We start from the raw sequence: 67,200 nt of genomic DNA, 5'->3' as shown, positions 1-67,200 counted from the left end.
GCCAGATGCAGGATATCTGCTTGGAGAACGAACACTGTCAGGCTCACCCCCTCCGAATTGCCGCTCAAGTCTTGATGCTCGTAGGGTTTTTCGCTTCCTCGGTCATCACTCTGCTCGTAAGGATTCCCTACGCAAGCGAGGCGAGTGCGGTGACCGATTGCCCACCTTGCTGAACGATCAGGAAGATCATATCCCAGATACTCCGCGAAATTAAGTCATCAGCATTATAATGAGCGGAGCCGCCATTCCCTGACATGTTATCAGCAGCCCCTCACGCTCCGGGGAGGACCGAACTGGGAACGTGTTTCCGTCGGGATTATGCGCTTTCATCGGGAAGAAGGGAAAATCCTGCAAACTTTCGAATAATATCGACATATATTGATGGAGTTTCTCGATATTCATCGAATGTTCACGTTTTCCTCATATGAGCGCTGGAGGACGGAAAAAAGCGCTTGCAGAAAGGATCACGGATCGATGCATCATTCGCAAAATACGGAGCACCCATTCAATTCGCGACAAGTTAGACGCCAATTCGTCAAGTGGCCCCAGACGTCAGGTGATGATGACATTCCACTCGGTCCAAGTAAGTATTTGGGATCTTCGGATGCCCTTATCAGAGCGAGTCGGCGTTCCGTTCCACCTTTCCGCTGCGTATTCTGTCTCTCGAAAATTTTCCAGGGAGAGATCTCTCGGAGCAGCTGGGAGGGGGAGGAGGATAGGCTTTCGTAAAAGTCCAACCCGCGTAAGGAGTCGGCAGCTAATGGAGATCCCGCTCCGCAAATAGGGGACGAGTTCTTCTCGATCGAATCAGGCGGACAAAGAGCTAAATTTAATATGTTTCATCTGCTCTACAAGTGCACCATGGATTAAATGAGCAAACAGGACCACTATGGTTCCATCCAGCGACCCCATTCATTCCGGATAAGACTATTGCGAAATTCGTCTGACATCCCCTTGTCGAGGAATTCGCTACGGAAGAGGTGTGTGGCGCGCATAGAAATCCGAATGCTAGTAATTTGTCTTTTTCAGCTTATGGAACGAGAGCATTGGAGCAAGAAAATCTCAAGGGTCCCGGACAACGTCAAGCTCAGCCCATCCGTACTGAAAGAAATAGGCGAGGTCGGATCGGAGCCGTGGGTGACAGAGCTTCAAAAGGTCATTTCGGGCTCCTCCTCACAGGAGTTGTACTTTTAAAGCCGGATCAGGTGATGAAACTCTGAACTCCAGCGGTGGGAGCTTCGGTTGTCGTCTCATCAAACAAATAATCTATGGTCCACCTCTGGAGGTGCCTGCTGTCCCTTAGCCCTGGAGACGACGAATTCTGTCTTCGACGCTCGAGTCTGTGTCTTCGTCGGTCCCTATGATCTGATACATCTGGTTGTCAAAACTCTTGGTGCGGTCCAGAGTATATACCCACGACGGAACCACGGGCGAGCTCAGGCGTTCAATATCCATTGGCTCCGTTCGACCCTCGGCGGCAGACTCTCGTAAACTAGGGCCCTTTCTTCACGAACTCGAACTCACTATTGACGTCGGCGGGTTGGAGCGCCAAACACTCGTCAGCATCGGTGATTTTCAAATACTGTCGGTCGTAGACGTTGTATTCCGAAGCGAGGTTCAAGTCGAGCGTGTAGTTGATCGGCGGCGGTGGACTCCTGTGCCGGTGATGGTTTTTCTCTCTGATTCTTTTTCTGGCGTCGTACACGGTCTCATTGGCCAAACGAGTCATCGTGTGCGGATGCGATTTTCGTGGATATATTTTTTCGAACGTGTTCCGTAAAAACACAGTCAGTGCTTAGGCGCCTCCATTTCACACCGCGGGAAGCTACGATGAGGACTCCGCCGGGAACCGACGTTGAGCTGACACTACGGAATCGTAAAAGTGTACACACTCAGGGATGGTGGAACGTTGCCCGTTTCAGGTTGGCATGTTGACACAATGTTTCTACCACGCACAGAAATTACAAGACCGAGTACAGAACTTGAGGGCTCCACCAGAATCCAGGAGAGAAGTCTGGTTGTGCCCGCGCTCAGGACTGGGTTCGCTCTCGGTGGGGAACTATTCTCCACGTTGTCTCGACCCAGACCCTCACCCGCTTTGCGTGGCGCCCTCAGCGGGAACGGCCACAGACAGGCGGCCGACCAACTCAGACAGCCCCATTTGCGGCATATCCGCTCTGGGCTCGGCTCTAAATTGCACACTATGCCGTTAGCATCTTTCGTTCGAGATACGTCTGTGGGCAACACTCGAGCTTGCGTCAACCACGGGCTTTAGCCGCGGCTCATGTTAAAAAATCACGCGGAAAATGAGCGCTTGCTGAATCCAAGTTTTCTCGGCTCACGTGAACAGCTTCATGAGACTCCCCAACAACGCATGGAGGCGGTGAATTCCGGGGAATATCTGGGAAGACGTTGCGGAAATCCAGGATGTTCCCTCGTGAGCAATCGTTTGTGCTGATTGTTCCCCCCATTCCGAACGCGATCTAGGAACGACGACTTTTGATATTTTTGTTGGACGCGCGTCGAGAGGAAGAGTCGGAAGGCAATTGTGTCTATATTCCCCGAGATTCGGAGAACGCCCCGACGTATCAAGTATCAATAAGGACGTCAGTCGCGAAGTCCAATCGAAGGCCGCTGGGCTCATCATGACTGACAATCAGGTCCCGATGAACTCGGGATACATGCCCACAATACGCTTCCTGACGGATTCTCATATTCCGCCAGTGAGGGCGCCCCGGAAACGTCAGATGAATAGCCCGATGTAATCAATGATGGTAGTGCGTTCCTCATGCTTCGTACTGGTAGTCGCCCTCATCCCGGGAGTTCTTCGCCCTTCCATCGAGTTTCTCCTGCGCCCGTACTTTGCGAATACATCCGGAGTGCAGGGATTCACATTTCGGAGGCATCGTTCCGAGTGTGACTTGTTCTCTGCGGTACAAATCCTTTACGAGCACCTGCACGCTTGACTATCACAAGGACTTCCCTGGCGCATTGGTTAAACTTGTCTTGCGGGCTCATGTACGCTCGGCCGAGTCACTGGGAGAGACATCCTGATGATGGACGAAAGCCATCTCTGGGGGACATTCCAGTTGTTCCTTGATGGGTGAGTTCCTAGATCTTCTCATTCCGTGAGACCCAATTCCCGTGCAGGGAACGGACAGTTCCCGAGGATTTGCTTTCGAGCGCCAAGTAGCTCGTGGCGGAAAAACTCATTTCGGTGATGTCCACCTGGAAGATTGCCCAGCTTTCCGAGTCTGCAGCTGAAATCCGCCGTGTGTATCGCCACTCTCGCTCCTCGTTTCAAGCAATCATCTCCCCGATTTTCCGACTGGCGATGTCCTGAAGCTCTACCTCTTACTCACCGGGCATCCGAGGCCGCAGCTGCACGAGCCACGCTAACTAATGCTCGCCGTCTGTTCCAACACAAGCGCTCAGGAAGCGGTTCTCGAGTCTCTGGAAGCTCAGCCCGTATATGACCATATTGTTCACAGACATTTGTACGGAATCGACTCAAAATCTCTTGGCCACTGCCTTCACTCTGGCCTCGAAGCCTTTTCCTTCGGGTTCCGCGTCGGGCTGATTGGATCGACTGCTTGCAGAGACGCGACAGTTTCGAGTTCCTCGAGAAATGAATATCTCTTCAAAAGGGATCCCTCCCAGTCCGGGGAGCTGTGCATTCGACAAGGAACTAGGAGAGACGCCATCATATTACAAGAAGGTCTTGTGGTTCATTACTAGGTTTTAAAGATCCTCAAAGCGCTTGATTTCCAATATCAATCTAAGAAAAATTTCAGTTCCCGGATCAATAACGGAAATCGATTCCGAAGACGAAAGTCTCCTTCCCACTAGCTCTCATGGTGAGCTGACGATCCCCTTCATCGGCAAACGCACGCTGATTTCTAGCCGCGATAATTATTCACGGAGATTTTCGCGAGATTCCGAAGTATCTCTCCAAAACATGAGTAACGAGGATCAAGGAAGATAATAAACTTTGTTGAAGAGACGTTTCGCCGTTTCGAGGAGGTAGGGAGAAAATCCGGATAAAATAGTTGCGATTCGCTCAATCCGAGCGTACAAAGCGATCTTTTGCCGTACAGATATGATATGGAGCTCTCGATTCAGGGCTGTAAACGCGAGCGTGAGATTTATGCCAATCCCTGAAGAGTACCATACTCCCTGAGACCAAGCCGAGTGTGAATGGCGTTGTCTATGGCTCCGACGAACTCCGACAGTCGGCAGCCCGGGTCGGAGCTGACTAATTGACATCGCCGCGCCGACGAATACCGAAGGGAATCGGGTTGAGCTGATGGTAGAGGGCTTCATTTAGGGCCTGCCGGGGACAGGGACAGAAAATCTTCGCCTCCGATCCTCGATTCTGCGTTTGCGAGGGAAATGCGACGACTATTCAGTCATACACATTGCTTGCTTCCGACGGAGAGCGGAGAACGATTACACCCAGAGCGAGAACATAGTCGCGGTCGTGATCCTGAAAATGTCCACGGGGCCCGCTGCGTTCTTAGTGCATAAAGCAGCCCACTCGCTGCTTCCGACTATGTGACTGACGTATACCTCTCGAGAGAGTCGCCGACGGACGAATTCCTCGAACGCACAGACTTGAAATCCCCTGATTATGCACTGCATCCCCTTTGGGAACTTCGGGACCGACGACTTGCTCCGGAGCACAGTAGATTGGTCCGATATTCATAATTAGGATACTCTTCCAGAACCGGGAATGGATCGAACACGCAGAAAATTCCGGGTTCGCATGAAATCGATCGTGCTGATCATAGCTCACCCGGCCAGGGCTAATCCAGAGCCAGAAGGCAGACCGACGAGAACCGCACATCGTTGAATAATATTTATTATCATCAAATCTGATTTACGGATAGCTGGTCGTGATTGAGTACACACCCTCGTCGAGCAGGGCAGCCCCGTTAAGCCACAAATCTGTTTGTCTCTCCGAGCAAAAGCGAATCACACCACACAACATGCTGCAACATGTCACAAGAAGGTGAGCGATCTGGAAAGCGTTCATAATTCCCCGTATTGAGGTGTCGTGCTGCAAACTAGTCCCTATCGAACCTCAATCGGATTGTGTCGCCGAGACGACACACCGACACCGATCGCCGGAGTTCACCTAGTCTGCGCTAGCTCGAGTCCAATCCCAGCGAAAACTAAAACGAGTCGCCTTCCAAAATGAGAAATTTTCTTCGTAGATTGCCTCTCGTATGCTGTTGGCTCGTTGGTGTCGCTGCCCTACCATCGGATATGCTCAACGACAAAAGTATGTTTTTATTCCCAGCACACGGGATTATTCACACCAGAGACGAATTCCGACGGAAGTTCAAGACGAACGTATCGCCGATGTTTGGAAGTGCTCGTTGATTCGAATCGGCATGAGTGATTCGATTATGAGGGAAGAACTTTACAGTTTGTGGTACGACGATTTTGCCGCGAATCGTGAATGGGAATGAGGCTCAGGATGGCGAATTCCCATGGGTGGTGAATCTCCATTCAACGACGCCGGACGGCGTTGTTCGATGCGCTGGATCTCTCATCACGTCGCGCCATGTTCTCACGGCCGGACACTGCCTCGAAGCGTGAGTCAGATTCATCCTTAGCCCCTCCGATCCAATCGTGAGAGAAATCGCAGCACTTCTGTGTTGGCGCCCACGAAAACGAAAGATGACCCAGTGAAACTCAACTCGTTTATTTTTCTTGCATGTCAGAGACGTTTCGAAAATTATCGTTTCGTACGGCTCGGCAAAACTCGCGGACTCGCAAGAGGTTCCGGTCAAGTCCCTGATCAGGTGAATACCGAAAACCATAGACGCTATCGATTGAGGAACGAGTCATATGACTGATGTCATATCAACAATGAATGCAAATCGCCTTGGAATTCGCCTAATCGGAAATGATGAAGGATTGCGCTACGACGATTTTGATTTTGCGGCGCGATGGTCTGTAACTAATCTCTCTTCCGTTCCCTCCTGCTCCAGACACAAGAATTTCAATACGGAGACACTCGAACACGATGTCATGGTTCTCTTGCTAGCGGATGACGTTACATTCAGCCGTTACGTGAGACCTATATGCTTGCCTACGCCACGCCTGGATCCTCAACACATGGCGGGGATGAAAGCCCTGGTCGCTGGTTGGGGTACTCTCCACGATCCGTCGGAACAAAGGAAAAATCCCTTATTGAGTGAGTCAGAGGGCGCCCCCTCATAGGCGACCTCAGAATGCCGTATATTTCGAATGTAGGGTGTAGTAGCTGCCACAAATTCGAGCAATTTACTCGTCGAGAGAGAAGTGAAGGACTTGACCGTCATGAATCATGGAGAGATACACCATCGATGGATCGGATCGATCTCGGAGGTGGAGGTTTGATAGCAGCCAACGCTTGCCACTTGCAGAGATCCACACCGACTCTATGATGCGGACGAGCCTCACGCTTCTGAATGACTCGACATGCGCACAACTTTCGGGAGCAGCCGCTGGACGGAATCTTTACATCGAGGGATCGCAAATCTGCACTTTCGACGTGGGAACAGACACCTGCGTGGCAAGTACTCCGCGGAATTATACTCGAAACTCCTGTCTGATTGAGGAAGTCACGGATGAGCTCAGTAGCTCGTTTCCTTAGGGCTGGGCGTCAATGATCCACGACGAAGACTCATCCAGATCAGGGGAGAAGTCTTTTCCGTGACACTCCGATTCATGATAGTTTTCCACAGGGGGATTCCGGAGGACCGCTCTTCGCTCGCGTCAAGTCGCGCTACTACCAGATCGGAGTCGTCTCTGGCGGTCAGGAATGCGCGGGGGCACATCCGGGGGTCTACGCAAACGTTTACACCTATATCACGTGGATTATGAGGGTCGTCAATTCTCTGGGATGAGCGCATTCACTCTAGCACATTGTTACGAGGGCTGACGATAATCTCTAAAATTAAATGACCCATGAATCACGCATCCTCTCTCCTCCTTTCCCGTCGAGTTTCCAGTACATACCTCCATCGGATCATTGCAAACGAACGAGCCTTCGAATTTTCCTGCCAGACAACGTGGTATTTGATGCGCATGATACTTGCCATTTTCCAAGGGGAACGAGCCTCCACCTTATTCCCGTCGCGCTTCGTCACGATGATAGCTATAGGCGATACGACTCGCGATCAAACATTCGAGAGAATCGTTCCGGATTGGAATGCGGTATCGTTTCACCTCGCTGTGCTGAACCGAATACATGTAATTCCGTTCCAAAATTGTATATCACAATAAACGATCCACTTCAAGCCTTTGTCCAATACCAATGCAGAAGAATTCGAGTCGAGTAAAACCACCTCCCCGTCGACAGCGAAGGAGATGAGTACACCTCAGTGCAGGGACGGATAATCCATGAATCGGATGAATGGTGATGATGGGATGTAGATAGCGGCCGAAGCATGCCTCATGAAGAGACCAGCACCAGCTCAATGATGCGGACGAGCCTCACGCATCTGGCTGGCACGAGATGCGCGAAGGTTTCGGGAGTGTTAACGGGGCGCAATCTCTTCACCGTCGGGTCGCAGATGTGTTCCTCCGACATGTGGAGAGATGACTGCGAGGCAGCAAATCGCCGGATCCGCTAGCTACCTCTTCCTTTCTCTTCGAGGAAGCTCCGAAGAAAAACCCATTTCGCCCTATCCTCGAAGCTGGGCATAAAAGATTTAAGCCATGGAACCCAATAATTTCGATCTGAGGACAATTCTGACTCTTGGACTCTGATCCATAAGAGTTTTCCATGGGGGGATTTCGGGAGGCCACTCTTCCGTCGCGCCTTGGCGACCTAGTTAGGAGCCTCCGGGGGTCTACGCAAACGTTTACACCTATTTCACGTGAATTATGAGAGTCGTCAATTCTCTGGGATGGGCGCATTTACTTTTACACATTGTTACGAGGGCTGACGATAATCTCTAAAATTAAATGACCCATGAATCACGCATGCTCTCTCCTCCTTTCCCGTCGAGTGTCCATTACATACCTCCATCGGACGCGTCGGATCTTAGGAGCTTAGGAGTCGTATTCGGGATCGGCTGGGTCGAGCAGAAAATCGCTATAAGGCGCATTGGTCAATGGAAGTTCCCCTTCCGTAATTCTTCCATAGATCCGAAATAATTGAGTTCCGTGAATGATGAGTGTCCGGTGTGCAGTCGAGAAACAGGCCAAAGATATCGCGATTGATGCGGGACTATCTCCATCTTGAGTCTCCGACGTCGCGTCGTCCCCGATTTCCAGGACTTATCAGGCCGGTTGACGGGAGCTCATAGCTTAGAATCGGACGAACAGACACACATTCATTTTCATACACAGACAGGAAAAGAGGGGAGAAGATGCTCAGGAGTATGAACGACGGTAATGCTATGCTTGGCTGGGAGAATAAATCGTGGCTGTCAGAGTTGACACCTGTAACAATAAGAGATATGAGTTCTTCCCGCAAACTATTTCCTGATTCTCTTTGGATACGATTCTCGTGGGAAGAAAGATGGCTGACTACCTGAATCCAGTTCGGGACTGAGGATTGGATTGCCTAGGAGGACTATGAATAAATCGAAAGGTGAGAGCTTCAGACATTGCGAGATGATCCATAAAGTTCCATCCATGGAAAGACATCGCTGCTATATTTCGAAGCTACAGCGGATTTTTGTCGAGTGATGTCTGCTCTCCTCCAAAGGTTTGGAGTTTGCATTTATCGCACTCTTTCGAGGAGCCTGTGCATGGTCGAAGAAACAATCCCCCGCCTGGATTCCAGAGGTAAGTCTGGACTCAGAGAGAAGGAGCTCCAGGTTTGTCTGACAACAATTTTCGCTTGAAACCTCCCAATCCAGCCTCGCTGCTCCCGCGGTGCGGTGGTGGCCACGCATTCTCTACGTGTCCGAGTGGAATTGATCGGGCTGGTGTACGGAAGGACCAGGCCCTCACGTCAGTGCACCGCTCAGAACCGTTCGACGAAGTTTCGGTTTTTCTGTTGAAAGGGTCTCTCGACTCTCAGCGTCGCGGGTTGAAGCGGAGAAACTGATCACCTCGCCCGAAGAAGAAAACTCGAGTCTCGGAGACCGCAGTATGGGAATCAAGTCGGACGGGCACTCCCGAACTCATTGATTGTCACATTCTCGATTTCGTCAGAAGTAGCTATCTTTTAGCTGCCGATACTTCCCCGAGAATTCCGCGATTGGTCCTGAAAGCTTGTACGGAGTTCTCGAGCCCACTCCAAGGGACGCTCGGAGCTGAGAAGGGAGATTATCCTCGACTTGAAAGCAGGGACACGCTTGTTACCCGCTTCCGAGACGCAGATCGCACTTCGTACCCCTTTCGCGTGACAGCCTCCAGGGAAAACGACGACATAAATTTTGGACGGCGTCCGTAAGGTGGACCGCAATAAATCTGTAGCTCAACACCTGGTCTCCGTATATGTCGCAAAGCACTTTTTCCGGAACCGCTCAAAGGAATCTGTTACGGCGCCCCTCCGATTAAAATGTAACGGAGTTGGGTCGGAGAGCGGGATTCTTTCCTTCGCCGTAGATGGCGATGTGTGGGTGGAGATGTCGATGAACTCGTCCGCGAGGAAATACCGAACTACTCAGGAGGTTTTTCAGCGAGATCTGAGGGCTCTCGAGGAAAAACCACGGGTTCCACGCTGAAAACAACTCGAGATTGATTTCCGGAAAAAAATCCTCCAGATTTGATACCGCTTTTTCCTGGCTTCGCGATCGAAGCCTCCGATCGTCCGTCTTGTGGGGGGAAAGATGACTGCCTTGAAGTCAACAGCCAGAGCGTGAGAACTCACTCAGCATCGGTGTACAAAGCATGAGTCATTCAGTCAGGGAGCATGATTTTTGAAGACGATTCCGGTCAATTCCCCATGTGCGCTTGCTAGCGTCGTGCAGAGAAGCAATTCGTCGAGCTGAGGAAGGCCGAGGAGGGATGCCCTTTTCAGGGGTCATCATAAGCATAAGCTTGCGTATAGGCGCGAACGATAGATCGCAAGCGGAATGAAGGCGAAGAGCGAATCTAACGATGATACTGAAGAGGACGATGCGACCCCAGTGGTGTGGTCGCACGTTGGGGAGTTGAAGCTCCTCACGAGGCGACCTGGTTCCTTCATCTACTGAGCAATCATGAGAGAGCATACTCCCACACCGAAACCGTCATAAATCAAGTCCCTCGTATCGTATCCTCTAACTCTAATGATTCCCCGATTTCACGCAGTATAGGGAAGAAGTTCTATTCTGTGTAGCCCATGATCGGCCTCGAGGCAAAGCTCGCGGGAGCGCTGCTGCACGTTGGGAGCGACGATCCAGGAGCATCCGACGAGCGGACAGTCTCGCGTTGAGGAGGACGTCTAGAAACAGTTTCGAAATTGCTTATCGGTTGCTCGTCACCTCGCGTCGGCGATAGGCGAACTCGAATATTTATATAGGGCGGCCCGCCGACCGAAAGCTGCGGGAATTCTCCCAGTTTGTTCATACGGACACGGTATACTCACCGGTATCGTCATAGTGATGGGGTCAGCTCGTTCCTTGTCGCCATTCACAGATGTATAATCAGCTGAGCGTCGAGTTGTAGGCGTAGGATGAATGTGCCGAGGCCTCGATGTGGGTCTATCTGACTAAGTGAGCTTCCCCGGTCTCTCCGGAGCTCACAGAATCACCGAGAGATGCATTCACCGATCACCGATGGAGGAGAGAGGCCTTGAGCGTGAGCAATCAATAACGATGCCCCATTCGATCGCAACTGTTGAGGGTCAGGCCCATGATAGCCCGGTCATGGGGGTCAATGGATACGACGAGCACTCGACGAGCCCTATCCGAGAGACCGTCGGGGGCAAGAAATTCTGCTATGTAGGTCCCCTTAACGAGGGAATGACGCGGTCCCCTCAACGGAGCTTGAACTTCCTCAGTTTTTTGCATCACAGAACGGGGATGGGAGTCGGCGTTCTGAAGCATTATTTTTTTTCTCCGAGCCCGGGGAGCTAAACCACATGTGTGGAGAAAGTTTTGCAAGGATGAGTAAACTCATCAGTCTAATTGCTCTCCCCAACGAGAGGCAGTTTTTTTTTCTAGGGGCCGAAAGCAGTTTAAGGTCCCCCAGACGTGCTAGGATCTCTGGCGACTTGGCCGTCGACATATCGCCAGCCAGCGAGACTCCTTATTAGAGTTGGAACCGCAAAACAGTGCCAACGTGCAGCTGTTGTTCGGGAAGCCGATGTTGTCCTGGTCACCATTAGCCTAATTGACGGGATCAGGGAACAAGAAGAGTCTTCGCCGGGATTTCGCTAATACAATGTCCCGCAAGGAACGTGTCGATCGGACCGCGGTTTATGTCAGCATCTTCCGTTTTTGTCCCGAATTCAGTCATCATCGGTGTGGGCTTCAATTGCGACGAGTACTACTCGCCATGCTCCCCGATCGAGTCAAAACGATGCCTCACACTGGAGATCGCACCGGCCCGGACGTCTTTTAAGAAATGTTACCGTCTCTAGGGCTCACTCCGATGGGATGCGCACCCAACAGAGGATCCGCGCCTGAAATTCCGGGCGCGGCTTCTGAACGCGATCGATCGAGTCGCAGCCTATACTCTCAAATTACACTCCTAACGACGGAAGAAAGGGCAGGACTCGAAGTCAATGCTCGCGTTCGCAAGCCCCTCCCAGCTGTTCGAAAATGAGTCTGTGATTCAGGCAAAATCATGCGAAGCGAAGATTAATTTGAGCCTAACCCGATCGGACCCAACCAGCCGGCGACCGGACGATGGCTACCCTCGCATAATCGATGAGCTCATACGACCAAGTATCGGGGATCAATCGGCGTAGGCGCATTCCTTCACTCGGTCCCATGGTGATGCAGTGCGAAGCTCTCGCGATGATCAGAGGCGAGGTTTCACATCGGGGTGATCACGGAAAGTCGCAGAGATGGAATTTCACTGTTGTGAGCGGGTGGTTTCACGGACTGCATGCTCGGCGAGACATCCATTCGGAGTTTTCAGTCAAGTCGGCCGAAGACACGGCAGACACGGCTAATCGGATAGCCGAGCGCCGGAGGGACGGCTCTGCTGCTCTTCGACCCCGCAACCGGCGACGCCCATGAAGTTGACGTGCGACGGTCATCACGAGAGACTTCCGTTCCCTCCGGGGTGCCATACGAGAGTCAACGTATTTTACATTGCACCTTTCACGTTGTTTCGGGACCAGAATATATCTTCTCGAATTATTGAAGTTGTACTATCCTCCAGACCCTTTCAATCAGTCGGTCGTCTGCTTCTGAAGATCGACGACGAATTGGGGCGAACCCTCGCGATGCAAATCAATGAAACCTAGGCCGCTTCGCTGCATATTTTCTGCATACCCGATAGAGCATTCCCTTCCCCGCCCCCAGTCAGAGGCAGAACTTTCACTTGACTCATCGAGCTTGGATCAGTAAAGCAATGTCCGTTAGACTGCGACCCACGCAATAATTTATCTAGGTTCGATTCCAAGTTGAGGATACAGTTAAACCTCGATTAAAGAGCTAAATCCGATTGACGAGACCGGCTGCCAACCGGAAAGTTCCCATCCCGGAAACCTTCGATTTTAGACTCAATGGAGAATGGTACGCTCTTTCGGAGCTGCCCTCCGGGCCAAGACTTCGTCATTGTGACTGGGGCATTGCGGCATGAGCATGGAGATTTTGATTTCGCTTACCTAGAGCATCGTGTACTAGCAGAGAACACGAGGTCCGTTCCTACGGGAAAGATTTGTTTCGCCGGAACTTCCATCAAGCGAGACGTTTCTCAAACGACGCTTCGCCCTTCATGGGCAGGGGATATTCACCGATTACCCGTTTACACAGCGATGAAGCAATACATGCGCGACACGCCACCACACAGCACGTGCAGGTGTCGAATCTCCGAAAGTGTACGATTCGCGCTGCGGCAGCGATCGGCAAGGAGTGATGTTTATTTCGTTGGCGCGGCGCCGCCGCCGGGATCGCTCTGGCGTCCATGCGTCTCCACTCGTTCGACTCTTTTTCCGGCGACGGAGTTTTCCAGAAGCACTCGTCCGTCCCTCGAGTGTTTGCTCACCTGCTCTCTTGAAACCTCTATGTATACTGCGTATCGATGAAACTCGCAACCTTCGGCATCATCCGCGCGCCGTCGACCTCCGTGAGCGACCGGGAACTCATCGAGATGAACTTGACGTAGGGTATGTACTCAGCGAGATGCGGTCTCCGGTGGTGCCAGGGCTTCGACACGACCCGTCGCATGCTCGATCGGATTTCCGGAAATGGAAAATTGTACTGAGCACCAACGATTTCCATTGCTGGAGGGATCGCCTTTCGGTTCGAGTCGTGCCTGCCCTCAACATGAGAATTTAGAGGGACTCTAATCCGGCATCGAGCCGAAATTCTCGACCACTGTTGACTCCCGCCGGTTACCCTCGCAGTTCTTCATCGAGCGGTCATTATCCGGAGCAATCCGAAGGAATTCCGATGCAGCGCCCGAAGAAAGTCCGAGAGCTGCGCACCCTTGGCGCCACGATTTTCGAAAGTGCGCGCCATTTTGTGCCCATTCCCTGAGCAGCGGACGACTCATGGCGACTGAGACTCTCATGATGTAAGGGTTCGTTGTGAGCCTCCGAGATTCATTCACGGAACTGGTATCGCACCGAACGTTCCGCTGTCTGTTTTCATGAGAAATCCGTGCGTCAGTTGAGATCGAACCTTTCCGGTTCGTCCGAGGTGACCTGGTCGTATTGTCATCGACAATCCGTTTTTCCGTGCGCTTCGCGGTCAGCGATACCTTCCGTCGCGCCATGGCAGACAAAAGCGTGTTTGAGATGAGCGGTCCTGCGAGTGAAAAGCTGGCCGCACTCGAAACACTGTCCTACACCGAGCGACCCTCCACGTTCGACCAGGACTTATCGAAAATCGTTTGTTCGTTCATCAGACCTGTTGGCGGAACGGCTCCCAACAAACGAGGGCTGCCGACAACGGCGAATACCGAGGGCTCGAGTGCCTTGTCGAGCGAATCTACCCTGCCATTCAAAATCATCAGACCCGCGGAAACCTGGAGTGCCGTCGGGGTTCGCACAGTGGCCGATCTCAAGACCGCGATGAGCTCGAAGAAAGTTGCGGCAATGAAACCACAAGCGACAGATCGTGGTGATGACTGGCGATTGCGTTCAAGTCTCTACGCTGACTTCCATGACGAGCCCACAGTGCAACTTCCGTACAGAATCCCCGGTCTACCCGCCAGAGCCCAGAGCCCACCCATAGTCATGGAGGGCTGCACGAATCTCACTAGCGGTCAAGTTTTGGATGCGATGAAGGTCCTCGAGCCCCCGAAAAGACCGACACCTTGCAGACCTTTCAATCTGCCGAAGAGCAACAGCCCACCGCGGCCTGAGGGGAAACTTCCTCTGAACAACCTGCCCGCCAGTGCTCCATCGCGCAAGAAGATCCAAGATCGTCCGATCCAAGAGACTCCGCCTGCACGTCAGACAGTTGCAACACCTTGTCGCAAAGCCCGCATGAAGTTCACCAAACGTCGTTCCGACTTAGAGAAGAACCCGTTCACGGGTCTCCTCGAGCCCGGACCGTTTTCCCTGCAATCCCTCGATGCCGGCGCAGTGATCGGCGGCGAGCTCAAAAAAATCAAGGAAGTCCTGTGCGAGAACAATAACGACATCAACTGTGCCAACAGATATTCCGGGGGGTCCCTTCCGGATTTCAGATCGGACTACGCTTCATCCCTCGGCTCGCCGAGCAGTGGTGTTTCGGTCGATCGACGAGACTCTTACGATCGCTCTACGAATCCCGCGATCTCTACGAAGAGGGCAGGTCGTACGTTACAGGCTCACGACGGATTCGACAGCATCGAGCGGTCGTGTCAAGACTCGCTCATCTCGTCGTCGGAGCACCATGCCTCGAAGCGACAGCGTCGATTGCCCAGCGAAGCCGTCGCCGATGATTCCGAAGACGTTGAGTTCTTCGACCTGACGATCGTCGAAAGCCCCGATGTTCCGAGTTTCCGGATCGGTGAGGTCAGGAGCCTGTCGACCGCGCTCAAGGAATCCGGCAGCGGTCTGCCGGAGCACGGAGGAACTCAGCAGGATGCCGGTCCTACGGCTCGTGACCCCGATCCGCTCCGTGCGGTGGAGAAGCCGGAGCAGGTTCAAGTGCAAACGCAGCCCGTTCCCCACGAGAAGCGGACAGTTTCGACTCAGACGCAAAAACCGGCTCCAGTTGGGGAGCTTCCCGCTCCGGCTGTAGCTACGAAGCCGAAACTGTTCGACTTGTGGGAGTTGTACGAAGCTGTGACCCAAATGAAATCAGACAAAGCACAATCGGGATCAATTCTCGACTCGGATTTATTTTTCTTCGAAAAACAGTTCTCCGTCGCGGACGGGGTGTTCCAATGAAGGTTGTGTTCGACGAAAATCCTCGATCCCCCTCAACGTGATCGTGTTGTGAGGGGGCACGTCGGTTCGGATGGTTGCGATGCGAGAGCGAGGAGCTTCAACGGGATATGTTGTCTCACCCGGCGAGGGAATCGCTGAAATTCGCTGGTCACCTCCTCGCGCGTAATATAAAGATTTCAATGTTATTCTTGAAGTTTTGAGAGAGAAGTGGTTTCGAAATGAAGTCGAGCAGTTAGAGCATCAGCGATACCGGAAGGCCGCTACTCCGAGGACAACGAGGAGTTTTCTAATCTCTGATGAACACGCGTCCTCCGATCTCAATGTACATTTCATGCGGACAAGCCTTCCGGATCAGGCCGTGGAAGGAAGATTGCATCCCGGAGAGATGGCCACATGTCTCGGGCCGTACTCCAGGTCACCGCATCGAACCTGGAATGCATTTCCCGATGCGAGCCTCGGAGATACTCAAAGTTGTAAAAAACATCAAGTTTCAAGTTTTTGTAATAAAGCATGAACATAGAAGACGGAACCTATGAAAGCTCGTTTGATGCTAAGGCGGTCTCGTGGAGCCGATCCCCCGAAAACTCGCGAGTCACGTGAATACCTCCAAAGCTCAGCGGAATCTCGGGATACCTCCGATGAGGGGCTTTTGATCTGCGGGTGGGGTATCAGCGGACACAGGAACTCTCACAGCTGATCAAGACATTGAAACACCCTCGCAGTTCTCCACAGCAGCGGTCGCGGCCCAAAATGCCGCTGATCCATGCTAATAAGTTCAAGTTATGCTCATTTTTCACATTGTGACACCCCGCAAGCGCGAGCGAGGGAAGTATTTCACCGCAGAAACGGTCCATTGCCCCCGCGGTGAGTGCGGTGCGTTCTTGGTGGGCTCTAGGCTTGTAAGCTTCGAAGTCCGCGAATCAGTGCGAATCTACTCTGGAGACGGCACGTAGGGTAACCACAGAGATACGTCTACGAGAGAATATTCGAAACTTCGCGGTCAAGTGACGAACGGAACTCGGGAATCCCGAGCCGACTCGCAGCGTAGGAACCTCTCTGACAATAACTAGGAAGGCTCGGGAGTGATCCTTGCGTGTCGTCCAATTCTGCTCCCCTCTCTGTGAACGGGAATCCTTGTTGAAGTCTATTCACGAGAACTGATGACAAACGCATTCGTCTCTCCACCGATATTCCGGAAGCCTCCAGAAGGAACGGTATTTCCCAATTGGTGTACAAATATCCGGGACTTTCCTCCCGTATTCATTCATCGACAAGTGCGCCGCGAATCCCTAACACAATCGACCTGCTCCACCTTTCGAAGAAGAGAGAAGAGAACTGCTCAGATTGCAGGCATGTATTGGATATCATTAGATACCGTTGGGCAGAGCAGCGATTCATTCGATCCGAGCGGAGCGAGTCACCCGTAAAGGCGACATTTTTGGAAAGTAGGCACCGCCGAATTGGTGAAACGTCGATACTCGTGGGCTGAATCATCTTCCTCGGGCTCCGCCGACTGTTGGATCAATGGCGGGTACCTTGGTCGTACTCTCGCCTAACTGCGTCCCCGTCCGCCGCGTCGCTCTTCTTCCAACCAGTCGACTCCAGTGCTGACCGGAGCACGAACAGGCGGCCAGAGTGCGATCATCGAGCGAATGGAGCCATTGAAGAGCACAGACAGACGCATGCTCTTCTTGGAACCGATTCTCTGGAATCGAGAACGCTTGCTAGATAAATTCGATGCCCGTTCCAGAGCTTGCATAGAGCCGACCATCAAATGACTAGCCGACTCACCGACGATGGCTGAATCGAAGGTTCAGTTCGTTTCCTGGCTAGTTGGTCGCTCGACTCACACTCGCTCGTCTTACGCTGCACTCAAGGTTGAGCCGGGGATGCCTCACAACCCCGAAGGGGCTGCGTCCGCTGCAGTAAAGCGATTAAGGAGGCGGCTCATTATTTTCGATTCCATCCCCTCCCCAGAAATCCTCTATACCTCCCCCCAGGGCAGCTCGGGGGCGTCCGCCGGCATACGTCGGTTGTCCCTCTGGAGAATCGAACAGAACTGCGAGCTCCGAGAGCTTCAGCCAGCAGGGTCTCGATGGAGTTCTGCTTCCATCGTCCCCTTCGGTGCATGATGGAGCAGCTTCATATTTCCTGTCCCCCAACGGGTAAGCCCTCAAGACATGAGGACATTAATGGAAACAAACGGCTCGAACGGGGAGGAGCTCCACATAAACAAGTGACTGATGTTCCTCTGAAGCTCGCCGAGCTTCCTACTTTGCCGAGCAAGTGTCGAGCCCTCGGGCGTCTGGAGCCGGCTTCGCGTGCGATCTGGACAAATTACTCGGAGCGTCAGTTCTCCTGACTGAGTGGAGACTACGAGTAGCATCCGATGGTCCCGCGTTTGCCCGCCCCGTGACCCGTGACGAGAAATCCGGATGAACCCGCAACCTGAATGGAGTATCTCACCTCTGCCCGAACGCCTCGTGTTGATCTCGATTAGACTAATCCGTGCATTCGGTGAACAGAGGCATACATTAGGCTCAAACTGTTTTACCTGAGATCGGAAGCTAATTACCGCCAATAACGACGAGAAATACTCCCAAATCGCGTTGACGGGAAAATTCCCTCGCGACGGTCGGGCTTCCTACTAGACCCGAGCCTAATGTCGAGCCCGAAGTAGAATTATTGAGTCTGGTTTCTCGAGTTTGCCGATCGCGACGAGGTCAGAGATGCGACGCCAGAAAGGCGCCGCTCCGCATCCGCGCAAATTGAAGCGACTCAGGAAGCGCAGGGTAGTGGATGGAATTGCGAAACGCCATTCCGAAACTCATTCGGAAGACTATATGGCAATCCTCGGGCCTGGCGTATGACAACAGGCCACCTGCAGCGACATTCTGATCAACGATTCCTGTTCTGGAATGCACTCGACCGCCGCGGCGGCAGAAATTGCCGTGACAACAGGCTGCAGACGACTGCGCGTGCGAGGGAAGTCTTCTCGTGTGCGGCGCAGAACCTCGCGACGTTGCGCGCGTTCTATCATTACGCTTTCGAAGGCACAGTCCGGATGCTTTCGTCTCGTCGTTCTGCTCGCTGTTCTGTCGCCGACCTTCATTCTCAGCGTCCGCATTCTTCTACTTAGTGCTGAGATTGAAAGTCATAAAAAACTTTATTTCGGAACCTTTGTGAACCCCGCTCCGGAGCTGCTCTGAAATGGAGCCGGCAAATCAACGGAAGTTATTAAAGTTGATCGCTCCGCTCTCATCCGAGGGTCGCTCCGACTGGCTGCCGCCTGCGTGTTGCTCGAGATACTCTGAGGTGTGCCTTGCGTTGCCGATCCAATCAACGAGAGGAGGCTGTCTGCAGGTCCGAGAGTCGGCTCCAGGATCTTCCTGTCGCTCGGAGTTCGCTTTGTGGGGCCCACGCGTGCGCATCCCGATCGAAGCGTGTCGTGTTGCTATCGAAACTCTACTCGGTAGACTCTCGGTACTTTCGGTAGGCTCACCGCGGTCCGAGATTCGTCTCTCTTGAAAATCCTGCAGTGTGAGGAGTTATTAGAGGACTCCGAAAGTCCGCTCATCTGTTTTTGGCGTCCCTGAGTGATGTGAGACGGGTTCCCTCGGCTTCGGGGCGACGTTCGACGAGCGCGGCGCAGCGCTCGATATAAATCGCGTCCGGAATTTCGCGGATCACAAATCTGGCTCGCGACATGCTCACAGGGGAGTCATGGGATTATTGAGGGACTCCGAGACGGGGTCAAACTGCGTCGGACAGATCCTCCTATGATACGACTATCGTGGAGCCGCGGAGCACATTCCAGAACGGGCTGGGAATAATTGCATGCGTTGGGAATTCTCGTAGCTGCGAGGTTGGAGAAGAAAGATTGGAATGCAAGACGATTTTTTTCCGACGGCCCGTCCTCGTGATTTCTCCCGATGGCATCAGATGGAGCAACCCGAAGCACCTGAGCGGAATCCTTTCGAGTGAACACATCGATGGAATGGCGTGACGAGAGCTAGTTTTTCCCGCAGTTATTTATTTGGAAACCAGAAGAACAGTTTTCGATTAGCACTCTCCCAGGAGCCATCAGAGCTGCTTCTCTGCTGATTCCTTCCCTCTCCGGACTCCCGAATCCCGGCTCGGCCCCTGCATGTCCGAAATCCAGCGAGAAACCCAAAATGCCATCGAGTCACTGCGTCCAGTTCACGCTTCGGAGATTATTATTCGTACGATCTCCCAATGAGTCAACACAGCCATCCTCTGCCATTTGCCTGTCGAAAGGTCGGAGCTCCGAAGCGCTCGCTGGCTACGGCGAGTTCTCACTCGAAGGCACGTCGACGCGACCGTAGGACCTGGAGACATCTGAGCTCAGCTTGGAGAGGAACTCCGAGGAGAAGAATTTCTCGACCCCGGTCTTGTTCCTTGGAACCTCCGAACTGGTAGCGGATCTTCCAAGTCGCGCTCGAGAAAAAGGTAGCCTGACGTTTGTCGAGGGCCGGGAAGTGCTTCGGAAGCACTTTTTCGCTAAAAGCAAGCACGACTGTTTACGAATGTCTGTACGTGCGAATCCTGGCTGAGTGCAGGAAATCATGCAGCTCCTCAGATGGTCGCTGTTTCGGCCTAACAATGGAGGCAGACCGACATTTGAATAACAAAGGCTTGCTTTATTCGAATCTTAGAGCTGGGCGTTGCTGAATGACTCCACCTTCTCCATGTAGAGCTTGTACCATTCGTGCGCCAGATAGAAAAAGCTTGCGTCCAGGTTGCTACCATCTCGAGCAGAGCACTCGAAATACTGCAAACCCAGCTCTTTGGCCAAGGACTCTCCTTGCGCGAGCGTGACCGTTCGGCGATTGGACAAATCTGTTTTACATGCTAGCAGTACACCTGAAAAGATGAATGTTCCCGTTTCTGATTGCGTAAAACGATTCAAACCGCATCCATGTACAATATGAATCAGAATGACCGCAGCACCGAATGTGGGATGCTCCTGAGTAGCCTTTGTGCATCTTGTGTGCCAATCCTTGACAGATCGGAAACTCGCTTCCGATGTCACGTCGTAAGCCACGATGATCAGGGTGACGTCACTCCACTGGAATTGAATCGATAGCGATGCTCGACGCTCGACACTCGGCAACTAGGAACAATATCAATATTTTTGTTTTTTGACGCTTTCCGATACGAACTCGGCAACGCTCTGTGTTTGTGTTCTTTTCACCGAGTTGAGAGGGTTCCTCAACTCTTCTGCGTTGACCCGGACGCTCCGCATCGGCACATCATTTGATCTCTGCGAAATTCCATGATATCACACTCACCAAACGATCGAGAATGTCGCAGTAGAGCTGTTTGCCAGAGCAGTCGTGAACGAAAATATCCTACGAATTGTAAACAGATATTTCCATCGAGCGGCGGGGATAATTCCAGCGTCTCAAGTATCCGTGCTGATTTTGCGGAATACCAGATAATTTTGAGAATACACGAATATTGAGTCTTGAGTCATGAGGAGCTTGAACACTTACGACTTTGTATTTCGTGTCTGGTATCCGCACTGATTTTACCGAAATTTTGCAACCGAGAGTCTGTAATGGGTCCTCTGTTTTACACGGAGCTCATGCCAGGAGAAAGTCACTCCCTTCGCGGTAGCGCTTAAATCAGGTAAGTACGAAGGAACCGACATCGGCATGCTCACCATTTCATAGTTCTTGCCCGAGTTTTCAGGATTGATCACCGACGTTTTCCCGACGCAGGAATCTCCTGGGGAATAGGTGCTAATAAAATATCGCGAGTGGAATGGAATCGATGCTCCTCGCGAGGGGGAAAGCAGAACCGATCGTTCTGGAGGAGCATTCTTTTTATCGATAACGAAGAAATAGGAGAGGAGGAGGTACTCGGACCCATACGGCTTCCCGCGCGCAGCAAAAACGCTCTGCTGCCATCGAAATTCAACACTGTTCACGTCACTCACCAATGATCGCGCAATTCGTTCGGAGAACGTTCGACATATCTGCAGATTCTCAGCTTTTATTCGAAATCGTCGGAGTCGGCTCCGACTGCAGACTGAAACAGGAGTTCATCATTCATCTGTATCCATGGAGACAGGCCTCGACGGTGACATCCCCCAGAGTCGGGGGCAGGGTCCTGAGTGGGAGTCTGCGCTGAAACATTCCCTATGTCGTGCCAAAAAACGCGAACTTGACCTTTGAATTTGTTTTTTGAATAGAATAGAACCTCGCATCCGTCGTGACAGCCCTTTGAAAAGAAAAAAAACATGAGAGCTTCAACATCTGTGGAGACACTGAGTTGTCCTGACAACGCCGAACATCAGAGCGGGGTGAAACAAGGATTCGTCCCGGAGTCATCGTGGATCGACCTCGATTTCCACATTGACCTCATCGCTCGGCTTGAAATTGACAGCTCTGCGAGAGCCAAGGGGAGTGACAGAAGAAACCTGCAAATCGGGTGACTTGATCGGAAATTCCATATCTCTTGCCGAATACTCCGGATCAGTGCACGACAAGAATCGTACAAGCTTGCGGCCGTGTATAATACACAAGCCGTACGAATCGACGATCGGTCGCAATAGGAGCCTAGCTAACGTCACAATGATTGTCCTCGGTTCCGTGAAGATGGCCATCTCGGAGGTGTGCAACACATACAAGCGCGAGAGCAGTATTTTACTGAAGAGGTTCGTATCTCTCAGTTTCGTGTTTCAGTTCGTTCAATGTCTCTCTCGTCGATCGTGCGAAAATTGTAGTAGATAGTTTCATAGTACACCACGACCACCGAAGACGTTTTCCTTGTTCGTAGTGCCCAGAATATTTCCTTATACGCAGGTCGGTGAGTCCCGGATGGAACAACTTGTCGACGATTCACCTCGGGGGCAGAGCTCGCATGAGCTACAGACACCGCGACTCGGTGTGCATCGTCTCGAAAGATGAGGACGCCATGCTGGATCATGCCGTTGTCAAAAGCAAAGAGCTGGTAAAGTATCGCTCGCTCTTGTTCAGCCCACCCGAGGCAGAAATTGGCTCGAGTTATCTGAGATCGATCGGGGGAGCGTCAGACTCAGCTCTCCGGCTCCTTTCCAGCATCACACCTTATCGGAAAGCGAAGACACCGCCGTCGGTAGCGGCTCGCCCCAGGGGGATTTGACAGACTCGAAGTGGGTTTCTCTGCGAGAGAATCAAGCCGTTCTTGTCGCGCTGTCTCCACGAGGCATCCAGTTCTATGAGTGGGACGGCTCGGAGTTCCTGCACTATCATCAAATCAACCAACCCGAGGAGGGCTTGAAGGTTTTCCCGAGAGGTGCGTGATTCCTAAGCTGGGATCCGAGCCCGGTCCGCGTCGAGAATTAGCCCGTGGGCTTTGGACGACACGAATGATGCTCACGGAAGTCGGAAATTCCAGGTGTGGGGCTCTGCGGCGACTCGCTCATATGCGTCGGGCTTTCCAATGGTGCGCTTCTCGTATTCGACGTCCAGCTCGGTAAAGAGGACGGTGCAGTGAGTCTCCGGGAGACGATCATCGAGCATCAGAGCGCGATTTCCGACATCCACGGAACCTCGGAAGTCACAGCTAGCTGTGACGAGTTGGGAACCGTCGCTCTCTGGGCGGGGAAAACAGGCGAGTAAATCCAGATCATCCGGAAGTTTATTATGCCTGGGATTGAGGATCGATCATCTGATCATCAGGGATGTTTCACTCGTCCAGGTCTGAGTAAACTTGGAGTCCTAGATGCGAGTCGCGGTCGCTCCGAACCGTGCACCTCATTAAGAGTTTTCGGAGATTTGGTGTGCGTCGCGATGGCAACAGGCTACATCCGGATCTTCAATGTGAACTCCCTAACATTGAAGTGTGAAGTCACTGCTCACGCCAGATGGATAACGGCTCTGGATATCGCACCCGAAACCGGTCTATTGGTCTCTGGTAAGAGAATCAGTCCATATCCTAAGCCGGCCGTATCTCCCTTTGTGTCAGAAGGCCGTCTATTCTTCTCGCTCCGGAAGCTCGGGGAGATACTTCTGGAATCAACGTGACCGCAAGTCTATGATGGAAAATGCCCTAACTCATTCCTTGCCTTACAGTTTCGGAAGACGCTTTCATCAGAGTTTGGCAATTGCATCCCGACCCAGCATCTCAGAAAACCATCACACCTGTTTGGAATTATTTTCTGGAAGATGCGCAACTTTTTGGAGTCGCCTTCCTCGACCCAGCTGGCGACGCCATTGCTGTCGCCCCATATGATTTGTATGAGTTGTTCTTGTTCGAGAAAGAAGAATGCTGATTCACGGACGCAGGTCGATTCCGGACCTCCCAGAACCTCTCTCTGATTTTCCGAAGTTTAGCGGGATTATCAGATCATAGGATAAGATGCGCCGAGCAGTAGCCTCACGTGGCGATTTCGGACGGCCTGGGAAGCTCAAGCGAATGATGCATTTTTATGCGGCTCATCAACGTCGGGTTTCCAACGACACGAGGGGAAACTCTCTACATAATGGTCATTGCGGTCGAGACCCTGAATTACTTATGCGGGGACGACATCGAATGATGAATCACCGTTCATTTACTCGAGGAATAAATTATTATTCTTAGATCATTTATTTTTTCGATTTGCCGACTTTCTCTCTCCGTTTCTTGATATGCTTAGGCACTTTATCTTTTCGCTTTTCCCGGGCTGCGTCCTTCACGGCTTTCTTGCGCTCCCGCTTCTCATCCACAGATTCGTCCTTGGGTCTGCCGAGAGGTTTTCGAACCTTCTTCTCGTCAACGTCGAAGTCATCATCTTTTTCATCCCCGACGAACTCGTTATCCTCGTCGTCGTCTTCGTCGCTGCCGTCGTCACTCGAGCTCCGTGGATCATCTTTCGGTCTCTCGTTCTCTTCGACTTTCCTCAAGCCAGTGAGTGTTTTATACAGGAGATCTTCGCCCTGCTGGAATTTCTCCACCTCGCGCTCATAGTCGATGACTTGGTCGAGTCTTTGGGGAATGTAGGAATTCTTGAAAACTTCCTCTTCCACCTGGATATCTTTTGGGTCGAGCACGCCCCGTTCACCAGCAAGCCCTGCCATGCGTTCAAGGTACTGGTCGACACCATCTGAAATTAACGGGTCCACGACGAAATCGAAGAGCTCCCGGACGGTCATCGTCGCGACGCCGCACCGGGAGAAGAAGTCTGTCACGTTCGTCAGATCCTGGAACATCAATCTTCGTCAACATACCACCTTAGCTCGGGGGATTGCGCGAGCCCATGAGTCGCGGAAGCGAGAATCATACTGATTTCCTCTTTTGCTCATACCTTCCTCAGGAAGACTAATGCGTTCGGATGGTCGTGCTCGACGCTCTGAGAAACGTCGATGAACACAATCTGTCCCTCATGGTACAACAAATTATATTCCGAGAGATCGGCGTGCACCAGACGGCATTCGTGGAACATTTTTCTGATGTTAATGATCAGATCTCTGTACAGTTCCCTGGCTTTGGACTCTGTCAGAGGGACGTCTTTCAGCTTTGGAGCCGGCCAACCATCCTTGCCGACGAAATCCATCACGAGGACATGCGATCTCAGCAGACGAGGTTTGGGACAAGGGATCCCGGATCGTTCAATCCTCGTCAGATTCCGCATTTCCTTTTCGGCCCACAATCGAACCATTTTTCGAGGGTTCCCCGAGCAATACCTGAGGATAATTTGGTTTCGATAAGTACAGGATCCCGACGGGAGGTTTAGCTCTCAGGGAGAACCACACAGACGCCCTTGAATCTGAGAGGATTGCAAACTTTATGGAATCCGAGACGACTACGAACCCCCCGCGGAAGCGAAATTCGCCGCTCACGTAGCGATCGCGGTCTTTGAAGATGAGGATGGACGTTTTGTAAACTTTTATGGCCATGTGATCCTCGCCGGTCGAGGCGTGATAGACGTTGGCTTCCTTGCCAGTCGAGATACATCCATTGATTTCCCCAAGGACCCCTCTGCTGAGCAGTTTGAAGAGGATCATGCGGGTTCTCTTGTCCAAGACCTGTTCGACTGTAGCTCTCTCCATCTGCAAGGGAAGCGAAGAGTCCCAGTTGATGTTGGATTTATTAGGCTCCGTTTCGTCATCACGTACGAGAGTGTTGCTGTTAACAGCTTGGCTCAGTAGGTCAATGTCAAGAACTGTTCGAATGACCATTCCGCAGTGATCTTACCCGCTGGATATTCACCGGGACGTAATTCCGTATATACTTGACACGGATCGAGCTTCACTGACCTTGTCTTTTATTCGTATCCGGTCGTTTTCAGATTTCCTCTGTTGCTCGCTCACATGATTCATTGCTTGTTTTGGCACCCACATAGAGTCCAGATTCACTTTCGACAGGAATTTACCAGCCATCACCTGGAGAAAGGGATTGGTCCATCGAATCGAGATCGACAAAACCACAGCAGTTTCTTGCACCAATGGTTCGAGATGTCCCGAGTAGTGTTACGAACGCGAGAGAAGGTCCTCTCGAATCGGATCGAGTTGAGTATTCGACGAACCTTTTGTTGATCTTGGAAATGCACCTGACGATTGCATTGAGCGAAACACTGTTTCCGAACATCATCGCGCTCTTCGAAATCATCAGAATAATAGTCATCATCGTCATCTGTGTACTCTTCTTGACTGAGATTGAGCTTATCCATATTCAGCTGTCCCTGGTCAGCTACGTCGTCTTCCGTTGCATCGTCTGTGAACGAGGAGAAGCATCAACATCAAGAGGAGTGTGAGTCTAGGGTACCGTGGAAAAGTTGGGGACGCCATTCCTCAGGCCTTCCATTGGGAAAAACACAGCATGCCAGAGACTGCCTGGGCGAACTTTTCCGTGTTATTGCGGGGAAAATAGAGATGGGAAGCCCTCGAAAGTCTGCCTTCTTTTGCCCGAGCAGATCCGCCAGAGCAGCCGTCTCGACTTCAGGATACAAAGCAGCGTATGATTTTCATTCTGATTCGCTTGATCATATTAGTAGCGGTCCGACAAGAGAGATCCGCACCATGGGAATGCAGGACGAGCTTTTCCCCGGAGTTCCATCGAACTACACTCTGAATAAGATCTCCACAAAGTGCGAATAAGCCGAAGCACACTCACCAAACTGGCCCGGATGGAATTCGGAACCTGACATGGTCTTCACGGACCGGACTTCTATGAGTGCCGGAGGACGACAGAACGGATCGAACGCAAACGAAATTAGAATTTTCTTTTCCGCATCAAGAGCGTTCCTTTTCCGTGTGTTTCTGCCGGGGTCCGTCCACTAGCACCATGAAGGATTCGGTTACCCTTACCCAAGAGACTGCCAGCCTTCAACAGCCACGTGCTCTGCGCCAACCAAAACATGGCGCAATAATTCAAATCTCATTCAGTGCGCGACATCTCAGATTTATTCAAAAACAAATGCTTCAGCTAAGGACGCGGGAGTGGATGTATGCGATGAAATATATCGATCCATCTTTTATTCCAGGACTTTCTGGAAACGGAAAAATGGCTGGCGACATGAGTTGTAGCCTCTCGCTCCGAGTTGCTCCACCCCGATGTAAACACTGACCTGGGTTCGGAGTCGATCTTGGGGCCTCGACGCATGCGCTGGGCAAGCTGATTCGTAGCGTTTCTGACATGTTCGCGTCTTAGTATTCGCTGCGTACGTCTCGAAGCAGGGTTCGAGGCCTTTCGGAAGCTTCCGAGAGGCGAACATAACGAGCGAAACCCTTTCCAGCAGCAAGAGAATCACCACCGGTCGCGTCTAGCAGCTGGAATCGCTGACAAGTGTTTCGTTCGACCGAGGTAAGTTCCCCGCACGATGACCGAATTGTATAGATAGGGCATAGGGAGCCTTTCTCCGTAGTTCCGATATTCACTTCGATGACGGAGACTTCGAGAGACGCTCAATCGTAAGGCCCTCGATCGCGAGAGGCGCTGTACACGCCCACAAGCGCACGAAGTGCGCTCACATGTAGGGGGAACAGCACGATTGGCTAATGCAGTGCGATCGGGTGTCTAAATGGACTCCCTCCCTTTCTTTTGCGGTACCCCGAGCTCCTCTGAGGGGAATCTCGTCGTTCTCTCATTAGGTACGTTCCGAGAGCAAAAATTCCGAAAGTCGAAGTTTCGAGTGAAAGCTCGCTCGCGATCATCAATCACCGGGCGAGGATCGATTCTCCGAGAGCTCGGTGGCCGCGCTTTGCTCGTCGACAGACATATATCCAGAATCGACATGATCTCCATTGCTTCGTCGGTTTAGTGCCCGTCGGCCAGAGGGCCAAGTCCCGAGACGAAGCGGAGAAACGAGCTCGCGATCGAGTCATCTCGCACCATTTGACAGAGTTCTCGAAGTGATCGAAGGTCTCTACGCCACAACGTCGGAGTTCCGCTCTTGAAGCGCTCTCGGATGAATCTCGAAAGGACGCACACTTTCGGATATTCGATGCTCCTCTATTTGGAGGGACTAACGGTCGCGTTCGCGGAACTGGTAGTCGTAGCTGACTGCCATCGGCGAGACTATCCGATAGTCAGTTCTTCTGGTGGGGCGCATGTGACACTCGAGGAGTCGGACGAGATGAGCGGTCTGTACCTTGAAATGCTTCTTGGAAATGCAGACGGAGTTCAAGTATGGGTTCATTTCGAGCGCTTTCGTGATGCATCGGGCTCGGTAATTGGTTTCCGCTGCGTAAGCAGTCGTGTGTAATCTTTCGCCGCTCCTCTAGAAATACAGCGAGCTTATTGTCTGTTTTCTACTCCGACTGAGTGAGGGACTGGATGAATCGGTGCCTCGCAATCACTGATCGGTATCGAGGCTCTCTCTTGGACCCCGTCAACTCGTCAACCGTCTGGGGCGCAGTGCAGTCATCAAGCTGCACATTGACGGGTCATTAGAGCGTTCGTCTTACTCTCGTCATTATCGGGCGGGCAGCGAAATGAAATGTCAAATAATGACCTGTTCGCCGGAATAAACAACCACGAAGAGTCCGTTTTTTTCCGGATCGTGGAAATTCGCGAAGCGCGGGGCCAGACTCGGTGGAAGGCAGATGACAGACGCGGGAAGATGAGGTCAACATCTTCAGCGATCGGATCGAGCGGCGATTCCTTCTCTCATCAGAGCGGTTTATTGCTCTGCGATTGCTCACTCAAGTACGGCGGGTGACCTTATTTTCTGCGACAAGTTGCTTAGCTTCCTTCTATCCTATTTATTTCGCTCGCCTGTTGTTCCGATATCTCGAATGCCTTGTGTCAAATTACGGATCGTTGTCCTCGGCTGTCAATCGCGCGAGTGACTTGCCCGCAGTGCCGAATGGACACTTCCACGAAGCCCGCAGGAAGACCGAATCACGGCGAGCTTATGTCGTGTGAGAAACAAGTCGTTCGCTCACGGTCGCTCCTGGTGCTCCAGCCTCCTGCATCGCGAGAATATATCTGGAGGTGTACCCGGGTCCGGACACCGACTCGTTGCAGGAGACAGGGCTATAATCGGAGCGCCGATCGTCGGACTCATTAGACCGGCGATGAACCGAGAAGGACTTTCCTTTTCTCAACGCAAACACTCGGTTGCGTCTTGTTTTTGTATTTGATTCTATGATGCGCGTGCAGAGTGTCTCGTTTCCAAGGACAGGGTTACCCCGATGACGCCGTGCGGAAACATTGACCCGCACAGTCACCTGGACAACATCGTCCTCGCATCGTCACGCTCTCAGCGCGAAATCGAAACACAAACTGTGGCGCTGAATGAGCTGATTCGCCGCTTCCCAGTGCAAAGGGCGGAGATCCTCAAGACAGACCACGAATCGACTTCAATCCTATCTGCTACAAATTTCGACATCGAGCAACAACAATTCACGTGCATTGAGCGAGCGGGCTCAATAGCCTGCGAGACTGCGCGGCGATAGCTTATCAAAATGGCTCGACTAGCACTTTTGCTCCGAGGCCACTCGTTGAGAACGGAGAATAAGGAAGGACCGCGCGGTCGACTGTTTCCACATGCTAGACAGCGTATCTTCAATTATTTAGGTCGGAGCACTCACCTGTTCGAGCACGGTGTTTTCAAGTTTTGCACAAACAGATTTGTTGTCTCGGCTGGGGCTGGGATGCGGAATGAATCATTGAACCCTTGGGCCGTTCTGCAGCAACCGGGGAGCTGACAAAGACAACAACACGGGATTGTCCGCGAAATTATCATTATCGCCCCGAAAGAGTTTCTCCGGTTTCTTCTAAATCGTCTCAATCGGCGATTAAGACGTAGCACATTTTGGGCGAATGAGGGGTGGCACACAATCAGTGAGAGATCGTCACGTTTCAGCCCGTTTTGTGAGCCGGAGCATACTTTGATTTCACCTTGTGTTTCGGCACGAGGGTAAACATCCATTCTCGAAGGATCCCGGTTGAGTCGAACCCCGCGTCGGTTCGCTCATATTCTTCCCGAAGCGACTCCGGTCATGAAAGCAAGCTCTCCCGAATACCCATGTCTCAATTTTGCGTGATCATAGATCAGGGTGGATAGAAGAAGGACACTTCAGTTTCAAAGGCGGGATCGGCGGCAGTAGTAGAGAATATAAATCATCGAACCGACAGGGATTGGGCTCTTCGAGCCTGAGGGGATTGGTTTTTCAATCTTTTGAATTTCGACATCATCGGACTTGCCTCGTTGCGTCCATATTTGAAAGTATCTGGATTTATAACCTCATAGAAACTGGGGAATATCGCTTCCGGAATCTGCGATCTGATGAAAAGCCCATCCCTTCCTTCTATAGATCGGAAGGCAATCATCCGGCAATTCAACGCTCGCTCGAATCGCCCGTGAGCGACCAGCCTCCCCCCCTCGAATATGGTTCCCGTCAGATTCACTTAATTAGGACGTGGTATCATATCCGAAAGCTTGGCATCCCTGCGGCGACGATCTGACGATCGGGAGAAACGCTCAGAGCCAACTGTGGGCCCACGTACCGATTAGGTCACAGAATTCAAACGCCTTTCAGAAATCAAAGCTCGAGAGATCTTGGGACTTTCCTCCCTCTATGGTGGATTTTCGAGTCGACATACGGCTCGAGGCTCTCGTGGTTAGAAATAATCTCAAGGTACCGTCACCCTTCACAAGCAGTCCCGATATTGCCGGAGGGATTGTTCGGGGTGAAATAACTGCGATTTTCGATCATGATATCGAAAGGAACATAAACGCGGTCCGACCCGCGGGTCGAATTTTCGGAGTTCAACTAGATCCTTCCGCTATCGACTTTTCCTTTTTCACCAGCACCTTGTCGGCTTCGTTGTCGATGTGGAGCCATTTTCTTTCCTGATTGAAGAAAAACGAAATTTCCCGAAAGCGTCCATGTCCCTGAGACGAAACGTGTTCTCTTGAAATCCCTGACTGAGCCTAACTCTCAATGTGCTGATATCACACAGCCGGCTAGCTCCAGCTGATCGGGACCTGAAAGAGCTGTTCGGAAAGCTCCCTCGAGTTGCGAGCTGAATTAGATGTGTGTGCCATTCAAAGCGATAATTTTAGACCCTGCACCGCGCTCTCAAAGTATCCATGATCGAACCATTAAAATCAATCCAGACATGAAGAGGCGCTGAATTGTTTCATATGACATGGCACACCCGATACACTGCTGGTCTCGCTCGTGGGGAGGGTTTCACATTGTACCGACGAGGTGGGAGAGGAACAAATCTCTCACTCGCGGTCTCCGACAGTGATTTCCAGATGCTGAGTTAGAGCTTGAATGAACGGTCCACTGAGCTGAGCTCCGCACTTCATTCCGCAGGTTCGACAAGAAGATACCTGACCGCGTCTGACTCGATTTCTATTCAGACCAGACTTCTTCACTGAAGGTAAGTTTCCCGATCTTTAGATCCCGATTCCTTAGTTAGTTCATCGTATCCGGTCTCGCTCGCTACAGCCCTCGATTGCGTCCGAGTTGGTATTCCAAAGGATTCCAAAAGTGTGTAGGGTCGATTAAGATGATCCAGGCGCCGTATATAGTTTTTGCGTCCTTCCGGGCAGGCTGTCCTTGTTTCTGCATGGAGATCGTCACCGATACACTCCGGGACAATTTGACGAACGGAGGGATTGACGCAACCAAATACGGATGAGTCGAGCTTCTACGATGACTCGCTCACGAAAACGCGAAATTTGTTGGGCTATGAATTATGAATGATGCAATGACTATTTCGAGGACGCTACCCTCGGTGTCTCTCATCAGATACGGGCGCGGTATGGCTAGTGGCGACAGTGTCAGTTTAGATAGGAGCCATCGTGATTTTTCGCACTGCTTGAAGCGAGAGCGTTTCCTCGTAAGCTTACTCTCCCGTTTCTCCTCTGAATCTCGGACGGGATTGCCGAGCGGCTGGGGATGCGGCAAGTTCCGGTGAGACGGTTCCCCTTCCGCGTCGAATCGACGATTGAGAGCACGTGCTCCACGGAGCGAGAAAAACTCGCGCCGCGCGTTTTGATTGCCAAGATTTTCGCGCAGCTCTCGAGATCTAGAGTGTCTTGAAGCAGAGAGCCGGGGATTGACTCAGTCCGACGGTGAAATCTTGATGGCTATTGGGCTATCTACCAAGCGATCGTATTCTGCGATTCGGTGTCTGTACCATGGTGTCTGACCTGGAGGAATCGAGTCAGAGTCGAATATTCTCGCATTTAGTTCGTTTTCTGCATCGCGATCCGGGTGCCGCTCGTGTTGCTCCATTCGGGATAGAGGAACTGCACGAGCCACACGAAGAGGGTCAGCTCGAACCGCGCCGTGAGGCCGTACACAGTCAGAGCGAAACGGGTCAGGCTGCCGAGCTTTAGACGAGAGCGTTCAATGTACCCTGGCTCGGGCACCGGTTCAAACCGGTCTGACTTCGCTATGCTCTCCGAAGTGGGTGATGTCATGCCTCTTCTATGTCGGTTAGCATGGCAGTGCGTATTCCAAGGGATTCATTGCAAGAGATAGGAACGAGAGTCAGACGGTGCGACGGAAAGCGATAAATGATCTCCTGTGGGTGATAAATAAATCTAGAGCCGTCTTATTCGCTTACAGATGTTAAATCAACGACAAGTTTTGTTGCGCGTCCAGGCTCAGGCCGGTGCAGGGGAATCCCTCTGGGTCAGCGGGAGCATTCCGGCTTTGGGGAACTGGCATGTGGACAATGCTCTAGCCATGCAGATGGACGATCCCATGAGGTGAGCTCAATAATTAAAAACTGTGCCCGTGGACCCGCGCATCGAATACAGACCCTCCGTAATGGAATCTACGGCCCTCGCGATCGTGCACGGTCTCCTACTCGAAATCGGGAGCTCATCATTTCCGATCCTAATCTCCGCAAATGTTTACGATTCCACCCCTAGTGTATCTCTTCGCCGTGCAGCGGTCTAATTGCTTTTATTGCAGCCATCTCTGGTCGGTCAAGGTTCAAATACCGCAGGAACAGACAGTCGAATTTCGTTATTTGATTTGCCGCGTCCTCGACGGCGGGGAAAAAATTGTGAGCCGCTGGGAGTCCATCGTACACCCGAGGAGCATCTCCACGAATGAGCTCACCGTCGACCGAAATGCGGCCATCGACATTTTCGGGAGCTACGGTAGGTTCGAAATAGATGCCAATCCTTCTTCATGATGTCTTGTGATCAAGTGTTATTCTCGGCACTCCACCCCGGCGCCCGCAAACATCGTTGATGTATGCACGAACCAGTCGAGGCTGAACAGCAAGCAGAAAAAAGGCTTTCTTTTATTGACTGGACCTCGCTCTCGATTTGCAGATGGCGTTGAACAAGTCCAGCAAGGTTGGCTAACGCACGAAACCTTAGTGCAGCTGAAATTTTTCAACTCACCCGTAGCGATATGGAAGAAGAAGTTGCGGAAGGCGAAAATCTCCTTCAAGGTATCGCCCATCGACCTGGTCAGAAAAATGAGTGCTTTTCACGCGAATGTAAGTAAATCTTTCCTAATGATTTGAGTAATGGCTTCGCGTCTAGCCGTTGTGTGTCAATGACCTTGGTAAGGTTCGCCAGTCGGAGCGGCGGCCGTAGCGCTACACTACCGCCGCTACGCTGGAATCAATTAGAGTAGAGGCGACGGACAAACGATAAAGCTTGGCGAAGATGGGTCATTGGCTAATAAATACCTCGTGGAGTGGCGGATAAGCGGAAATCTACCAATCCTCTGACAAGGGAAACAAAGGAAGGAAGAGGATTGACTGCCAATTCGAGAAAAGACTTAGCCAATAGGTGAAAACGATTGCTCGACTGTGGCAACCCATCCGCCGTCAGCCCACAAGTGTTCCGATAGCGCAAAGGGCGCAGAGCAAACTCCAACTATCGTTACCGGGCACCACCACGCGATGACCTTGCGCGGAGCTTAACCATTGATATTGACGATACGAGATATGATTTGAGAGACTATACGCTAATATCTAAAAATTCCAAAAATACGCATATGATCCTGGCAACGCATCGCCGCTTGTCCATCGAGGGACCGATTTTCCATTGGTGCGCTCGTGGCCAAAGCTTCCGATTGACCTCGAGGTCACCGCAGATCCCGTCGGACACTCTGGAAGGAATCGATATCCCCTTGAGGGATAACCGTTGGGTTTCCGCCAGTATTATAATTGTCGACTCGGGCGGGACTCCTCCAGGATGGCTCTCAGTTAGTCAAGGGACTGAGTTATTCTAAGACCTGAATGAATACGAGTTGCTCATCGAGATATGGTGAAAACGAGGGAGGACGTCACTCGTTTGAGAACTAAACCGATTTTCTTCCTTTGCAGGCGTCTCTGGCTTCCATGGCCGACGACAGCGAACAACAGTCAAATTTCAGCGACCAGCAGGATGGTCGCTTCCCGAGTGTAGAAATCGCCGTAATGAGCGAAGGCCAAGACGAATTTACACCTCAAGAACAGTTTGGGCATGTGTACAATGCCAAAGAATTCGTCATCGCCCAAACAGTAGCCCCCAACCCCGACTCATTGGTAAGACTCGCCGTTTTCGGTTTCATGATGGGACCCCCTCCTCCCGCTCACTGGCCCACGCTTCTCACGTTTCCCATGCTATCCTCATGCTCCCTGCAGTAGAATGCTCTCAGCATGCTCCCACACAGAGCCCGAACCGCCCTCTTCCCCCAAATATAATTCATTAATTCTAAATCTTGGAAGCGCCTCTGTGTATAACAGCGCGACTTCTCCCATTCCCGCGTCCTACCTCACGCTCGATAACGCTCTCTGGGATAGGTAGCTCCGGATTCTATTCCGGGGATCGTTTTTCTATTTGACGCTTGGTGTCAACAAAAACGTTTGTTATCGATGGATTCTAATGAATCTCTTCCGCAGGCATTCATGATTGATTTCTATTGCTGGCCTTCAGACGATGAGACCGATGCGGCAGCGATGCCCGAGCACATTGGTTTCGCCTATCTTATCCCTTCTAACAGACAGGGCAGTGCCGGCGAAATCTCAATCCCTATCACAGGAACCAGGTGAGGGTCGAAGTCCGACGTGGTATTTCAATGTCTCAAGAATCATCTCTGGGTCCGTGCCGAGGGGTTTTTCCTCTCGCCCTCAAAGTACTCAAATGAAAATTCTTCATTTTTGTTCAATCAGACATCATCCAATCGGAGAATTGACGATCAACTTCTTGGTTGTGCGTCCACTCAAGGGCTATTCGTGTACCGCCGAATCTACATTTGCCAAGTTCTGGAAACGTCATAAGAGAAGTCTAGATGTGGGTCATCGAGGAGCTGGAAACGCACGGAGAACAGATATTAAGAAAGACACAGTCTCCGCCAAGGTATGAGTAGCATCAACGAGGTATCAAATGAGTAACGACCGAGATAAGAACAGCATTGCGGTCTGATTTTTGATGAGTTGTCCGAGATGAGTTACCGACTGGTACAATTGCGAAGCTTCCGTACCTCCCAATACCGTCCCCGTATAAAACCACCGGTGGACCGATTTCATCCTACCCTCGCATTCCAGGTGGAGAACGTGCTCGAGAACACAGTCGCCTCTTTCAATTATGCAGCGAGACACGGAGCGGACATGGTCGAGTTGGACGTCCAACTCTCGAAAGATAAAGTTCCGGTCATATACCACGACTTTCACATAAATATTGCTATGAAGAAACGAAGACGTACCGTAAACGAGGAGGAACCGCTCACAGTAGCCGTCAAAGACCTGACGTCCAGCCAACTAGAGAATCTGAAACTACAACCCGCTGAAAGTCACCCTGAGTCCCGACTTGAATTCACGGACGAAGACGTCGACGACAACCAGCCCTTCCCAACCTTGCGACATGTTCTCACCGCAATAGACACCCGTGTTGGCTGCAACGTCGAAATCAAAGCTCCACTACAGTACAAAGACGGTAGTTGGGAGCTCGATTATCCGTTCGATATGAACGAGTACATCGACATTATTCTCAGCGAAATTCTGCTGCATTCGGGCAATCGTTTCATATTGTTATCGTGCTTCCACCCCGACGTCTGCACGATGATTCGCCACAAGCAGAACAAATATCCTCTACTATTCCTGACGCAAGGCGTGACGGAGAAGTACCCACCGTACCAAGATCCTCGAACGGAATCTGTCTTCATGGCGTCGTACTTCGCAAAATCAATCAATATTCTCGGCATAAATGCTCATACCGAGGAGCTCTTGAAGAACCTTGAGCTCATCAGTCTCGTGAAATCAAAAAAACTAATCATGTTCTGCTGGGGCGAAGACATCAATACCACTGCAGTCATCGATACCCTCAAGCGACTGGGCGTCGACGGTGTCATTTACGACAAGTAAGTATAACTAGCGACAGAGATTCGTGGATTATCCCGCATTTGCGGGAATACTCCGAGAAAACGGGATAGGTACGATATATGGGGGATTTTTTGACGTGAAGTCGTATTGATGTTCCATCGTGGTCAGGGAAAAAAGTCGAGGCAGGGTTCGAGCGGGGGAAGAGCAGAAGCGGGGCTGAGGCGGAGGAGATATTCGAGCGGGAACTGAGGTCCGCTGCGCTCGTTTCAGAATCGATGTGATTCTTGAGCAACTTCGTTCGCGACAGGTAATGCCTCGCTGCATCCTGCTCGTAGACGGAAAGCGAATCCATAGCGAGACCCTCTAGAATTCAATCAAATGTTCCGATGCCTCCGGTCCGATGCCGTGCATCGGCATAACGAACTCTTAAGCTCTAACTCGAACCGCAATCGGCTTGCGTACTAACTGCGCGGCCCAGGAGAAGCATCGTGGCCTCTTGATTCCATTAGAGCGTTCGAAACTAAGGGACGTAGCCACGAACGAGGAACGGCACTAAACTCCTGTTCCATTTCAGAGTGGATTGCCTGATCGAAGGGGATCGTCAAGAGATCTACCTGATGCAACCTTTAATGGCATCAGAAATGCTGGAAGCTGCTCGCTCATGCCACTTCCAGTCAAGTGAAAACCTTCCGAGAGACGTATCGCCACCTCAGTTAGCGGTCACGCCCCCGAGCGAAAACGGAGGTTTCAGTGGATTCCAGAGACCCTTCCAAATAATTTCGTCGGGCGATTCTTAAGATCGCGAACGGCATTAACGCTGGCCACAATGACAAGCGGGGAACTGCCCGCTGAGAACACGAAGATTTTATGTCCACGGATCAAAATTGTGCTTGTATTGACTCGGATGAAAGTCCACTTACTTTCAACAGTCTACAGAATTCGCTCCACTCACAAATCAGACACTGGATCGATTCTCGAGGAGCTTGTGGACCGTCAGGATTGTCGAGTGCTCAGCGCGTTCTTTAGGCCGAAGTAGCCCGGCTTGAGGCGAAATATGCGGGTCCTGACCTCGATCCATCGGGTGCATTCGCTCTCTGGATCCGAATACGAGAGCAATACTTTTCAAGTAGTACCCGGAACATTGAAGTTTGGCTATCTACCATCTCTGGTCGTGTTTACTAAGAATTTCAGACATACTACCGTGGGGTCTCCGGTGCATTGACGCGCCCGAGACTCATTGGTAAACTGGCTAAAGCATTCGATTCTTCTCCGACTCAGCTCGGGCCAAAATTGTTAGCACCTGCATCGAAGGTGTCTTTCCTTGTATACTGCGCCGGGATGCGAAATGATAGAATCCATCAAGGGGGGCACCTGTTCCTGAATTTTATCAGTTTCGAGCATCTTCAGGGAGCGCGCGGGCACGCTTCGACAAGCCCATGTTTGTCTTTGCGCTATGGATGCTCGATGGCCCATGCATCCACTGATCCGTCCCATTCATGGTATTTTCGAGAGGCGGGCATTTTAGCTCGCCCCGAATACCATGATGACGGACCAGGGGCATCGTCGCCATCGAGCACGTGCTATTATCGATAACAACATTTTCCGCTAGTTATTGAGTAATAACCTGTGAAGGCACGGGGAGACAACTGTCACGTGTGTGCTCCGTCGATATACATAGGATAGATAGAATCATGTAGGAGCTAAACTACCTTATACTGAGTGAGAAACTCATTTTAAAAGCTATATGACTAAAATTCTAGTACAAACACGTGTTTTACTCCGATTGACTGCTGAGCCGAGTTAGACGGAGTTAGAGAGCGCAGGAGGATTTTTCCAATCACGACCCGACGCGACGGAGCCTAGTTTTCCAGACTCCGTGGTCGCTTTGGAGACCACTCGAGGGAAAATCTCATCCCGATGCTTTTCGCGAGGCTGTTTCGGGTGCCAATGCTCCCAGATGCTAGCGCCCCCAGATCTCTCCCTCGAGGAATAGCTGCTTCGGATGGAGGATGCGAAGGACTTCGAGATTGGATGAGAGACGAAGACCTTTTAATCTTTCGGAAGGAGTGTGCCCTTCAATGGGTTTATTCGAGAGTGACGGAATCCCGGACGGATTCGCTTCCGTTTTGCCATCAGCGCAGGTTCACTGGAGATCGTCCTGTTGCCATAATTTGAAGGTTCGGTCGAATGAGCTCGAAAGGATCGTTTCGCCTTTCATATCCAAATCACAGCCCATGATCTTTCCGTCATGGCCTTTCAGGGTATGCACAGGAGTCCAGTCCGGAGCGGCCCAAAGCTGGAAGCGAGACACGACCTTAGGAGCAGTCCGGAGCATCAGACCGCTTTTTATGAAAATTTCAGACATCCACTCACCTTCAGCGTGTTGTCGTAGGATGCGGTCAGTAGAAACTCCCCTTTTACTCCTGAAATGGATGCGCCGAGAAATTTTCGAGACGAACTGCAGGCAAACACTCGCGATTTTCCGTGACGAGATTCGGGGAACGTCATTGGAATTATGACCCATGGGCACGGGTCTGATGATTTGAAAATCCGAAAAATAGCGCTTGGTCTACTCACGGTCGAATTTCACTTTGGTTACTATATTCGTGTGCGCGGGGATGGTGTATTCACACCTCCTCTGTCTGAGATCCCAAATCTTCACCGCGTTATCCTGACCTCCGGTGCACAACAAGTACCCATTCGGAGCGAAATCGGCGGTCAGAATGTCTTTGAGATGACCTTCGAGGAACATCACGCAGCGACCGGTCCGGAGATCCCACAAACGTCCGAACGCGTCTCGACCCGCCGTTGCAGCCAGGGATCCATCGCAGTGGAACGCGATGTCATGCACAGGCTTGGAGTGCCCTGTAATTTCAGAGGGGGAGTGAATTCTCATCTGTAATCCTTAGACGAATCCTGATACGAAGGGGAACGCAACGGGGATCATCCTCCACCGACAGAGCCGTCAAGATCAGCTGGGCTGACCGAGGGACGCCGAATTTTTTCTGACGGATGGAGTACGAATCAAGAAACTCCCGGAATGCACAACATCACTGTGATATCTACACCAACACCAAAGACGGGATCCCGCGAGCCTCCCGCTGTGATATGTACATTTCACACCAGAATTAATGAATATTAAGCTGTGATCGAAGCCCAGCGTCTTCCCTTTCTCGTCTGTTGCGACCCTATTTCAGCAGATATACATATGCGTTGGCGCGCTTGGAAGGTGGACTTACCGGGAGAGAATCGGAAAGTCAACTTACCTTCTTGGTAGAGTATCTCGAGATTCTTCTCCATATCAATGAGTCTCCAGGTGTTATCGTAGACGCAGCATGCGAGGAACCGTCCCGATGGATGGAAGGCGACCCTTGAGACTCTGTGAGGCTGCATGTCGCGGATGGTCTCGACGGGCGCATCACTGGAAGTCGATACAGGTTCACGGGAATATCTCGCAATCTGCGACCTCTCCAAAATTACAGGGCACTCCAAGCCTGTGCATGACATGTGCATGGAGACGTGCATGGAGGAAAAATTCAACCCACCTCTCGAGGTTCCACAAACATATAGCCCCATCAGTGGAGCAAGACGCTAAATTGAGTTCGGTTGGACTCTGCTTCAGCGTCGCGTGAGGGTGAAAAGTGACACAGCTCGCTTGACCTTGATGACCCCTGAGAACTTTCAGCTGGAAACATGCGGGAACCAATCATGCCGTGAAGATTCGTCGCGGCCACCACGACGACCATTGAAAAAACGCGAAGGCGAGAGTTGACTGCTCTCACCTCTTCCAGAGTTGAGGTTTTCCAGAGTTTGCAAAGCCCGCTCCAGGAAGCTGTGGCGATTATTTCTTCGTTCGGAGAGAACTCACAGCTGGCGATGGGTCGCTCATCACCGATCTGTGACGCAGCTATCGTGATACCGCGGAGTCTCTGGAACAATTTTTGTTTCCTCGCGGTCCTCTGGGAGTCCGTCGATTTCTCGACATTGCGTTCTCGGGCCAACCTGCGAATGTTTGATTTCCCAACTTTGACTTCGGCCTCACTCCTGACTCCTGATGTTCTGGTCAAGCATGGCTTGTCAGCGACTTTCGTTCCATGGATGCAGAGCGGTAGCCTCACCTTTCTTTCGCTCTGGGGATAGAATATCTCAGTATCCATTCACGGGCCGCTTTGAGCTCATCGGGACCTTCATGATACCATGTCGTTTCGTCTCCTCTTGCCTCCTGCTCTTCTTCTTCTGTCGGGCGAAGTCTGCGGAGCGGATCGAAGACAAATATGGCAGTTCGAAGTGTCATGGAATAGCTATTTCGTGACCAGGTCATTCTCGCGGGTGGATTTCGTAAAGACGAGAAGTTTTGCCGCTAGGGTCACTCGAGCATCCCATGAGAACCTACCTGAGTGCCGTGACAGTCTCATCTTTCGCGAGGACGCTGCGGAGACGCTCTCGACGATCCGCTGGTCCTTCTCCGAAGAGACAGATCGGTTGACCGATATCCCGGAGGATCATTCGAACCTGACCATCGTCGGTCGGTACATTGAGTTTCCGAGCCCGTTTCTTGCGTTCAAGCTCGTCTAACAGAAGTTTCTTTTCCCGGGTCATCTTCTCCTCTTCCAAGGCCATGAACTCGGCAGAACCCTTCCCTGACGGTCCGGGCGAGTCATCTGGAAAACCGAACGTGACACACTAGTCTTTGACAGTTGGGGAAAACTCAGACGAGCTGCGCCGGTTATACTGAAACGTCCAACTGACAGCGAGTACGCGGCTTCTCGGCTACTGTTTGGATCAGCCGGATAAATGTCACCTGTTCAGAATAAAAAACCAAACCTCCAGAGTCGGAATCGGATCCCGTAGAATCTCCTCGAGACTCCTGTCGAAGTCTTTCCTGTTCCTCGAGACCGCCGTAGTGTACGGTTCTCGCTCTCTTGACATACTGAATCTCGTCTTCACTGTCAGACATCGTGGGATGAAGATTTCGCACGCGCAAGCTTCACGTATTTGTTCGCGTATTAAAAAGTCTTAAAACGATTTACGAAGTGCGCGGCGCTGTTGCCGCAGTTTGTTTCGTTCGATTCGATTATTCTTGAGATTCCGCTTGTTTACAAAATAGCCGCCGAGCAGACGACGGCGACAGCCGCGCGCGCACATAGTCTGGTGTCTGGTTCTCTCCTCTCTGATCTAAATCGAAAATGTACCTACACTGAAACCCCTGGATGGCATGGAAGAGCTCACCAGACTTGATCTAGCGAGCAGTCTCATATGATCGATTCCTTTCTCGGACTCGGGATTCCGAACCATGCCCAGCTCCTTGTCATCTGGCTTCCGAGGATCTGACTGAAGACTAGAGTATGGAACGATCGAAGAGAGCCGACGCGGAACGATAGGTCGACAAGCTCCCCTCCGGAAGTTTCGACTAGTCACGGAAGGTGTGATTTCCGGTCGGAATGCAAACAAGCCATTGACTATGAGCCTCTCGGGGTCCTCCTGATCGCGGTAGCCCCGAGATTCTTCCCGATTCCTGTATCGACTTCGGAAATTCAATGCCCGATCGAAGTCATCGACGCAATCCATCGCTGGAAAGTTCTTTTCCCTGCATCGACGCGCCGTCAGAGCCTATGGAGCGATCGTCAAAACGTTGGAGGACCTCGGGACGAGCGGCTGTCAGAGTAGCGGAGCCAGTGGCGGGAACTTCGAAAACCCGCAGGACGGATCAGCGTATCATTTGCCGCCACCGTCAACAACATCTGTTATGCAGCAAACTAAACAGCGAGAGGAAATATATGATTTCGCAGGACGGCTCCTCACCTCTGTGGCCTCAATCATGTTCTAACCGAGAGACACACCGTGCCTGAATGTGAGTGAAGAGCTTCCAGAAGCTGTCGGTGACGAATCATCGTGGGATCGTATTTCTTCCCCACAAAAGAGATCTGGCGGACAAAGGGAATACTCCAAAATGAGTCTCGCGAAAAAGCGCCTCATCTGAGGTTCCTCGAAGGAGCTTCCCTCCGCAGCGAGCCCAAGGATGCTGAATATGAATTCTCAGCTTCGAATAGAAGTGTCGCTCCAAACGTCGAGACCTCAAATATCCCGGAGAGACGCTTTCGCATCGTCTTATACTTCCCGAAATCTGTTTTCCAGCATGGATACGACTCAGTACAGCTGCATCTCCCAGTTCCTGGTAGATGGAGGAGCAGGGGTTAGCTGCGTCACGGTGGACCCCATGGAAGAGCTCATATGGATGGGAGGCATGGGGGTGAGTGTCTCCTCTAGGGCATCGAGGGAGGTCCCGCGGTCCTTCCAGAGGAGACGGGATCGTCCATCAGATATTTTTCCTCTCACTTTATCCTTTTCGGTATAGTCTCTCTAGAAGGGAAAGACCGATTCTGCCTCAGTGACCCGGCTGTCCTTCCGAGACCAGGCGAACCTAGGTGCTGCCTTTCCCTCTATTTCACTCCCCCTTCCTGCAACCTGATCGGGGTCGGAATTGAATCCCGGCCTCTGAGTCGATCCTCCCCCGAGTTCTCACTTTCACCAACATAATCAGAATCGTATAGGATTACGAAAGACGAGCGACGACGGAATACGGGAGAAAAACACTGCAACGAATCGAATCAATGATTTCCGGACCTGCCTCCTAGACCGATCATGTAATCATTGAGTCCATCTTTTCGCAGGGCCACGTCACGTCCTACTACGGTGCCGCGTGCGAGAAATACACTTCATTCCCGTCGTTTCCGCAAGGCTATCCGGTCCGAGCGATGACTGTACACCCAGACGGAGTCTTGACGTTGTCCGACATAGGAGTACGGATGAACAATCGGCGTGGACCTTCCAAGTTCGTGTCTACCCTCCCGAGACGATTTCCAGGACCTAGTGTACTCCTTGCGCCCCGGACAGTGAAAATAATTTGAAGCGATTGTCGCTGCAGATGGCTGATGACTTCTCAAGAGGAATTCTTTAACCTCAGCTGTATGACTCTCCTGGGAAAAAGCGACCACAGACTGGCCATTTCTGGAAATCAACAATCCTTGTTTGAGCTGGATATAGAGCGAAGCAAGTAGCGACCGCGTTATGATTCATTCTCTTTACCCTCCCAACCCCACGAACCTCTTCCCGGTTCACCTTCATGTGAATAACGGACAGCTATGCAAGGGAGGAATTCACGAAATCTCATAGTAATGGAAGCGAACGCCCATTAATTCCAGATGGTGCTGTAGTGCGTCGTGTCACTTCGGAGAATCATGAGCTTGGAGGCTACAAGGTTCTCAAGAGCAACCCCCAGTACCTTTGCTGTGCAGACTTCAACGGCAACATCGACTTGCGCAACAAAGACTCGTTGCAAGTGATACACACGTTCGAGGGAGGAGCAACGAACATGGTCAACGACATGGCCGTCCTGGGTAATCAATTGGTGACCTGTGGATTTTCGGAGCTGTACGGACGACCTTCGCCCCATTTGTATCTTCGAGTTTACGATCTCCGGATGCAAAAACTCGTGCCGCAGTTATTGCAGATGCTCTTCCCGCCTTCCTTCCTCAAGTAAGTTTCTCGAGATGTCCCCATAGACGTCTTTGATGACCATGGGAATTGGCAAAAAACTGATAATGAAAAGAGATTCTCATCGATCACAGGTTCATCGAAACGTACACGTCCAAGATCATGTGCGTCTCAGAGAGTGGCCAATTCCAAGTGGTCGATGTTGGTTCATTCGAATGCGCCTCGACAATGAGCGTGATCGACCCAACGATTCTCACCGGACCGGTCACCTGCTTCGACATGTGCTCCACATCTCAAGGCATTGTATTTGGGGACGAAAATGGGATGCTTTACCTCTACGGTAAGACATCCGGGTCACAATCCCGATCTCTTCAAATGTCAGGGGGGTCTGGGCCAGCCGCGGAAACATCAGTCTCACCTTATCGAAATAGTTTTGGGACGACAAGCTCTCGGGAATGAGCTCGGAGGAATTTCTCTTCCGGCAGGAACGGCTCCTGACATGCGATTTCACAACTATGTGCGACCGACGGAATTCGCGGATCCCGTGGATCCTCCGTCGCCAATGGACATCCAGAACCCACTCACTGTGTATTCTTCCGTCCCCATGCCGATTACGAATGAGCCGATGCTGAGCGACCTGTTTCCCCACATGTCGAAGTTCAGGTAAATCGAGAGCGATGGTTCTCACGATGAGATCGGTCTCGCCACTCGCCAGGATGATTGATTCCTTTCGGTGGGACCCTCGATTCCAATGCATTCATTCATCTTTCTTGCAGGTATCACGTTCCTCAGCCAATCGACCCCGGGATACTGCACAGCATGAAGGTCGTTGGCAATTTGGGTTACGCGCCGAACAATGGTCGAATGCGCAAGAACGAATGCCCCTATATCCTGAACAAGCAGCACCTCAAGAAGCAAGATATGTCACCAGTTCAGGATAGCCATGTCCCGCATTACTACGCTAAGGTAACGAGACCAAGTCTGTCTGTCTGTCTTAGTTCTCATTTAGGCAGCGAGTACCGTGAGACGCCACTCAGCAATCCGATGGAAGTAGGAATAAATCTAACCATTTCCCATAGGTGGACATAAAATACAACAAACTCGGCATCGAAGACTTCGATTACAATCAATACAACAACACCTGTTTTGCCGGCTTAGAGAGCTCTTTACCCAACTGCTACAGCAACGATATGCTCCAGGTCTGTGACCGACGTGACTCCACCCGCAAAGGCCAATATATCTCCCTAGGGGCTCTTTTTGGCATTTGGAACAGATCTCAGATATCATTCTTGAGTTCGCTTCTGAAATCGGAGGATCTGATTCAATTCCCAGGTTTTCTACTTCCTTGAGCCGTTCCGGATCATGATACTTAATCATCTTTGTGAGCGCGAATTCTGTTTGTCCTGCGAGCTCGCTTTCCTATTTCACATGTTGGAAACAGCGCAAGGCCTTCCATGTCAAGCGAGCAACTTCCTGCGGGCTTTCCGCACGATACCCGAGGTCACAGCTCTGGGACTCCTCATAAACGAAGATCGTATCACAGGTACGACGGAAGAGGCGACGATGATCTTCGATCTTCATAACTCCTCCTGGAGCGGTATCGCGAGTTTTGAGTTTCGAACCGAGGCGAGCCCAAACGCTTCCTTTTCAGGGTGCAAGCAATTGATTCAGGGCTGGACAAGATTCATGCTGTCTCAGCTCCATCAAGAGACAGTCGACGAGAGCGGGGAATCCATTATCACGAAACTGTTCACATTCACCCAAATTATTATTCAAAAATGCAAGTGCCTGTCCTACGCTGAAAAAGAGACAACTGCGAACACTATAGTGCTGAACTATCAGCCGTCTTCCGCGAGCGGCGATGAGGCCAGCAGAGTCACCTTTGCGGAAGTCTTGCAGAAGTCAATGTACGTCCATAATCAAATCAGCGTCTGGTGCGATACCTGCGGAAAGTACACGAATACTGTGGAAACTAGAATGTGAGTATATGTGATACATGGATCGCACGCGGCTTTCATTAATGTTCCCTTGCGTCGAATTGCGCTCGCCCGGAAATCACCGACGAATGCCGCTCCCACAGCATGACGACTCTGCCGGACATTTTGGTGATCAACTGTGCCACGAATTCCAATTCCGCCAATGAGATGTGGAGCAAGAAGAGCGATAGAGATGCGTCGAAGCCTGAGAATGCTGTGATCTACAAGAAATGCAAGTGAGTACAGGATCGCCTGTCCCCGAATCGTCTGAGCTCACGGGTTTTCCGCAGAGAGGAACAAGAGGAGATTCTCCCTCCGCGATCCTCCGCCTGGCGAAACCTGACTGCCATTGCTCCTGACCCTGATATTCCAGATTCGGCGACAAATGTACACGTCGCGGTTGTCGCTACATCCATGGCGACAGTTCCGACGCGTTGAGAGATATCTGCGAAGGAGATTCCTGGCTGCCGTTCACATTGAACATCACACTGAGCTCCGACGGCTCTGTGGCCGTCACAGAATCCGAATTGGAAAACGATGGAGTCAATTATGAGTTGACAGCCATCGTATGCGTAATCCAAGTCGATGGTAAAATTTCTTTCTGTCAGAGCCGACCGAAGAGTGAAGAAGGGAAGAGCTTGCTGGAGATTTCATTATAACACATACCCATCTCCCGGGCAGGTCGCGAAAATATCGTGTCACTGATAAAAGTGGGTCCGGAGTACCACGAGAAACAGCATTCGTCGAGGATGGCTCACTGGTACGTCTTCAATGATTTCACCGTCCACTCGATCAAGGAGAGTGAGGTGGCGTACATGCCCATCGAATGGAAGCAGCCCTGCATGCTCTACTACGCGAAGAAGGACCTCGCCGAAAAGTTCAAAAATCTAAAGGTAAGCGACGCTTGTGTGGGTCTACTTTCACTCGGTGCTTTCTCGGGCGTATGCTCTCGGGCGGAGGCTCTATGCTCTGACTCAGGTTCTTCAATTTCACCGATTGCGATGAGAACTCCATGATTGAGACGAGATATTTTGCTGCAGGTACAATCGCCAATCAAAGAAGCTGTGATTCGCAACGATTACTCGATCGGACCAGCGGTACGCATGAAGACTTTCACGCCACTGAAAGCAGCGGAGCAATTCAAAGCAGGAGACATCGTAGCCATGGACGCCGAATTCGTGACGCTGAACCAAGAAGAGGCCGAAATTCGTTCGGATGGCACCCGAGCCACGATCCGACCAAGTCAGCGTTCCGTCGCTCGGATCTCCTGTCTCAGGGGACAGGGCAAGATGGAGGGCGTCGCGTTCATAGATGACTATATTGCCACCCAGGAACAAGTCGTCGATTATTTGACTCAATTCTCGGGCATCCAACCCGGTGATCTCGACGTGAGCGTCTCTTCAAAGCATCTCAACACATTGAAGAACACCTACCAGAAGCTGCGTTTCCTCGTTGACGCTGGCGTGATTTTTGTCGGGCATGGTCTTAAGAACGATTTCCGAGTGATCAACATCGTCGTGCCTCAGGAGCAGGTCCGTGATACCGTTCTCCTGTTTCAACTCAGGAACAAGCGGATGCTGTCGCTGCGTTTCCTGGCTTGGCACTTCTTCGGAGAGACGATTCAGTCCGAAACACACGATTCCATTGAAGATGCCAAGACGGCCCTCCGCCTGTACCGAAAGCACGAGGAGCTCGACAAGAAGGGGGAAATCAATAATGCGCTCACAGAGCTCTACGAGGTCGGCAAGAAATACAACTGGAAAGTTCCCGAGGATAACAGTCAGAGCAACTCGGGTACCCCTGCAGCACCAATGGAGTGACGCGAGGGCTGAGTTTTCAGTTTGGGCAGCAAGCAAATACTTTTCTGGTGGTCCTTTGCCCAAAGCTGTCGATCGTGTGTATGTATGTTTTTAGTGTATATTCAATAAGGTGGATTTCGGGTATCTCGGCTGGTCGTGGCGACTCCGACCATCACTCATGAGAGCGCCACTACTCTCCCAGTCTGTTTCCGAATTTTCCTCCCGAGAAAATTCGTATCACGATCAAATTTATACATCCAATCGTGAGAGAGTGGTATGTACATTGTGCCCGGGGCATTCTATACACTCGAGTAGTTGATGGGAGTCTATTGAAGATCGTTCAGGTTCCATCGTAAGGTCAAAGGGATGATGCGAATAGTGAGGATATAAATTAATCGATGTGTGATTTTAGTATGGTATCAGGGATACAGGTTGGAAAATCTGGGAATGCGGCTCGAGTCTTTAATAAAATCTCGCTGACGACGATGACAAAAACCATGTCTTCTTTATTTTCTTTCAACTCATCTGCGCGTTCATGTGGTTTCTTCTCTCCTCTCATTTATACGTTGATACAAAAATGTCTTAGCTACAAATATACAGGGATGGCGCTGCGAACCGGCTTGGACGGTCAACAGTCTTATGCTCGCAAAAGCATGACCGAGTATACAAATTGGGGCTCCCCAGGCATAATTCAAATGTATTCATTTCTCAACGTCAATCGAAACAACGTTCCTTGCTCTCATCAAGTATCGAAGGTCATCGACGATGGCTGGGTGGATATATATGCGGAGTCGAATGAGGACAGTATGCTCCTTCTGATTAACACTGATCATACAATAAGTCTCGTAGGGTAATCCCAACCTGACACAAACTGGGCACAAAATAATTTTTCTTCAACGAATCCATCAATTTCTTCTTCTTGCGTTCAATCTGACTAGTATCCTCGACCGCGTTCTCGAACATCGCAGATATAGAAAATATTGCTTTTACGCATAATTGAGGCATATCGCTCAACTCCAACACCGCGAGACTTTGATTCCGGTTGAAGCCACTCTTAACAGCAACGAAGGTTCGGCGGTGTCTAAACTTCCCCTGCTCACCGCAGGGGACTATTCAGAGTTCAGAAATGGTTAATTGATCTCTAACGGAACCGCAGAGCCGCGTGGTAGAACCAGACACGCCCTCTGTATGGGTCCCGTTCACGCCTGCCGTTAGCTGGCCCCGGATTACAATTTTTCACGCCGTGCACGGCATTCCTTCTCGATCCGATGACAGATAATCGGTATTCTTCCCTGATCACGGGATGACTGCATAGATTCCAAGTAGTGAGGTCCATGTGATCTGCCGGCTGATGGAGAGCAACATTGAAAGCTCAGTATAGACAACGCTCTCATTGGTCGATCGGCTTATTTCTCGCGGAAGCGACTACATTCAAGCTGCGGCTCAGTTGGGGGAGGGGGCAGAATCATGAGCTGCACTCATCGAAAATGATTTAGGGCGCCGGCTCACCGCACCGACGATCGAAACTGAAGCGAGTAGTGAGAGGTACGGGACGGCTTGACTTGGACCGCGAAGGCGATAACATGACACCTTTTTCCGCCTCAAGGGCTGCCTTACAGGGGCTCCAGTCATCGTGAACAAGGCGAACTCGCCTGGTCCTGGATCCCATCTGTCCGATCACTCTTCCTGTCAACGCTTATCTGTCGTTCCGCGAGCGAATCGGGAGCAAGTTATTCGCACTATACAGAGATAGTCAGTCGAAGATAAGGACGTGGTAGCTTGAAATCATAGACCGATGACAGATCCTATCACGCAAGATATCTCGAGCTGCTGATTGAATTTTGAGACAACGAATATCCTCGACATACCTGATAATCCCCCGTCGATGGTTGAAATACGGACAAGCGTGATCGAGACGCAGGCTATCAGACGGAAAAACCACTTGAAATCAAAGGATGAAAAAACGACTCGAGGTGATCAACGCAGAAAGGTCGTGTCAGTCTCTTGTAAATCGACTCTGACGGCGGCCTAATTCGACGGACAGCCGTTCAGATCGGGAACTTCTGAGAGGTTATATCCTACCCTTCCAGCTCCGTTCCTCCGGCCGCCCCAAATCGTGTGGCCGGAAAGGGGCCCGAAGCGGCCCGAGGAATAATTCCGCCTGCTTCCCCGGGATAAGCAACCGAACTTGATCGTACTCAGACGATTGCTTTTCAAAGAGATCGCCTCCGGTGCATTCGTTCCTCCTCGACACAACCGTAATTTAAGGATAATATGAGCTTTCCCGTGCGCCTCTGTCTCCTTGATGTACAGATCCAATCCTGTTCCGTCCTCGTCGTCACGTTTTTACCACAGCATTAGTTCCCGAAAGAAATATCTCTCCTATGTATAACTTCTTTCTTAACTACCGCCCATATTGGCTAACACCGACTAAATTCGTTTAGGCATGTTGTTTTCATCTCAGAAGAGGTTTGTAGCACTCCTTGCCGATGTCCTGCCGGACGACGATGAAAATCTCGCGGTCTTTCGATTTAGCCTGCTCTCTGAGGTACTTCACGACTTCTTCCTCGCCTCCGATACATTGTGGCGCATCGAGTTTCGAATCTAGATTGAAAAACAGACCGGCCGGCTCCCCGCGCGGTCGGGATCCAGGGTAGAACTCACAAGGGAAGGGCTCGGTGACGAGCTGGCGGATCTCTCGCACTGCAACCCAGTGTTTCCGAGACAGAGGGAACTGCAGAAAAGCTAATTTGAGCTCGTTTGGGACGTTGAGGATGAAGCCCAGAATTTTCGAGAGATCGATCATCATGGGGTCTCTGGAAAGAGAGCTCGAAGTTAATATCCAAAGGAAGAACTCCTTTTTTGTTGAGCAACTGAGCACATCTGACACGACGGAGAATAACGAAGGACCCTGTAATGAGTCGGCTCAATGGTGTGAGACTCACTTTCTCTTGTCGAACCAAATAGCCTCGAATCCTTTGCTCTGTAGAGCTGCCATAATAACATTTACATCGTAGTTCCCGAGGCCTAGAACGCTTTTGTGTGGATTGACAAGGTGATCAGGTGACAAGCTGAAAAGTCAAATCATGGTTTCGCATGTTAGAGGATGAGCAGATCGACCTGTGCAATTCCATCGAAAACACGCGGCCGCTTGATGTTCTCAACTCAGCCTCTTCGTTGAACGACCGAGCTGCGGATGATCTCGGGAGAATTGCGGCTGACCCAAGATGTCAGTCTGATTGAGAGACTCACCTGTGGCATATTTGATCCAAAGCTGTTTTGTTGAAAGCTTTGGCGTCTTGGAATAGGTTGTTTAGAGCGTGGAGGGCGCACAACTCTTTGAGCTGACGCTCGTGATAAACAGGTACACTGACTCCCGTCGACGAAGCCATGGGCTTTTTCCGAGCTACGAGTCTGCAACATCGAAATTTTCGCTTATTGGATGCCCGGAGACTGCCTGGCTGCAGATGGAAAAAAATCGTCGGTTCCAATCAATCATCTGTCCTATAATGGTACCAGAACACTCACCTATCCACAAACTTCATCAATACCGATCGTGTGTCTGACCTCTCGAGAGAGGTCTCCTTCAGCTCCTTCATTATGGGCCGCTCTCCTGTTCTCAAAGATGAGTCTGAAAGTTTACGAATTAGGCATTCTGAGTCAAGAATGTCACTTTCCAGACCTGTTGCCGGTGATGATCTCTGAATTGACCAGGCGGATGCTAAGAGGTCGCTCGGGTCGAAAGGCTCAGAGCTCGATATGGCATACGTTGAACTCCGAATACAATCCAGCGTCGTAGTACGGCAGGGAGTAGGTGCGAGTTCACACGAGAGATGTTGCTGCTATGACGAGTGTATCGGCGTGAGCTCGGTGAGCGTCATCAGTGAGATCTCCAAGCGGTCAGGTGCTTCTGGCAGCCCGGAGAAACAAATTCGAATCGCTTATCTAGTGGAAATCATCCACAGAAAAAGGCGGTGAGAGTCCCGCAACTCCATTCCGGATGCGAGACGCCCATATCCAGCACTAGACCCATCGCATCCAAATGCTGTACATAATCAGTGACAGATATCCGAGCGACAGAATCTTAAGAACCACTGCTCCCAGAAAAGATCTTAAGGTCATGCTACCAACGGAGATAACTCCATAATGTGGTTCATAAGAGAAACCCGATAGGCGATGTGCGATTCAGGCTAACTATGAATGTTCTTCGGCAGTGCTGCAGCGGTTTCTTCCGCTTAGCGCCGCAATCTCATGGCTATTACGCGTCTTGACGAAGCTCTTTGCGAGCAGAGTCATTCTGACCAAGTCGAAGGTCGGGATATTCTTATCATCCGTAGCTCTCCTTTGCACGCTTCTCTAGAGGCTGAGCATTTATTGCTTCGTTCCGTAAACATCCGACGCTCCACTCGTGTTCGTTGTCTGTAGAGAGAATAGAAGCCCTGCAGTAACCCCAAAAATGACGTTTCATCGGGACGAGCTCAAATCCACCGAGACCCATTGAGTCATGAATTCTTTGGATGCGCCGCTTCTACAGAAAACAGCGATGCTGATTGGAGATCCATCCAACGAAAGTCTCGACAGAGAAGTCAGGGGGCAGAAATATTCAAGCAAGAACACCTCTCCAGCCGACAGCTCGGAGGAGGCTCTCACATAATTGAAAGAGAAGCGGCATATCTTCTGAAAACTCGTCGCTGAGGTTTGAGAATTGACATCCGCCTTATTCACCGTCTTCACCAGGAGAGACCTTTTGTCAAATTCTAATGGGAGGTGTTGCCCGGAGTGACACTTGACACTCTATTCTTGTGATAGTCCCCACTAGCAACAATCGAGAGCATGTTCGCCTGTCACAACAACGATTGCTTTGCCGCAACCCGCGACCACATTCTAATCTGTGATGTCTAAAAACGACGACACATTTCCGTTTCTCAAGAGACATCGGACCCTTCAGTTCTCACGGACGACGGCATATGTAATCTTCAGTGCTGAGCATCCTCCCGTCCCATTTCTGAGGGGGTGCGACCCCCAGATACCACGACCGTAGTCGTCTGACATTTCATTCATTTCGTCGTTCGAAAACTTCATACGGGACATTTCAAATATAGATACGAACCTTCAATGCCACCGCATGTTTCATTCGATTGAATTGAGGTATCCTAGGAGAAACTATCGCCGCTGAGTTCGATGCTTCACGAAATCCCTCGATCGGACGTTCACAGTTCACCTGTACCACAAAACATACATAAACACCCTCCTTCTTCTTCTTCTTCGGAAAAAACACACACACTCACTAGACAGCAGCAGGACTGCCACCACTAGCAGCAGCAGCAGCAGTCGCAGACCTTTCCCCTCTCCTGCTCTATCCCAGCTCGCTCTCCCTTCTTCTTGATGTCGAATACTGCGACCACATTTATTCGATTTATACCGCTCGAACTGCAACTCGGGCTTCGGGATCGATTCCAAACAGATTGTACGTATGGTAGAATAAATTTTCGCGCTATTGGCTCATTGTTAGGTCATCTGGACCGGGAGAAGGGTAGCAAACTTGGGAAACTGAACTTCCCGAGGAGAGGTGAAAACAATGATGTTGATGATCTTACCTGTGAGTTTGAGCGTGATCGGGCGGTCCCTTTCAACATATGATCCCTTCGATGAAGGTCCCGTGCTGGCTCATGAGACAATACCTTCCTAGAGCACGTTGGAGCTCATTGAAATTTGAGCTCATTTTTTGAATCATGCTGGTGTTGGCAGCGTGACAAGCCTCCGTGAGCTGTTGGAAAAGCCTCTGTCGCATGGGCTGTTGCTATCTGCCTCCGCGATGGCTGATCGCCGCATAACTAGCTTTGAGTTAATGGCATCGGCCGGGCTGGAAAGCATCTTACGAATCGATCATGACCCCCTCGGGAATGTCGCACTCTGTAGAGTCAGAGGACAAAGCATCTCCAAACCCCATTCGTCTCCTTGTTGCGGCAGTAGCTGGATCAGAAGAGAGAATAGGTGTGACCATGTAGGTTGACCCAATCGATCCCGACGCAGGAGCAGTTGCGAATCGGAGAAGGGACGAGGCTCCCTCAGTCAATCATCCGGCGCTAGCAAGACGCGGGGAGTCACAATCCGCGAGGGCAACTCACCTGACTCAAAGTTACGGCCTCCGCGCTCGCAAATTTCCCCGCTCCCCTTCTCGATTCTAGGTCCGAAAATCCATCTATTGACCGGAGTCCGATGTACAAAGTCATCTCGCTCAAAGTCCGAGAGATTCTTCTTGTATTTCTCTCCTCGGATACGGGACCGAGCCTCTACCCTCTGAGGGTTAAATAGACTACGCTGTATAGATTGCCTCATGAAGTCCATCGAGCGTTCAAGAGAGCTGCTGCGATCAAGGATACTCGATTCCGGCCACAAATTAGCAGCGACCGGCGAGAAAACATCGATGCTAATGAACTTAATGATTATATTCATTCCTGACTATGATGTTGAGAGATCGGCTCCCGAAGCAATTCCAATAGCTCAAGCCAGCGTGGAAAAAGTTCTCCGCCGATCCGAGCTCGCATCAACAGTCAACCTCTCCGGCAGCGAATCCAGGCGGTTCATTCTGTGAACGGAAGCCGAGAACGCAGAGATCGTGTACAGATGGATGCAAAGCCGAAAAAGCCGACTAAAATTGAATCGTTTATTTTCGAAACATCGAAACTCCACACTGGAAAAACACCCAAAAACAACCTTCCCCCTGTAGTTTATCCCACAGGATACCGATCCTGGCTTGTGGGGCCATTTTCGAAAGCTCTTGGTGAGAGCTTTCAGAAAAAATATAACACCGCCCTCCCTCTCATTCTGTGGCTACACGCGGAGAAATGAGTCTTTGGAGTTACGATGTTTTGAAAATAAACTTTTTTTCAAAACTCAGGAATCTTTATCTCGCCGTAAAAACGCCCAGGATCATCGTAGGAGGCTGTTTTTTCTCTGGGGGATTGGTCCATTCTTAAAACGCCCGTAACTTTTGAGTGGATGGAGCTATAGGGTCGTGCGGCGCCTCGTTGGAAAGCTGAGGACCTGGGCTTCATTTTGAGAGGACAAACAGCCTCCTACGATGATTCTGGACGTTTCTACAATGTTTTTGAGGGAAGGGAAAAACCCGTCCTAGGAAAATTCCGTGTCAATGTTAAGTCTATGGGGAGTGGTCCATTCTTAAAACGCCCGTAACTTTTGATTGAATGGAGCTATAGGGTCGTGCGGCGCCTCGTTGGAAAGCTGAGGACCTGGGCTACATTTTGAAGAAAAAACAGCCTCCTACGATGATCCTGGACGTTTTTACGGCGAGATAAAGATTCCTGAGTTTGGAAAAAACGTTTATTTTCAAAACATCGTAACTCCAAAGAGTCATTTCTCCGCGTGTAGCCACAGAATGAGAGGGAGGGCGGTGTAATATTTTTTTTCTGAAAGCTCTCACCAAGAGCTTTCGAAAATGGCCCCACAAGCCAGGATCGGTATCCTGTGGGATACACTACAGGGGGAAGATTGTTTTTGGGTGTTTTTCCAGAGTGGAGTTACGATGTTTCGAAAATAAACGATTCAATTAGGATCCAGCGTTCAGGGCGAGAGAAAAGACGCGATTTGAAAGGACATATCGTCGCAGAGAGTCGAAAAATATTTTACTTGTGCAGCGCTTCCAGTGAGCCTGACTAAAATCTTCACTCGCAGGATGGGATTAAGGTTTCCACGAGCTCTCCGCATTGACCATCTCTGGACACCCACAATATTCTTCGGACAATGGATTTTTACGTCACTTGCCTTGAGTCTTCTACCGACAGAATGCTGGAACATGACATCTCATTTCCACTCAGAATCGCGCTCCATTCTATCAGAGGGACAGCTGCCGTCGGAACTGCCAGAGTTCTCGAGGGGAAGAACTACCGAAATCGCTCCGCAGTTTCGCTCGGATTCTCTATTTCAAGAGACCGATCGCGGAACTCCAACAGCTCCGCGGAACTCCTCCATATTTTTATATCATCACTTAGCTGCCGAACTTTGCACTTCCAGGATCAGAGATCAAGGTCAGAGCTTTGGATCGGTCTGGATCGCTTCACGGCTGAAGCGCGAAGAAGCACGTGAGCTGTGTCAGTCAGAAATCTGGCTAAAAGACATTTGAGAGGGAAGAAAGGATAGATCGTGGCCAGAAAAGATACCCCTCACCGGAATCGAAAACAAGTAGCGGTCGAATTTCGCTAGAATCGTCGAGGGGAGCACAAAATTCAAATTCCAGGCTCAGTCATCCTTCGGAACGGGACATTTCCTATGAAGGCAGCGAAGAAGCATGCGCTTGATCGAGGTGGTCATTCACCAAGTCAGGAGCCGAAGAGGTGCGCCCGTGTCGCCTGTTCGTAATAAATCGTTTACTCTACTCCCGTCGGAGCTTCGCGGCACAATAGAATGTGGGCACGCAGATGATAATCGTTAGATCGATGAACGTCTCTATGGGATGATCCCCCTCTTCGCGAATTACGCAGGAATACTGCATCAACATGCGAGAAACACCAAACTTTCCGCAGAATCGGGTGCGTAAATTATGTGACTCTGTAAACATTTGGCATTTTGTGCAGGTCTTCAGAGCTCTGCCACAGAAACACTCAATATTGTGCGAAGGAAGTCTCTCAAGTAGGCATTCGCCTACGCTCAATCGACTCGTGAACCTCCACTATATTTTTCGGATTCGGCATGCGGAAACATTCAAAGAATGCTGTGAGAGGGAGTCAAGCTTCGTATGGGGATGTTTGCGACACCGTTCGTCGTCTAATCCGGTAATGTGCGACACTTTTCAAGCTCATTCCTCGGACCCCTCCGATGCGATCCCGTCCGTCATAGAAAGACGAAATCTCGGTCGGGAGATGCGATTGAGACGTGGCGTTCTCTTATTCGAGCATCGAAATCGGCTGAATACTTAAGGGGCTCCTTAGGATCTCAAAGATCCGTTTTCCACGTTTCCCTCGAGCTACCCTCAAGAAATTCCTATCGGAGATATCACTCATTACGGGCCAAATTCGACGTTCATAAATGGGAAATGCACGTCTCGATCTCATCTTCCCAGTTAGAGTGAGACGGACGGAATCGCACTGGAAGGGGAAGAGATATGAGCTCCGCGAGAGAGGCCTCAAAAATGTTTAATATGGACGAACTGAACCTTGCACTCTCTCGTGGCACTTTCTCCGATTTTTCCGGATTCCGAATCCGATGAAAGTCGCGCGGAACCGTAACTCGCTCAAGCGCGTGAAAACCTTCACTTTGCAGGAGATTAGGAGGTACCCCTAACCCCTAACACATGCGCGAGATAATCGGGTGAAGGTTCGATTTTCTCAAAACACCCCGAAGTCTCCACCGGTTCATTTCTCCCGTCCCTGTTCAGGCTTTTGTTCTGTCTTCTCGTGTCTGAACTCAGACGTAAATGAGCCGGTCCCATCCACAGAGAAGAGAGCTCGACCGTCGAATGTCATCATCTGTCGACGAGGGGAAAATTCAAAGATAATTCTCCGAGGTGATATGACGATACGCTAATAGTGGAAATACGCATGGTTGGCATAATTCGAACGCATCGATGACTGCGTGGCGCAACCCTCACCCCTCGCAGCTTTGCGGCGCCTCTGTCGGAACCGTTGAGATGACAAAGATACACACGTGTCGTCGCCGACGGCGCCGGCGCGATTACGAAGCGGGCGGGTCAGCAAACGGGGTAGCGCCTCCGAGAGTGAAAAACGAATCCCTGAGAACCATCTGCAAGTGCCAGCTCCTCGGATCGCCCACCACTTGTACATCTCAAACATACCGCACCATGAGCGGGGAGGACGCATGCTTTGGTGACGGAGAAGTTGCGAAAAACGAGGTACAGAATGTGGAAGGTGGGTTGTAACTTGTAATTCGTCGCGATGGAAGAAGAAACATATATTTCCAAATCCTCCGTCGTCTGAAGAGTTTTTAATGGGAACCCTGCAGAGCGAGATAACGCGTGGGACGAGGAATTCGACATCCATGAAAGACACCTCCGAGAGCAGCTCTCGATTGGGAATGTGACTTTCGCACAAGCCCAAGAGTTCTTCGCAGTTGTCGAACACCATTTCCTTCTCGAACACGAGACACCCATCAGAACGCTGTGCGAAATATGGATATATAACTTACATTTGGACCGTGGAAACCATCACGAAGGGTCCAGTCTTCGCTCACCGGACGAGAACAAGAAGCTTGTCGCGTTGTCTCTGCTGCAATCTCTGACATCGTACAGCACACTGGATGCCTACCTGGTGGTCGATTCGCACAAAGCCAGATTCCTTAATGAAATCGTCCAGCTATGGGCGATAGAGAATCGAAGCTTCTCCATGTGGACTAGAGCCCCTCTCGCATTCATGCAAGAGAACTTCGAAAAGGTGTACAGTGAGTAAGCCAAGTTCAGCTTGTCGTGTGCTCTATAAGACAACTCAACAAAGTATCGTTTTCACCCCATTCCTCGTTCAGTACGTCGACCCTCGATGCTCAAAAACAGAAGTCATGATGAAATAATGATGATGATGCACCGTGGACGCTTCACAAAAATTATATTCGAACACATCCAAGAGAGTAAGAGTTATTCTGAATCTTCCCCGTGTCATGGCGCTCTGTTCCTTCTATTTTCGACACATTTAAATGATAATCGTTACCGGGACTACCGAAATAGTTTGCGTTCCTCAGGATGTTTTCCAAGATCGGAGGGGAGAAAACAGTTGACATTGGTACCGGTTCAAGGACCATCGGAATCCGAACAGCATGATAAACGAGGTATGAACCCTAGTATTTTGTAGGAGAAAATTCGAAAAATCGAATATTCGGCCGCGCAGAGCGAATACAACGGTTGAACTTCAGTGGGGAGCAGGCTGCCGAGGCTCAAGTTTCTTAGCGGATGCGATGTCTCTGACCGATTCAGGAGCCGGCTGGGTGCGGACCCGATCAGCTCTGTAAACAGAGTCCAAAGAATGAACATCTCCGCTCACGGTCTGAGTGAATTCCCCTAGCCGTACAAATCGCGTCAGAGCATCAGTGTTGCTGACGAGCAGCAGTGATGTGACCTCGCGCGAGAGAAATCTCCTCGGGGACCGCTCCTCGAGACCTCTGCCGGTACCTGATTGTTCGTGAATCTAGGCTCAGGAGTCCTCCGATCAAATATTCTACCAAACCGGAATCCCGTGGCATTATACACGCTGGATTTCGCAGGAGATTCCGCATTAATCCCTGCCCACCGGCGTCAATCGACATGATTCGGGGTAGTTCCGGCGTTCCCCAAAAAGAGAAGATGCTTAAGCAGGCCGTCGGACGAAACGCCATAGGCTCGGGTCCTGCCGATGGTGATTGATGATCGAGCCCCATTCTCTCGGAATCTCTTATAGTGTTATACCGTGAATGAGGTCGGTCGGTGAGAGCCATACTGAGAGATCATCTTGCGCGATTTGATTCTTTCAGTGAGCGTCGCTTCACCAATGAAAGTGATTCCGGACGGATTCCGTAAAACTTTCGGAAGGAAATTCAGGCGTGTATCCTTCACGGGAGAATTCATCGGTACGTAGAATAATGAGGCTCACAAGACGCAGCAAGTGAAATGAGCATCAATCGTTCTTATTGCCTTGTTCTACGACAGAGTCGAATGAAATTTTTCCACAGTGGAGGAAGAGCCGGCGTGCAGTCTCAGACATCTCTACGACGTGAGTTGCGGGGCGTCAACGAGATCAAAAACGGTTTACACCATGAAAGAGCCAATTCGGAAGATCTGGAACCACATAGCGGAACTTTTTGTGCCCTCTTGGATCACGAAACAGTCGGTCGGTAAAATCAGAAAACGAAGATGGCTGCGGTGTGTCGGGCCTCCCCTGAAAGGGAATCAAGCTGTCGAGATTTTGACTGTAGAAGTGTCAAAGCTCATGTTTATCTTGTTTCGAAAGGATTGTTGCTTAGATGACATTTCGAAGATAGAGAATTTCGAACAGTTGATCTCGCGGGATATTCCCATCGTTACCAAGCCTTTCGCGGCGGGGACGGCTCTCATCGCGAATCGTCTTCTCAAAGATCAAGCTGACAGAGTCTTCATGAATCTACCAAGTATACTGTACGGCACAATCGACGAGCTCAATCGAGTTTCAGCGATGTGTCTCCTGTGCACTCGATACTCACCGACTCGCAAAATTCATTTGGGTTGTTCCGATCGAGGAATTGTTCGGAACCAAGTCGGCAGACATTTTGCAACCTATCACCGAGGCATTGTCCACCCAATTATTGAGAGAATGAACGAAACCTTACCTCGGATGCTCTGTCTTGGTCATAGGGCTGTCTGGCCGCTGGGCCTATATCTGGAAATGCTTCAATTAGCAGCTTTGAGTAACATCAGCACGAGAAGAGTCTACGGTCTCACCGAAGAAAACTGTGCAATGAGAAGCATGCTAGACGTTGGAGGGAAGGCCTTCCTGGCATCCATCGAGCAGAATGCGTTCGACTTCTGGACTCGTGCTCAAATCCGTAAACAGAAACTCAAGTGCGAAGATAATGAGTCGGGGACGAACTTCAGCGATGCCAGCTCTGACCTATGTGGATCACCGAGAACTCGTGCCAGACTTGATGGTGGAGACAGCGCCATGGAAGTTTGCCAAGGAGAGTGATCAAGTCATCATCATCAATTATTTGCCTCGGGCGCCTTCGCGTCCCTATCGGGTAGGTGGACGAGTAAGTGATCAGCGTGGAGGACTTGAGGGGCGGCCTCGCTGACGGGATACCCTCATATGCAGATGTGGAGAATTTGCTGCGGACGTTTGCGGTGTGCATTGTCTCGAGGTCATTCCGGCTGATTGCGCTTTAAGTGCACTTGGAAAAAGCAGGTGCTCCGTCGGTCTCGTGTATTTTCTCGTCCCTCAACTTTACCTGACCTTGAGCAGGATTATCGTTTTCAGGTCTCCGCTCAAGGCATCCAGTCGCATGCTCCCCCGTCAGCGCTGTCAGGTTCTCCCGACGAGAATCTTCCCATCGATATTCACGCCTTAAGCGACGTGCATAGGTGCATTTGTCATACAATAAACCACATATTTCGGTCCGCTCTCGACGCCTAGCCAGATCATCGTGATCCACCCTCGTGTATCCATAGGGATTTCCGAACCCCGAAAAAGCTGAAACTCCAATCGTTCCGCCGGAGCGAAGCTCGCCGCGAGTGATGACCGACGGGTGAGGCCACCTCACTGCACGTGAATATTATGGAATGCCGGCGGCTCTGGGAGAGCTGGTCACGAAGGAGAATCTTCATCCGTCAGTAGGTGTGCTCGAGACCGTTTCCAGGACCCCGCGATATTTTCATGGTGTCCCATAACTCATAGTCAGGCGACGCCTGACCTATGCCGCATCGAGCGATCCTCTTCAGAGAAGCCGCTTGCTTGTAAATAACATATACTCATACGATTCCGAGACCGAGAGAAGCAATTGAGAGTAGTCTGTTTCGCGCTTCCGGAACTGCGAGAAGCGGAGTTTTCATGCGAGGCCCGCCAATCATGTAGAAATTTTTGACGATAAGGAGCAAGGATTGCTGATAACCGCGAGAATTATGCGCGAATCTCGCGGATCTAGAACCGCGGATCCAGAACCGCTGTGAAACCTTCCTCGTCCACGAGCTTACTATGAGCCTCAGAATACAATGCGTCTTTTCGAGAAATCGCTTGCATTCCGGCTTCAGATTTCGTAAACTCAGAAAGGGCTTCGCCTTTTCCGTCCCGTGTGTCACCTGGAGGACTATTCAAAAGTACTGTCTCATCGTCTCATTACGATTCATTGTCGGACATGAGGAAATTCTTTGCAAAAGAAATTGTTAATCGATTCTTTATTCGAGTATTCACACAACATCCGCATCATCTATTAGCGTAATCTGGCTCAAGTTCCTATGGCATCTCTATATACAGTAGACGGAGGCGAACACCTCCATTGCACTCAAGTTTCCTCGTCGTTCCGCTCCGAGGGATTCCGTGCTACAGCGCGGAATTGTTCGTAAGTCAGCGTTCACTGTATTCGAAAGTTGGAATAAATAGAGCATCTGCTTTGTTTTGACTGTTGTGACGTCGCTGACGGAGATTCGCTTCCCGAGGATTCCGCGTCGATCCTCATCGGTTCGTTTGACTGTCTCTCCTTGTTCATAATATGTACACTGTCAAATGGCTTTTTCCTACTGTCGACGAGCTTTCTAGCTCGACTTATTCGGGGCGCTCCGAGTTCCCGTGGAATCTCCCACCCCATTCGCTATATCACTCGCTAATTTCGAATACTCTATTTGTTGAGCATCCTCCGTTTCGACCTCGAGTCATCGAAATCGTCGTCTGAGCTGCAAGAATATCGACGTCAACTCAATGGCACTGCTGACACTGTCCTCTCTGCGATCGTGCGAGGGGGAGCACCAAGGGCGATGAGGCTCTAATTATCGATTGGAGGGTTCATGCTTGATCACTTACATAGCCTCGTACAGCGGATTCTTCGTGACTACTTGTGGACTGCCCTCCTCGCTCGACAGCCGCTGAGTGGAAGCTTTACTCTGAGCTGTGCAAGGGCTCAGATCGAGTTGACTGCATGACATGTAGGCCACCTCGTTTGGGTTCGTGAAAGGGAAGCCCCTCACGGTGCCCTCGACATCGTCGATGTTCACGCTCATCTGCAGAACTTGGGTCTCGTATTCCTTCATGGAAGATTCCGCGTACACGGGTTCATATCTGGGCGTTTGGGGGATGGGAGGAGGGAACAGTTTCGGCTTCGGGGGAATCGACGCTGCCTGAGCCGCGAGTTCCTGCTGTTTCAAGAACCTGCAACGACGAGAAGCTCCATCAGCCGAGGCGGTAGCAACCGGGACAAATTAGGATTTCTGCGCCGAGCGAACAAAAATCATGATAATGGATCAATGGAGCTAGAAGGGAACGAGACTCACTTCTTCCAAGCACAGCAATGGTAGACGATCCCGAAGATGCCAAAGAAGAAAATCAAGATGCCGATGCCTATCAAAACCGTTCCCAGATCGGACATCTCCCTCAAGAAGATCATGCTGCGTTTAGCTCCTCGGAACTCGATGATCTCCGGTGTTTCGGTTGTGGTTGCTGGCGTGAGAACGATCTGCTGACGAACGGCCTTCACGTTGATCCCGGCGTCGTGATAAAACTGTCCCCACATCGCGGTGGCCTGGAGATCACCCTTGGCGACCAGGGACCGAATCCGACGGTCTTTGATGCTGATCGCTTTCAGGGTCTGCGGGTCGATCAGATGGAACCACATGTCGGTTCCACTGCCGTCGTTCTGCACCGAGTTGTTCCGGACGAATTCCATCGGACCGATGCGATGAACTCCGACGAGCATGTGCGACTGTTTCTTGATGATCGCCGCAAGCCTATCCTTGATCTTCCGCACCTTTTCCTGCGACATGTCGGGCATGACGAGACACAGCTGATTGTCTCGGGACAGGAGGTTTACCTTAAGATGGAAGAGAATGGAATCCGTGAATGCGATTTTGCAAAAGGATGGAATTCGTCAATGCGATTTTGCAGAATAATTGAATCCGTCAATGAGATTTTGTAAAAGAATGCAAATATGGTTCCTCAGGAGGATTTGGAGATATGATTTCTCCAAGATCAGGATTCGAGGTTTCTCAGATTTCTCTCTACGGACGATCGAGGGTCTCGGAAACTCACATAGACGTTGACACGTTGGCTGAGCGTTGCTCCTGGGTCGACAGGATTGTCTCTAGCGACGATCTTGAGCTTGATCGGCATCGTATGATTCTGACGGATATCGAAAGCTCGAGCCGATGAAATAGCACCGGTGTTCGAGTCGATTTTGAAGAACTCTCCTTTGTTCGTTTCGGGAACAATCTCATAACTGACTCGACCGTTTCCTTCGGAGTCCATGTCTTCGGCGGTGACCGTGATGACTTCTGTTCCTACTGCGCTGTCGATGTCGAGCGCTCCCAAATAGCTGTTCCCGGTGGGATCGGCCACCATTGGGGAAATGATGAAGTTGGGTCGATTGTCGTTGACGTCGCGGAGATTCACCGTCAGCTGAGCCGTCAGCCGAGAAGCGCTGAACACACCGGCACTCGCAGCCAACCGCACCGACAGAACATACTGTTGGAGATTCTCGAAGTCCAAACGAGTCTGTTGACTGATTCGAACTTCGCAATCGCCCTGAGGGTTCATTTTAGCGTAGAAATGCCCTCTGTCGTTGCCGCTATTGATGTGACAGTCGACTTGAGCCCGCACAGGTCGGTTGACAACCGGGAGCGCTTTGACGAGGGTGTCTTCGACAGCGTTCTCGTCGATCGAAACTTCGAAGTGGCCGTCTACGAACCCAATGCCCGAATCGGGGTGAACCATCGCTAGATGCTCTACGTATACGATGAAGGAGAGTGTCGTGCTGAGCGACGGCTCTCCCTGATCGAAAGCTCGGACTTCGATCGTGTACTCGGATGTGGGATCTTTCTTGAGATCGTCCTTGACCGTGACCATGCCGGTGTTGGTATCGATGCTGAAGAAGTTTTTCACTTTGCCTTGGCCGACCAATTCGTACCTGTTCGGAGTGGAAATCAGTTTTAGGGACCCGTCAGCATTCTCGGAAGCCAGCTCCATTGGACAGGCTCTAAATTTGGATTGGTTGGCTTATTTGATTGATGCATCACGTACTTGATGGAGTTGAGTGGCACCGTTCCGTCCTCGTCCTTAGCGACCATGGTCGCGACGACGGTTCCCACAGGAGCGGAATCTTGCAATCTTGTCGGCAGCGGTAGAGTCACGAACTTTGGCGCGTTGTCGTTTACGTCGCCGACGGACACTTTGACTTTCGTGGTCGCCTGCGGATCGTTCTCGTTCGAGTTTTCCTGGGTGCCGACCACGATCGTATGCGTCTGTGACAATTCGAAGTCCAGTCCTTTCACTGTCGATATGGCGCCTGACGTCGGATCGATGTAGAATAGTCGCCTGTCTCCCTCCTTTATCACGTATGTGATCTTATCCACCGTATCGGGATCGGTCGCTTTCACCTATAACGATTCACAAGTGTAAAATCCAGAACGAAAGGTCTTATTCTGTAGTTCTGAAAAGTTGTGATACCACTGAGGAAAGTCCGATCGTGCTGGACAAAGTTGTTGTACCTGGATCAGGAAGGTGTCGGGCTGGTTCTCATTGACTTTGACGTCGTAGTGGGACTGCTCGAATATCGGAACTTCGTCCTGCTCGTCCAAAACTCGAATGTTGACTTCAACTTTCGCACTGAGAGCGTTTTCTCCGTGGTCAGTCGCTGTCACGATCACGACGAACTCCTTCTCCGACTCAAAGTCGAGAGCTCTGCTCATGAAAAGAGGAAATAAAGGTTCAGAACCGACGCATCCACTATAGCCAGGACCACAACGATCATAGAATCCGAAGAAGGAGAATAATGCGGAAACTATTAATCGCTCCTTCCCGATCAATCCGAGCTCGTTGGAGGGAAGGCTCCCGAGAACACGCACCTTCTGGTGTATATTGAACCGTTGGCTCCGTTGATCGCGAAGGTGGATGCGGGGTCTTCAATCGAGTAGGTAATCTCTGCATTCCCGCCCAAATCCCTTGAAGAAAAGCCAGAGTTATGACGCAATGATAATTTCTCATTCTTCATGGGATCATTCCGTTTCGTTGGAATTCATCCGAATCTAAATAATGATCCCCACCTGTCAGAAGCTTTCACTTGTCCGACAAACGTATTCGCCAGACCTTCGGCGACTTCAAAGACGTAGCGATTTTCGGTGAATACGGGAGTTTCGTCGTTAATGTCCGTTACGGTTACGATAAGTGGCACGAGGTTGTACTGGAAAAGACTCACTTTAGGCCTGACTGCTAAAACCCTGTCAAGGCTCCGATCTGGTTCATTTCTGCAGACCTGACTGACAATACTTTGGGAACGAGAAAAAAATTACCAGCTCGCCGCTGTCGGCGGCTTTCAGCGTCAGGTTGTACGTTTCTTTAGCTTCTCTGTCCAAGCGTCCGATAACGAAAACAGTTCCGGTTTCTTGATCGATCGAGAAAGCTTCGTTGGTGTTTCCGTCGACGATTGAATAGTAAACAACGCCTCGTTCAGGATCGTTGGCTTTCACCGTCGTTACCGGTACTCCGACGGGAGAACCCTCGGCCACCTGCGGAGATCGCGTCTCACTCAGAACCTCGAGCTTGACAGAATTCGAACCGAATAGGAATTGCATCGATCTCGATGTGGTTCGCTCTAATGTTTGCGGAAAAAAAATCAAAGATGCTCACGCTCGCCCGGTACTCCTCTTGCAAGAAGATGGGGCCCCCGAGATTTGGTCCGGGGATCACCATGACCTCGATGATTCCCTGGGAATAGAGACCACCAGCATCGGTGGCTTGCACTGTGATCGAGAACTGTTCTCCGGCGTCGACCGGAGTTCGCACTTTGAGATCTCCCGTTTCCGGATCGATCGTGAACCTCGCCGCGCCATTATTACTGATGTGGTAGATGCTGTAGGTGAGTTTCGCGTTCTCTCCCTCGTCGTTATCTGCAGCCTCCACTTTCGTGACGGTCCGAACGCCATCCCCACTCTCCAGCGTCACGGGGTTGATCAGAGGCAAAACAGGAGAATTGTCGTTGATATCGTTGAGATGGACACGCAATTGGATCGGACGGGACAGACCTCTTCCTTCGGGCGTACCGACTTCCTTGGCTTGCACCTGGATAGAGAAGCAGAAGATCCTCACGTGAAACTGACACTCACTCGAGTTCAAGTCCATTATTTAGAGGAGAGAGAAACGATCTCCCAGATAATCCGCGAGAATTTCGCGTTTCTCACCTCGAACTCGTAAACGTTGGGATTCGGGGAGTCACGATCGAGCTGTGGCTCGCCGACGACTAGGAATCCTTCTATATCTACTTTGAAAACAGTCGTAGAGACCGCGAAGGAGTAGTATTGCTCCTTCTCCGACTGGAAGAGAAGAGAGGAAAAATAAGAATGAGCACCAAATCTGAATCTTTCAGAAAATCTCTTCAAGGCTCCAGAGTTCAGAACACTTCCGGACTCACATAATCCTCGTCTGTCACTTGGAACATTATCGGATCTCCTCCCCTCGGGGCGGACATGACTCGACTCCCGATCGGCGAGTTCTCATCGACGTAGCCTTCGAAGAAATTCGCCGAAAGGACCGGAGGATGGAGATCGGCAACGAGAACCTCGATGGTGAGCGAAGCCAAGGCGAAGCGACGGTATTCAGATTGTTCCTCAGCTTTAACCGTGATGCTATAGTGGGTTGTGACGGCTCTCGAAGCCGGGGCGATTTGACTGACTTCTCCCGTGACGTTGTTTATGGCGAAGATACTGCGGAAGTCCGAAGGACTTCCATCGACGAATGAATATTGTATGGGATGATCCATGGAATCCTGATCACGAGCATAGATGGTGTCAGGCCGAATGGGAAGAACTCCCTCAACGGCCCCGCTGGCGACTTCACTCCGATACTGGACAGCGTCGCATACCGGTCCACAGCCCTTGTAGAAGAACATCGGAGGCAGATCATCCGCATCTTCCACGTTGATTGTCAGGGTGGTGGTAGAGGTCAAGCGATCCGACGGCTTCATGGCTCTGTCCGCAGCGATGACTCGCAACAGGTACGCCTGGAAAGGATTGGTGCGATCGTGAGGCTCGAATTTATCGTTTCATTGACGGCCTATCATTTTAAGAAGAGGATCACCGACCATCATCCAAAGCTTTGTTGTATAACTG

The 67,200-nt window shown here is 51.0% G+C and overlaps 10 protein-coding genes across 10 annotated transcripts in view; 4 read left to right on the top strand and 6 right to left on the bottom strand.

The window, feature by feature from the left end:
- The window catches only part of LOC100897685 (corticotropin-releasing factor receptor 1-like), a 12,598-nt gene extending 10,869 nt beyond the window's left edge, over nt 1-1,729 (bottom strand). Inside the window, exon 1 of the mRNA XM_003743097.2 lies at nt 1,525-1,729. Coding sequence (XP_003743145.2) covers nt 1,525-1,729 — 205 coding nt within the window. The remainder of the gene's footprint in view (nt 1-1,524) is intronic.
- A 3,259-nt stretch (nt 1,730-4,988) lies between these two features.
- Nucleotides 4,989-7,260, top strand: LOC100897538 (chymotrypsinogen A). Its single transcript, XM_003743096.2, has 7 exons — nt 4,989-5,011; nt 5,217-5,284; nt 5,432-5,600; nt 5,730-5,810; nt 6,000-6,205; nt 6,417-6,565; nt 6,738-7,260. The coding sequence occupies exons 1-7, from the start codon at nt 4,989-4,991 to the stop codon at nt 6,897-6,899; spliced, it is 858 nt and encodes a 285-aa protein (XP_003743144.1). The 3' UTR covers nt 6,900-7,260.
- Nucleotides 7,261-20,088: 12,828 nt separating this feature from the next.
- On the bottom strand, nt 20,089-21,432 carry LOC100897249 (intraflagellar transport protein 27 homolog). The gene is made up of 6 exons (XM_003743094.1): nt 21,396-21,432; nt 21,120-21,184; nt 20,950-21,009; nt 20,746-20,805; nt 20,405-20,522; nt 20,089-20,317 (listed from the first exon to the last, which is right to left on the bottom strand). The coding sequence occupies exons 1-6, from the start codon at nt 21,430-21,432 to the stop codon at nt 20,106-20,108; spliced, it is 552 nt and encodes a 183-aa protein (XP_003743142.1). The 3' UTR covers nt 20,089-20,105.
- A 600-nt stretch (nt 21,433-22,032) lies between these two features.
- Nucleotides 22,033-23,714, top strand: LOC100909357 (WD repeat-containing protein 54). The gene is made up of 6 exons (XM_003743093.1): nt 22,033-22,115; nt 22,264-22,411; nt 22,519-22,735; nt 22,838-23,053; nt 23,141-23,356; nt 23,515-23,714. Exons 1-6 carry the CDS (start codon nt 22,033-22,035, stop codon nt 23,712-23,714), a joined length of 1,080 nt encoding a protein of 359 aa, XP_003743141.1.
- A 295-nt stretch (nt 23,715-24,009) lies between these two features.
- RIOK1 (RIO kinase 1) lies at nt 24,010-26,715 on the bottom strand. Its single transcript, XM_003743042.2, has 6 exons — nt 26,534-26,715; nt 25,947-26,134; nt 25,678-25,803; nt 25,232-25,470; nt 24,726-25,104; nt 24,010-24,621 (listed from the first exon to the last, which is right to left on the bottom strand). Exons 1-6 carry the CDS (start codon nt 26,565-26,567, stop codon nt 24,028-24,030), a joined length of 1,560 nt encoding a protein of 519 aa, XP_003743090.1. The 5' UTR covers nt 26,568-26,715; the 3' UTR covers nt 24,010-24,027.
- A 4,425-nt stretch (nt 26,716-31,140) lies between these two features.
- On the top strand, nt 31,141-37,312 carry LOC100909213 (glycerophosphocholine phosphodiesterase GPCPD1). Its single transcript, XM_018639438.1, has 9 exons — nt 31,141-31,258; nt 32,455-32,597; nt 32,806-32,996; nt 33,174-33,343; nt 34,181-34,381; nt 34,739-34,884; nt 35,009-35,195; nt 35,384-36,195; nt 36,732-37,312. Exons 2-9 carry the CDS (start codon nt 32,455-32,457, stop codon nt 36,952-36,954), a joined length of 2,073 nt encoding a protein of 690 aa, XP_018494954.1. The 5' UTR covers nt 31,141-31,258; the 3' UTR covers nt 36,955-37,312.
- An 892-nt stretch (nt 37,313-38,204) lies between these two features.
- On the bottom strand, nt 38,205-41,229 carry U4-U6-60K (U4-U6 small nuclear riboprotein factor 60K). The gene is made up of 9 exons (XM_018639439.1): nt 40,982-41,229; nt 40,551-40,818; nt 40,276-40,407; nt 39,940-40,159; nt 39,703-39,842; nt 39,424-39,578; nt 38,735-39,022; nt 38,531-38,580; nt 38,205-38,453 (listed from the first exon to the last, which is right to left on the bottom strand). The coding sequence occupies exons 1-9, from the start codon at nt 41,112-41,114 to the stop codon at nt 38,301-38,303; spliced, it is 1,539 nt and encodes a 512-aa protein (XP_018494955.1). The 5' UTR covers nt 41,115-41,229; the 3' UTR covers nt 38,205-38,300.
- Nucleotides 41,230-41,900: 671 nt separating this feature from the next.
- On the top strand, nt 41,901-47,447 carry PAN2 (PAN2-PAN3 deadenylation complex catalytic subunit PAN2). The gene is given in 15 exon segments (XM_029111384.1): nt 41,901-42,008; nt 42,293-42,407; nt 42,829-42,989; nt 43,083-43,207; nt 43,360-43,693; nt 43,786-43,991; nt 44,137-44,314; nt 44,428-44,617; nt 44,731-44,850; nt 44,984-45,194; nt 45,303-45,630; nt 45,732-45,843; nt 45,918-46,215; nt 46,309-46,520; nt 46,668-47,447. Coding segments are annotated over 14 exon segments (3,369 nt in total). The 5' UTR covers nt 41,901-42,008; nt 42,293.
- A 2,434-nt stretch (nt 47,448-49,881) lies between these two features.
- On the bottom strand, nt 49,882-52,725 carry Josd (Josephin domain containing). The gene is made up of 6 exons (XM_029111398.1): nt 52,715-52,725; nt 52,537-52,579; nt 50,955-51,057; nt 50,679-50,840; nt 50,372-50,497; nt 49,882-50,242 (listed from the first exon to the last, which is right to left on the bottom strand). The coding sequence occupies exons 3-6, from the start codon at nt 51,023-51,025 to the stop codon at nt 49,882-49,884; spliced, it is 720 nt and encodes a 239-aa protein (XP_028967231.1). The 5' UTR covers nt 51,026-51,057; nt 52,537-52,579; nt 52,715-52,725.
- An 8,849-nt stretch (nt 52,726-61,574) lies between these two features.
- Cad99C (cadherin 99C) overlaps nt 61,575-67,200 on the bottom strand; it is a 10,247-nt gene continuing 4,621 nt past the window's right edge. The window contains exons 6-17 of the mRNA XM_029111397.1: nt 66,504-67,091; nt 66,274-66,405; nt 65,723-66,154; nt 65,386-65,601; nt 65,140-65,276; nt 64,942-65,037; nt 64,585-64,777; nt 64,118-64,473; nt 63,131-64,004; nt 62,377-62,912; nt 61,910-62,254; nt 61,575-61,782 (exon numbers count right to left, since the gene is read on the bottom strand). Coding sequence (XP_028967230.1) covers nt 61,728-61,782; nt 61,910-62,254; nt 62,377-62,912; nt 63,131-64,004; nt 64,118-64,473; nt 64,585-64,777; nt 64,942-65,037; nt 65,140-65,276; nt 65,386-65,601; nt 65,723-66,154; nt 66,274-66,405; nt 66,504-67,091 — 3,960 coding nt within the window. The 3' untranslated portion in view covers nt 61,575-61,727. The remainder of the gene's footprint in view (nt 61,783-61,909; nt 62,255-62,376; nt 62,913-63,130; nt 64,005-64,117; nt 64,474-64,584; nt 64,778-64,941; nt 65,038-65,139; nt 65,277-65,385; nt 65,602-65,722; nt 66,155-66,273; nt 66,406-66,503; nt 67,092-67,200) is intronic.

Source organism: Galendromus occidentalis, unplaced genomic scaffold (assembly GCF_000255335.2).
Source record: "Galendromus occidentalis unplaced genomic scaffold, Mocc_1.1 scf7180000077438, whole genome shotgun sequence".
In the NCBI taxonomy this organism is placed as follows: Eukaryota; Metazoa; Arthropoda; class Arachnida; order Mesostigmata; family Phytoseiidae; genus Galendromus; species Galendromus occidentalis.
This window is presented reverse-complemented; position numbering and strand designations above follow the sequence as displayed.

Coding starts and splice junctions, on each gene's coding strand:
- LOC100897538 (XM_003743096.2), top strand. CDS start 4,989: ATGCTGCAACATGTCACAAGAAG. Junction 5,811..5,999: donor CCGGTCAAGTCCCTGATCAG/GTGAATACCGAA, acceptor CTCCTGCTCCAG/ACACAAGAATTTCAATACGG. Junction 6,566..6,737: donor TGGGAACAGACACCTGCGTG/GCAAGTACTCCG, acceptor AGTTTTCCACAG/GGGGATTCCGGAGGACCGCT.
- LOC100909357 (XM_003743093.1), top strand. CDS start 22,033: ATGATTGTCCTCGGTTCCGTGAAGATGGCCATCTCGGAGGTGTGCAAC. Junction 22,116..22,263: donor AGCAGTATTTTACTGAAGAG/GTTCGTATCTCT, acceptor CCTTATACGCAG/GTCGGTGAGTCCCGGATGGA. Junction 23,054..23,140: donor TCTCTGGGCGGGGAAAACAG/GCGAGTAAATCC, acceptor TCACTCGTCCAG/GTCTGAGTAAACTTGGAGTC.
- U4-U6-60K (XM_018639439.1), bottom strand. CDS start 41,114: ATGTCTGACAGTGAAGACGAGATTCAGTATGTCAAGAGAGCGAGAACC. Junction 40,160..40,275: donor ATCCCCAGAGCGAAAGAAAG/GTGAGGCTACCG, acceptor AAACATTCGCAG/GTTGGCCCGAGAACGCAATG. Junction 39,023..39,423: donor CGAGATACTCTACCAAGAAG/GTAAGTTGACTT, acceptor CTGAAATTACAG/GGCACTCCAAGCCTGTGCAT.
- LOC100897249 (XM_003743094.1), bottom strand. CDS start 21,432: ATGTCGAACGTTCTCCGAACGAATTGCGCGATCATTG. Junction 21,010..21,119: donor CGGGCAAGAACTATGAAATG/GTGAGCATGCCG, acceptor GACCCATTACAG/ACTCTCGGTTGCAAAATTTC. Junction 20,318..20,404: donor TCAGGAGCATCCCACATTCG/GTGCTGCGGTCA, acceptor TCATCTTTTCAG/GTGTACTGCTAGCATGTAAA.
- LOC100909213 (XM_018639438.1), top strand. CDS start 32,455: ATGTTAAATCAACGACAAGTTTTGTTGCGCGTCCAGGCTCAGGCCGGT. Junction 32,598..32,805: donor CAGATGGACGATCCCATGAG/GTGAGCTCAATA, acceptor CTTTTATTGCAG/CCATCTCTGGTCGGTCAAGG. Junction 34,382..34,738: donor CCCCCAACCCCGACTCATTG/GTAAGACTCGCC, acceptor TCTCTTCCGCAG/GCATTCATGATTGATTTCTA.
- RIOK1 (XM_003743042.2), bottom strand. CDS start 26,567: ATGTCAGGTTCCGAATTCCATCCGGGCCAGTTTG. Junction 26,135..26,533: donor ATTCCATCCGGGCCAGTTTG/GTGAGTGTGCTT, acceptor CCTCGTTCACAG/ACGATGCAACGGAAGACGAC. Junction 25,804..25,946: donor ATTTCCAAGATCAACAAAAG/GTTCGTCGAATA, acceptor CCCTTTCTCCAG/GTGATGGCTGGTAAATTCCT.
- Josd (XM_029111398.1), bottom strand. CDS start 51,025: ATGAAGGAGCTGAAGGAGACCTCTCTCGAGAGGTCAGACACACGATCG. Junction 50,498..50,678: donor TTGGATCAAATATGCCACAG/GTGAGTCTCTCA, acceptor TTGACTTTTCAG/CTTGTCACCTGATCACCTTG. Junction 50,243..50,371: donor ATTTGGTTCGACAAGAGAAA/GTGAGTCTCACA, acceptor CTCTCTTTCCAG/AGACCCCATGATGATCGATC.